General features: G+C 34.7%; 1 protein-coding gene across 1 annotated transcript; it reads right to left on the bottom strand.

Annotated features, from left to right (window-relative positions):
• Positions 1 to 30,085: 30,085 nt before the first annotated feature.
• On the bottom strand, positions 30,086 to 56,622 carry LOC131047469 (uncharacterized). The gene is made up of 2 exons (XM_057981372.2): positions 56,037 to 56,622; positions 30,086 to 31,552 (listed from the first exon to the last, which is right to left on the bottom strand). Exons 1-2 carry the CDS (start codon positions 56,472 to 56,474, stop codon positions 30,485 to 30,487), a joined length of 1,506 nt encoding a protein of 501 aa, XP_057837355.2. The 5' UTR covers positions 56,475 to 56,622; the 3' UTR covers positions 30,086 to 30,484.
• Between the last annotated feature and the right edge of the window lie 15,467 nt (positions 56,623 to 72,089).

Below are 72,089 nucleotides of genomic sequence, written 5' to 3'. Positions count from 1 at the left end.
ATTTAATGGTAGATGCTTTGTTTGCAATAAATTTGGTCACATGGCTAGGCAATATAGAAATAGAGCAAATCAAAATAATAATTCTACTCCCGGTTAATGTTCTAAATGCAATAAGAATGGTCACAAAACAAAAAATTGCAGAATGAATGTAAAATGTTATGCATGTGGAAAATTTGGACATATGGCTAATTAGTGCAGGATAAGCAATAATACTGGTTTTAGCAAAGCAATTCAAAAGAACAATGTTACATGTTATGCATGTAATGAGGTTGGACATATTGCTAAATTTTGTAGAAGTAGAAATCCATCGATTGGTAATGGAGGATCAAATGAGAAAGGGAAAGAAAAGGTTAATGAAATCCGACAAGATCATACCCAGAGATGGGTTAGGAAGACTGAAGAACAATCAACAGATGGGAATGCACCGGTTATTTATCTAGCAGAGGAGGTTGCTCCTGCACTGGTAGTAAGCTCATCCTATAACTGAGGCAGATGCCTTAGGGTTAGGAAAAAATTCATGAAGATGTTGCATATGCCCCTGGAAGAGGTTCTAGAAGATGTTCTAGACATTGGAGATGCTTATCCGGCATGGAGATGTTTTATCGAGATTCAGTATCTTCCACTGGAAGTCATTGACGTCAATGAAAGATTAGGATTTTTCTTGGAGGATAAAAGATTGAATTTACTTCATTTTTTATCACTTTGCATTCAGAAGTGATTAAGAGTGATTAAGAGCGATTAAAGGTGATTTAGTGTGATCAAATATCTTCTTGAGCGATTTCACCAGCGATTGAAAGAAGTCTTTAGGGTTTTTCACTGGTAGCGATTCACGGGTATTTATCTTCAATCATGGATATAGGATCATCATCTGTACCTATCTTTATTGCAAATTCGACTATTGTTGAGGTCAAGGACCATCCCAGGCCAACTTTCAAGCGATATTTGCATGTTGCTACCCTGGACGATTCAGTTGGCACTTTTTCCCATGTCCCGGAAGGAGTTGTGTATGTCGAAGATGTAAGATCTTACATCCACTATCACATTGAGGATTTGGGAATGACTGATATCAAGAGCATGTACATGAATGAGCTAATGGGAGATTTTGGAAAGATTAAGTCCGAGTACAAGCACATTGAGGATTTAGGGTTTACTGACATTCTGGACATTCCAAAAATTGAAGATGAAATTGTTAGGTATATTTGAGCAGAGTGCATGGAGAATTTATTTGGTTAGATAGACCATATAAGATTACAAAGGAGGCCATCAAGGCAATCATCGGTTTACCATAGGTTGGGCAACGTCCAGATAGGAAGGTTTCTAATGATCATGTCAACAAGATTACCAGTACAACTTTAGACAGGTGATCTATGAGAATAAGTACTATCACCAACACAGACATCGGATTCAATAGCATGATCATCAGTTACAAGGTAACTCAATCAAACCGACTGAATTCTATTTCTAGCTCCTGCATTTTCACAGCTTATAAGATGATGAGAGAAAATGAGAAATTGAATCTATGTGGTTGGATGTTGGATGAACTGTTGATAAACCTAGGAAAGATTAAAGGAGAAAAGAAAGGGACTTTATGGTATGGTAACCAATTGTCTGTTTAATGCTATTTTTCATCAATGAGACTCCCGGTTTTGGGAAGAGATAATGGGTATTTGATATCCTGGTAGGGAGGCAACTGAAATAGTCAATTGTTGCATTGGGTAGTCAGAGAGATGACAAAGTATGGGGTTATTTTAAGGCATTCCAGAAGGATATGGAATATAGAGAAAGGATTCCTAAGCACATTGTTGAGAAATACTCAACTGACATATTGGTGCAGGAGCACCTAACACAAAGGCAAAAAAGGAGTCTATGAGAGGATAAAAATCATTTCATAAGTATATTCAATTAAATTTTCATTTGCAATTACATTTTGAGTCAATATGTAAGGCTAAAAGAGCCCATTGTTATGAGTTGTCCAAGTTGTCCTAATAAGGTCTTCAATTAGTCACTTGGTAAAATTTGTATAAAATAACCTTTGAGGGGTAAAATGGTGACAAAAATACATTATTATTCCATCCTAATATGTTTTTAAGGTTCTTTTGAAGGTTTAAAGTTATTTGAGTCAAAAGTTGTTAAAGTTGTAAAACACAACTTTTCAAAAGTTGTAAAAAGACCAAAATGGGAAGTTGTATGGTCATAAGAGGAAGTTGGGTAGTTGTAACTTCCATGTGAAGATGAAAAGGATATAAAACCTCTATAATGTTTGTTCATAAGAGTGTGTAAAAATTGGAGAAGGAATTGGAAAGAATTGGAAACATTTTGGTACCATATTTTCATTGTTTTCAATCTCTTGTTTTGTGGTCTTGAAAGTTTTTCCTCTTGTTTCCAGCCCTGGTACGACCATGTACATCCTGGAAACAAGTGTATTTATATAATGATAGTGTAGTGTATTGAATCATATTTCCATTGCTTTTGTTTTGAGTTGATTTTATGCATTTTTTAGAAAGTTATGAGAGTTTTGGTGAAAACCGTTTGGAACTACCCAAAACCCTAATTCACGGTGACCAGTTTTGGAAAAATAATCATAACTTTGGATTTAACCATTGGATCTTTCTATAACCTAGAGAAAATTTCTATAACTATCATTTCTAGAATCTTACTGGAGAGATTGTCCTAGTGATTAATATTTTAAGAGTTTTTAATGACTGTTCATGACCAGAATAAAGTGAATTTCATAGTTTGGGAAAATTATTGGTTTTCATTTGCAAGAAATGAATAGATGAAGGGTTTAAATGATTCATATTTAATTCATAATATATGGATCTACAATCATGATGGATTGATATCTATGGAGAATATTTGATAATGGTTATTTGATTGATGATTTTGTTGGGAAATATATGACAATGCCTCTAACATGTTGGAAGATTTGTGTTGATAATTGGACTTCACAAATGATTAGAGGTTCTTGTTTGGATTTTCATGATTCTCTGCATCACATATTCTTAATGGTGAAGAAAGATGAAACACTCATGGAAGTGGTCAAACCCTGGAAGATCTAGATTGAGGAGATGGGCTACGAAGTTGATACACAGATTTTAGATGCTTATGCAAAGATGTTGATTGATGCACCTATTGGTGAAGCTGAGAAACCCTGTGGTACTGCTACATATAAGACAAAAGAGGTTGAAATTGAGTTCAATCGAAAGAAGAGAGAGAAAAAGGAAGGAAAGGTAAGTAAATTTGTTGAAAAGGTTTCACAAGACATCAAAGCATTGTTTGGTGTTGTCCCAAAGAAAGGCAGGAAGAGAAAAGAACTAGAAGCATTCATTAAGCCTATTGCAGCAAAATCTGCATTTGAAGATGACACACACCTGGCATTCAAAAGGGTAATAAGGAAGAAAACAAAAGAAACCAAGGTAGAGGCTAAAAAACAACTGGTTAGGAAAGTTACATTCAAGTTATCGGCACATAAACAAGCACCAAAAGAAACACCTTCTACTCCATCCGGTACTGGAAGAAGGAAGAAGGGTGACATTGGTCTGGCAATTGAATATGGTAATGTAACTATTATTCCACCAAATACTTGTGCAGAGTTAGTTGATGAAATTACTAAGGATTGTATGTTAAAGAATGTACAGTTTGATTATGAACATTTAGAGGATGATGAACAAAGAGAGGTAGAGGAAGCAGTATTGTTATATTTGAATATTTATAAGAAAGCCTTGATAGAAATTGAAAACCAAATACCGATAGAATTGTATGATGTGTTAGATGCTAGCAGACTATCAACAATGCAAGAGGACAAGCATATAAAGATACAAGAGTTATTATCTATTTGTGTTTCTATTGCTCCAGAGGAGATGGATAAGACACTTGAGGTTGCAGATAGGAAAATCTTTAACAACAAACATAGAATAATCAGTCTTATGTTAGGTAGAGTAAATGAGATAATCAAGGAGACCCACAAGGCATGGGTTAAGTTCTTTGAAGAGAACCATGGTTTTTATACTTCACCGGAATTTAAGATAGATACTGCAGACATCCCGGTTGAAGGAAAAGGAAAAGGTATTATGGGTACTTCACCCTCAATTTTGAAAAATATTAAGATAGTGGAAATTAAGCCCCTGGTAGATACAGATGTACAGACACATGTTGAGATATCAGCAAATACAGAGAGTGTAAAGAATGTACAGGATACTAATGTGGAGGACAATAGTCCTCCGAATACAGATGTACAGGATGAGGTTACAGTTCCTAGGGAGGAATCGACAGTTACTGAGACTGCACCAAGTGGCAAAGCCACCGGTGCAAGTGAGGAACTGATAAAGGTTAAAACATCAAAGGAGAAGAAAGGGGAATCTGGCAAGGAACCAGTAGTGAGTCCATCATTGTTTTCAATTGATACCTCGCAGGTTGAAAAGAAAAGAATAATCGAGATGAGCTCTACTGAACTCATGATGATGGCTGAACATAAAATTTTGAAGGAGGGATCTATGGATAAAGGGATTATTGATCAGTCTATCATTGTTTTGCATAGACTAGTCCTAGAGTGCAAGATTGACAGAGAAGCGAGCCCATCTGGCAAGATTAAGATAATCACTGAGCACATTTCAAATGATTTTCAATCCTTGCAGCAGATATCAATCTGACAAGCACTGGAGAGGTTCACACAGACAAAGAGAGCTACATTTGATCAAATGATTGAGTCTGAAAGGAAGGAAATCAATGACAAGTTGAAATTGATAGACAATTCTTTAAAGCAATGTACAAAAATTTACAGAGTATGTTGTAACACATATGTTCTTACATTTAATTTGGATAAGAAGATTAAGGAATCTCAAGAGAAAATTGCAAGTATAGCCATTTCTTTTGATGGATTGAATTCATTGACTACATCCATTGATGGTCAGATTTTGGTTTTGGAAGCCCAAGTTTCTGCTCTTGAAAAAGAAAAAGACAAAATCATAAGAAGAGCCAGAAGTCTTAGAGGTTTGGTGAGTCCCTGGTTGGATTCACTCAGTGTACATAAGGAGTGTATAGATATGGTTGGTAAGCCCGCGCCAACAGAGTTAAATGAGAAAGAGTCATTTGCACATATGCTAAATAAACTTGTATCTATTTCCGGCACTTTCAAATCTGGTTGGGATACTTACCTTTAGCTATTGGAGAAGGCATATCCAGATATTTTCAAATATATTAAGCTTCGGTAAGGTATTTTTGGGATATTCATTGTACAATATCTTTCATTCTTTGTCTCGGTTTTGGATTTTTGGTATTCTTTTTAGAATTTTTGATGGTGTTGATGTCAAAGGGGGAGAGATATTGATGTGAAAAATAAAAAAGAGGGAGTTGTATATATTAGGGGGAGTATATAGATGGAAAAATATGGAAGTATGGAGTATTTTGTATTGATGGATATTCAGCTAAGGGGGAGCAGGCTCAGGATGAAACCGACAGATGAAACCATGATCATTTTTCACATGAGTGTTGCCATCAATTCCAAGGGGGGAGATTATTGGAAATTGACACTAAACTAGTTGGTTTCACTATGTTGTGATTCATGGCATGGTAACTTGTTCCGGCTTCATATTTTGGTTCAGTTGTGTACCGACAAGCACTTCACAGACACTTCACCGGCACCAACACCGATAGGATGGAAGGATTTCTTTGGTTACCGGAAATGCAGGCCGACATGGTTTAGAATAAGGTTATTGGTATTGAAGGCAGACATCTTTTGGATCCGGCATCAGCAATTATTTGTCATATTCATGTATTTATGTTATCCAACCGACATGTATATTGATATTGTAATTATCTTTGTAAGCCGACATAAGGCATGATAAATTGTATAGGGTATATAGGTCAATTCGATTAGATCATTTTGATATATGATGATGATAAGGATGCGAATATGGATGGATAGCAGATGCGAAATATATGAGAGAGATTATGCACGAGAGGATATTTTTGTAAAGGGGTATTCCGGTAAAGGGCTTCAGGTTTCAGACCCGAACAGACATAGCTTAACCGAAACTGTATTCAAGCATAGAAGATGCTATCTTAGCACTTCGTTCATTTCTCCAGATTGTAGTCTAGATTTATATGTAGTCAGTGAGGCTCCTTTTGTGATTGAGCAATGTGCTCTAGGCTATAAGCCTTCCTACAAGTGCAGGCCCCTATATTTTGTAATATCTCTTCATATGGCCAGTGGATTGATATTGTGGGTCACAAATCCCACTGTGGTTTTTCCTCTTTAAGGATTTCCACGTATAATTTTGTGTGTTATGGTATTCATTTATGTGATTGTCTTATTGGTTTCTTTACTTCTTTCAATTCTATATGCATCGATATATCGATTGGTGTATGCATGCTTTAATAAGGTTAAAATTGATCATACTGGTAGAACACTGATTCACCCCCCCTCTCAGTGTTCTTGGATTTCAACATCAGTAAATAATAATCAACTAAACTTGATTCTTGGTGAAAAGAAAAGAAAATTATGAATTTGTCATTTTCCAAAGATCATATAGTATTCCTCATAAAAGTAGCAAGAAGATCAACATATATTTTCATTAGCATAAGCATGAAAAATAAGTTGTCTTGTTTAAAAGAAAAGTAGACATGCTACTACATATAGTGTAGTGCCCCTCCCTAATTATTATTAATTTTTCATTTATTTGTGTTATGATGAGGTATGATTTTTGAATAATTTTTAATGGGGAGTTTTGAGATTTCCATGGGGTTCTTTGGCTGAAGAATATTGGATTTCCAGATTTGATTTTGGGATGGAATTTTTCTGCGAATGCTTGAGAATTGGAGCTCCATCTTTTGGATTTGCATTGTTGTTGTGTTTGTGTTGGGGGGGGGGGGGGGAGGGGGACTTGTTGGAATTTGGATTTTTTTGGCTACCTAGATTGTTGTACACTTCTTCTTTGAATTTTCATTGTCCATTCTTCATTTACTAGGTCGATGGTTCTGAATCTTTCTTATGCATTTTGGTTTTTAAAGAAAAGATTGTTTGCATCTGTAATGTCGTAAATTGTACGCACTTGCTAAAGCAGTACAATTTCGCACCTAGTTTAGCACCCGCCTTGGCGCATTTTGCATTTTGCATTGCATTTCCCCTTTAGCACTTAATTAATCAAATTAATTAGGTCTAAGGTCCTATTTCATCATCTTCCAGTTGGGCCCTTTCATTAAAGTGTGCCCCTTTCATTTTATTCCTCTAATACATCATTTAATCAAAAACCCTAATTAGGTCCTATTTTGAACTTGGGGGCTTGATTTCGAGGGTCAAAACATCTCGAAATCACTTGTAACTTCGGGATTCCCTCTAAAATCATCATATCTGACGACTCTGAAAATTTGGTGAAAAGTTGTCGGGACCAGGGCGCCCAGAGTGCACACGGTCCCGGACATTTTTCCCAAAATTTTAGGAGTGCGATCCAATCATAAAATAAAGCTTAACCCCAAGAAATTGGCGGGAGATTCAATCTCTAGGTCGGCCAAAAGTTGAAATTAAGACCTAGGGTTTCATATATAAGAGCTCTCTTTCTTCATTTGAAAGGATCCGAATTTTGGTTTCAGGGACCTTCTATGCAGCGAAAGAGCAGATCTTTGAAGACTTCAACAACATTCGACATCCACCCATCAAGCATTCATCAATTTCATTCATCCATTTAGGGCTTTGAAGACATTGAAGAGCAATAGGGGATCACCGACTGAAGATTGGCTTGTACCCCTCCCTTGGGGTTGGGTAGATTTCATGTTGTTTTCATATCTTTGCATAAGCCTCATTATATCATTTGTATTCATGCTTTAGATCACTTTGCATCTTGATTTGGAGCATTTACATTATCATTTACAAGCAACTAGGGTTTACTTTCTAGGTTGCTCTAGTTTGCTTACTTGCATTTTAGGATCTTGCACACACACTACTTTTACAATACAACTTGGCTATTCGTGGAGGTGGAAATCACCAAAGCGGGGGTTTGACTAAGGCAAAACCCTATACAGCCGCCCACCATATCCTTTCAGATATAAGTGCAGGTTTCGGGATTCGGACGACGCCGCAAGTTGCAGATCTGACGGAAGCGGACTGAGACAGAACTTCACACCAAATTTCAGGGCAAAAGACCAGGACAAGGGCATGGGGTGCCCTGGTCCTGCCAGGACAGGGGCGCTAGGCGCCCTGGTCCCTGGGATAGGGGTGCTGGGCGCCCTAGTCCTTTTGTCAGACAGCAAGTTTCAGACAGCTTTTCAGGTTACCAAACAGCAGTTTCAGGAGCAGAATCAGGACAGTGGCGCCTGCGCCCCCGTCCCGAACATTTTCACTCAGATTTTAACTCCGGGTACGCATCTACACTCTTGTCTTGTCCTTGTGTTTACAACTTTCCATTGTTTAATCTCAATTCTGCAATCTTGTTATTAGTTCATACTTGCACTTTGGGGTTAGGAATTGAACTTGCATCATTTTATCTTTCAATTACAACAAAGGAATAGAAACCCTAATAGGTAGCCCGTGGCTCTCTCTTCCACAAAAAGAAGTAGCCAATTGTGTGATACCTCTAGGCTCTTTCGTATTCCACAATGTGTGTCAAAAGGTAGGATTAGGGCATGACAGCCTAGTCTCGCTTTTTCCCCTACACAGCACCGTGTCTGTGAAAAAAAAAAGTGTGGTTGTGTGTTTTCGAGACATCCTCTAGATAGTTTGTAATTCCAATTATGATTGTTGTACTTTTGGTTGTTGTGTGTGTTTTAGGTTTATTGAAATAAATGTGTAAGTTTTGGGCTTTCCTTGTGTCAAGTAGTAATTGTTGTTGGAGACTTGGACCTTGTTTTGGTTTGTAAAGCTTTTCTATGTATTGATTTTTTACACTTGATTTCATGGGAGATGTAGCTATGAGTTTCTCTCATTGCTGGAGGATATCTGTATTTTTGAACCAATTGATTTGGTTTCCAATTTATGGTTGCTACTCTTATTATTGATTGTATATCGCCCTTCTTCTATTGCATTCGAAGTTAGATTTCATATTCAAGTTGTGTATACACTATTATGGTTATCAAATGTGCTAGACTATTTTGCATATGCACCAATCTAGCTAATAGAGGCACTAGATTGATTTTCTTATGCATCGGTTTGTGCCATGGATGCACTAGTCTAGGGAGCACGTGCACCAAATTATTCTATATTTGCACTAATTTGAGGAATATATGCACCATGATATGTCATTTATGAGCTAAAGTATGTTTCAAATGTGTTGCACTGGGTTATATATGCACTAGAGTAATATGTGAAACACCAAAATATTTTGTAAATACGCCAATTAATTCTGTAAAGGCATTGTTCTATTGTTTATGATCTTTACTAGTTGATTTTTTGAGTCTGTATCGCACCAGAGTCTTGATTTCAGATTTTCTATGCTTCCTTGTGATGTTTTTAAGTTTTTTATTTATTTTATTTGAGGATATGATATACGTTGCATTATGGCTTAGAGAGAGACCACCAGGAGATCCCTTAAAGTGGATGTTGGAATCTTGAGAAGGATTGTTATATCCTTGCAGCGAGTTGTGAAATCATATTTTGATGTATCATTTTTTTAAGATTATTGATTCCATGTTTGGATTATTGTATGAGACTATTGTAATATGGTATTACAAAATCAGTTGTGATTATGAATCAGAATTGAATATGGATTCTTTGGATGGATATATTTTGTGATTATTTTGGAGGTCCTTTATATGAATGTTTATGTTTACACTCAAGATTTAGGAACATGATAGGGGGAGTGGCTTCCAAGTGGGTGTCGGGGTCCTGAGAGGGACTACCATGGAATCTCAATGGAAGTTTTTCAATAAGAAAGTGATAACTCTAATTAATTAATCTAGGAGGGTTGGGTAGTAGCTTTCACATTAAAAAAGATAATGGAATTATTTTTGGAGCCCCACTCATGGCCTATAGTGCTAGTTCAGGCTCAAGATGATATTGGAAAGGCCTTTGGTTGGCATGAACAAACTCCCTTGTTCTCTTAAAGGTTGAGATAGTTTCGCATGGGTATCATTGGGTATCAGGGTTTGGAGACTACCAGGAAAACCCTTGTTGTGATAGCATGTGATGATACTCTTCCGTATATGTGTCCTAGTACCTTATCCTTGTTTTGTTGATGGCCTATGACATCTTTGAGCTTATGGTTGAGCCTTTTATAATGTATTTGGTTATGTCCTTTGTGGCTAGTTTTCAATTGTGGTTGTAGTCTATGTTTATGTTCCTTGGATGTTAGGTGTTAGCCTAGTTTTAGAGTGTGTGTGGCACCTTATGTCATTCTCTACAACACCGGGGGGGGACCTTTTGGTTCCACATGGTTGGGTGGTTTGATGCCTTCTTCCATTGGGATCTTCTTCATTGGATGTTCATGTGAGTGGATAAGGATTCTTTATCTCTTTATCTTGTGCTTGAATTCGTGGAGCAATTATCATGTATTCTTTGTGATTGGAAGACTTCATTGTAATCATGTACCTTGGATAATTATATTTGTAGCTAGAGATTATAATTCATCATTGTAGTATATGTTGTATATGAAATTTGTTCCTCTTGTGTAATCCATGATATGTAACTTGGTTAATGACTCTTGTAAATAGTGTTTAGGGTTCCTTGTTGGAATAGATAATGTATTCTTGTATTGATCATCTATGTATTTATTGTGATATGAGAAGTGTATTTTGTAAAAGAATAGTGTGGGTTTTTTCTATTAAGTAACGGTTGATTGTGTTATAGAGTTGATGGAATGGCTAGTTGATGGATTTAATGGTTAGGAATATTTGGATTTGGTGCATTAAAAGAACCTATCATATTGGTAGTATTATCATCTCTTAATTCATGAGAAAATGATAATGTGGTCAATGTATATTATTAAATGGGTTATATTTCATGTATGCGTAATGGTGAAGTTAAATGATTACTTTCCTATGATCTTAAAATGAAATGAATATTAGGATTATTGTAGGAAATAATGTGATAGAGTTATATGATGTTATTCATGTCTTAATGTTATGCTAAGTAATGATGTCAAGATACCCTAGGGAATGTGAATCTATGTGATGAAAGTTAATTCTGCTTGCGTATTTATGTTCATATGATCATGTGTAATTAATGTATATTTTATAATGGATCTTTTTTTAAAAATTATCTCTATTTTTCTTGTTAGTTGGTTAGTTTCTCTAGGGTATTTTTGGTGGGCATTACATAAGCAATGATCCAAAAAAAATTTAAGCAATGGGTGAGCTATGTTGGAGACTATGGTGCACTATAGTGTTGTCATTGATGTCAACCCTTAGTGTTGGGGAGTTTGTAGGAGATTGGTGTCATTGATGCCTTATGTTTAGTGGTGTGTTTTCAATAATGTTTAGTATGAATGAGTGCCAAGGAGATAGTATAGATGATTGACGGTTGTTCTATTAGATGTGCGTTTTCATTGATGTTTATCGTTGGATGTACACCTTCATGGTGTTGATGTCTATACTCTATATGTTGTGGATTCATCGGTGCTTGTATTATTTATTACTCCTACATGATGTTGGTGATAAAGAACAATGATGGTGATGAGGTTCATGTTGGTCGTAGAGATGTTATCATTTTAAGATGAGGATTTTAAGCACGGTGATGTTGATGATTTATTATTCTATCACTCTTGTTATTCTTGAGTGATCAAATGGTGGTATAATGTTTCTTTGGTCTTTGCAGATTGATTAAGTGTGAAAATATAGGAAGGTGTATTGAAGAATATCTGGGAGAATGATCTAAATTCCTCTATGTTTGATGATATGGTCTTGTAGTTTTGGATTTAACTTTTATGTGCTTTGGTATTTTCACTCCTACCTTCTTAATTCCCTTGAGTTGCCATAGATGGTTTCTGGTAAATATAGTGTTGTAAAACAAGGTGAAGAAAGCTTGCAATATGAACTTTAAATGAATATTATTGCATGTATGAAACTAAGATTGACCCTTATCAAAGTGATTGTAGAATCAAAACAAGAACAAGAAAATTGTTACACATGGAACACTAGATTTACGTGGAGAAAACCTTCTAGGAAAAAAATCTACCATAAAAAAGAGGCAAGTATATTACTAACCAAATAAATATTATAAAATCAATAAACTTCTCTTGTAGGCCTCTATAAAATTTGGCAATACTTCGTTATCTTGGAAACAAAACAAGACTAAAATGAGTAACTCTAGCTTAAGGCCCCAACTTATAGAGATTTGTGATGATGAATATGTTGGCTTGATGATGATTGTAATATATTCATCATATGTTGTCATTGATGAAACACATGAACACACACATGTTTATATTGTCTACTGGTATAACTTCAAGTTGTTTATACTACAACCGGTATGCTAGAGGTTATACTAAGAGATTTATCTCTAACCAGTACATTGTGATAACCGATATATGTTTGGAAGACAACCAGTGGTTACACATTAGTCGGCATCAAGATGGAGATCAAGTGGAGATCATGTCAGGAGATTCAAGGATAACGGTTTATATATTTAACCCCAACCGGTATTGATTGTGTAGACACCTAAAATTGTCGTGTCTAATTAAATAAATATCTTTATTTATTTAATTATCTAAGCCTAATTCTTCTATTAATTAAATAAATCTTTATTTATTTAATTAATTCATTTATCCTCTTCTAACCTTATTTCTCATTTAAATAAATATTTTTATTTATTTAAATTATCCTTTTCCTAAATTAAATAAATATTTTATTTATTTAATTAATCTCACTTCTTCTATTAATTAAATAAATCTTTATTTATTTAATTAACTCATTAACCTTTTCTACCTATGACACATGTCATTCATCTCTTAATTCATACACTACCTACCCTCTCATTATTTTCTTATTTTCTCTACCTACCGTCTAATCATAGCTGACCTCTTTTACACCTCTCAATCTTATCCTTCCATTTCTTATAGTGTCTTCTATATAAGGAGATGCTTCCTTCATTATCAAACCCGAACTGACTAACTCACTATGCATTCAACCCCGACTACGCTTTTGAACTTGCACATGCAATTGAGCCTACTTGCAACCACATTTCTTTTCTTTGTTGAGCTCTTGTGCACATATAAAATCTGAGAGCAAATATATCAAGCAAGATCAATGGAGATAGGAATAATGGAGATTCAAACCCTATTGGACATGTGATGGTATAATCTTTGTGATTTCATTTGATTTGCATTGTCTTAGGTAATCTTCATATGTTATGGTGGATCTTTGTTGTTGTTAGGCTAGGGTTTTGTGGTTGAATTCATTTAGTCTTTCAACATTGTTGTTATCCATTTTCACCGTATACATTTTGGCACGCCCGGTGGGGGCATATCATTCCCATCTTGGGGCAACTTTGTATCAGTTCATCTCATCTTCTTTGAAACAACGCGACAAGTTGTATTGTCTCAAAGAGGAGCAAAATGTAGACACCTAAAATTGTCATGTCTAATTAAATAAATATCTTTATTTATTTAATTATCTAAGCCTGATTCTTCTATTAATTAAATAAATCTTTATTTATTTAATTAATTCATTTATCCTCTTCTAGCCTTATTTCTCATTTAAATAAATACTTTTATTTATTTAAATTGTCATTTTCCTAAATTAAATAAATATTTTATTTATTTAATTAATCCCACTTCTTCTATTAATTAAATAAATCTTTTTTTATTTAATTAATTCATTAACCTTTTCTACCTATGACACATGTCATTCATCTCTTAATTCATACACTACCTACCCTCTCATTATTTTCTTATTTTCTCTACCTACCCTCTAATCATAGCCGACCTCTTTTACACCTCTCAATCTTATCCCTCCATTTCTTATAGTGTCTTCTATATAAGGAGATGCTTCCTTCATTATCAAACCCGAACTGACTAACTCACTATGCATTCAGCCCCGACTATGCTTTTGAACTTGCACATGCAATCAAGCCTACTTGCAACCACATTTCCATTCTTTGTTGAGCTCTTGTGCACATATAAAATCTGAGAGCAAATATATCAAGCAAGATCAATGGAGATAGGAAGAATGGAGCTTCAAACCCTATTAGACATGTGATGGTATAATCTTTGTGATTTCATTTGATTTGCATTGTCTTAGGTAATCTTCATATGTTATGGTGGATCTTTGTTGTTGTTAGGCTAGGGTTTTGTGGTTGAATTCATTTAGTCTTTCAACATTGTTGTTATCCATTTTCACCGTATACAGATTGTTCCAACTGGTACTTGTTGATTGTGTGATGAGCTATCACAAATCGTGATGAGTTATTCCACTGACAATTTTTTACGGTATTTTTGTGATGAGTTATGATCACTTGACCAGATACACTGCACCTAGGAAATTGTGTTATGATTTCTTTGGGCCAACATGAATTCTAAATGTCTATATATTGACATTACGATGAATTATTTCATATGAGTGAAAGCGATATGTTGTATGCGAAAGTCAAAAGAGTTAAGTTGCAGAGTATGCAGAAGAGCAATGTTGAATATGTCTAGAAGGATCTGATCAAGCAAGTATTGTGCTACTCAAATAGATCACACCAATCCTGTTGTTTTCTAACAATCACAACATAATTAAAATCCCCTAACCGGGTAAGCTCTAACAAGCTTCTTTGTACAAATCCTCTAACAGGGTGATCCATTAGTTTGGATTCAGAAATCCTCCACCGAGGTTACTCCTAACAGGATACTACCTTTAACAGGGTATAAGCTTCTAATCAAGCTTTGGGATCTCTAACCAAATTCGCTCCTAGCAGAGCACTTTGTAGACCCTAACTGGTCAGTTATCTATTACTGCAGATAGTTAACTTGTGAGTTCCATCTCACCATGGTTTTTACCTATTTGGGTTTTCCACATATAAATATTTGTGTTATGGTGGATTTTTTACTTATTGTGGATTTTGTTATATCATTTTGGATTACATGCATTGTGTTTAAAAGATTTGTTAAGTTCATATACCAGTTACTGTTTGAAGTAGTTTTATTTTTGGTGTCATTGATTCACACCCCCCCCCCTTCTCGGTGCTTTTCAAGTCCATTAGAATAACACCATGGTATCACCAAGCAACAAGCTACAAAACCACCTATAAAAAATCATGTATCTTCTTGAAATGACCTAAAAACACCCAAAATAGCCTCTTACTGATGTTCTTATAGCTATCATAAGGCATCTCTCATGCATGGGCATTCACGTAAGGATTATGTCATTAATATTATCCTAGAATCAATGATTATCATAACCATCACATATTCTCTTACAAACCCTTCTAGGTGTCCAACTACCTCAAAATACAAGATTCAAAGAGGGGACACCTAGCTATTTTGTCCTTTTCTTAGAGGACAAATAATAGAAGTAGCTTTTCCTTTAAATGATCTCTCTCACCATTGTTGGTTAAACAATTTAACCTCTTATGGTAAATCACAAAATATATTAGGAAAATAATAAATAAAGGATTTACAAGGTTGATGGCACCTAAATCCTAACATTCTCCCACTTGACATCATATATTGTAAATTAACCCATAGAGATACAAACTATAAATCAAATGCAATGATCAAGGCTCTTTGCCTTCCTACACCAAGAGAACTTGTCTGTGGTTACTAACTTTGTAAGAGAATATACGACATTATCCAAAGTGTCAACTTTTTCAATCAGGACATGTCCATTATCAACCATCTCTCACACAAAGTGATACTAAAAATCAACATGTTTAGTAAAAACATGATACATAAGATTTTTGGCCAAACATATGTCACTTTGACTCTTACATCCAAATCTCATTGTCTTGCAATCAAAATAAATACCAAATTACCAAGTCTCTATAACCAAACGACCTCCTTGGAGGCATGTGTAGTAGCCTATAGGCTATCTTTTACTCATCCAACTCACTGCACCTCCAAACAAAGTAAACACAGCCAATAGTGGACCTTCGACTATCCAATTCACCTACCCAATCTGCATCAACAAGACCTTATATTTCTGATAACTTATCTACATCATCAGTACCATGATAAACCAAACATTAATCATAAGTAACTCACAAGTATCTTAATACCCTTTTAACAAAATTCTAATTCTCTTTACTTGGGTTAGACATAAACTTGCTTAGAAATCCCATTGCATATAGTAAACTACCAATGACACTAGCATAAATAAAATTAGACATCTCTTCAATATCGTCATTAGAATTAGGACATGCATGTATAAACTCAACTTAGTACCAACCAAAAATGGAATATTTAGTGGTTTATAGTATTCTATTTTAAATCTCTGCCAAATAGTGTCAACATACTTACTCTAACTTAACCAAATATTTTTGTGAACCCGATCCCTGGTGATTTCTATTCCAACAATATATCTAGCAACCCTCAAATCCTTCATATCAAATGTACCAGAAATCTGAATTTTGAGCTCTCTAATCATCACCTTTCTATTACCAATAAACATGTCATCAACATACAAGACAATAATTAATAACTAGTCATCAATAACCTTAATATAAACACATTGATGCTCTTTGGTTCTAACATACCCCAACTTTAATACAAAAGCATCAAACTTCTGGTACCACATCCTGGGTGACTGTTTCAAACCATACAATGACCATTTAACCTACAAACCAAGTTTTCTTTTATTTTCTCAACAAAATGGTCAGGTTGTCACATATAAATCTCTTCTTCAAGATCCCCATGAAAGAAAGTAGTTTTAACATCCATTTTCTCTATATCAAATCACAAGCAACAACAATAGATTATAGAAATTTAATAGAAGTTATCTTACAAACAGGACAAAATAGTTCACCAAAATCAACTCCCTCTCTCTAGGAGTAGTCCCTAACCATCATTTTAGGCTTTTACCTCTCTAACCGGCCATTTTCTCCAATTTTCCTCTTAATAACACACTTTCATCTAATGTGTTTTCTTCCTTTGGGAGAATTGACAAGATCCCAACTGTCACAACTATCCAAATCTATCATCTCCTCTTTCATGGCCTTAAATGTGAAAGCGAAGGCTTTTTATCCAACCACATCTCATAAGGTGTTTTATGAACAAGAGATTTACAAGGAGATCTATCAATTAAATAACAAATAGTACCTATAGCTTCTACCCAAAAACATTTATCAAGCCTAACATTACTTAACATGCTCCTAGCTCTTACCATTAATGTATAGTTCATTCTTTCTACTACCCCATTTTGTTGGGAAGTGTAAGGTTTAGTCTTTTTCTTAACAATTCCTTCATGTTTACCAAACTCATCAAATTCCTTAGAGTAATGTTCACCCCCATTGTCATATCTCAATACTTTTATCTTATATTTTGATTGTTTTTCAACCAATACCTTAAATTCCTTAAACTGAGTGAAAACTTCAGATTTTGAATGCATAAAATGAATCCAAGTATATCTTGAGACATCATGAATAAATGAAACAAAATATTGGGATCCATTTGAAGAGTCAACATCCATAGGACAACATATATCCAAATAAGGAATCTCTAAAAGTCTCTTTTCTTTATTAACTCCTTTAGGTAATGAAGACCTATTTTTAGTTTATAGATTTTGCCCCTTAACTCTGAATATGTTTTGTTCTCATCAAGGGGCAATCTGAACTACCAGTTAAGTCAGGTGTGATGATCTTTTGTGCACCTACTCTCTTCTTGTTTTTGAAGGTGCAACTACCTTCTTATGATTTAAGCTAGAAAAAAAAACATGTATGCTTTTAACCAAAAAGTAAGTAAGGACCAGAAAGCTTTTAAAGACAAAAAAAATTCCAAATATAAATATGATTAGATAAGGATACAAAGATTATCCATTGCATGTATATTATAAAGCATTTAAATACGAATGTTTCATCTCATTCAAAGCTAATATTTAAATAGTCTCATACAATTCAACACCCATAAACCATTCCAGAGACGTCTACATCGAACAACCGAAAGGACTCAAGTTATCAGATGATCTAGATGTTGTTTGTAGATTGAAGAAGGTATTGTATGGATTGAAACAAGCTCCTAGAGCTTGGTATGGAAAGTTAGATAAGTATGGACTAAATCAAGGTTTTCAAAAAGCGTCTGGTGATAGCAATCTTTACTTCAAAGTTGAATCAAGCAAAATCTTAATTATTGTTGTATATGTGGATGATATAATTTTTGGAGGCAATGATGATATGTGCAAAAGGTTTGCTAGTGAAATGCAAAAGGAATTTTAAATTTCTATGATTGGTAAACTAAATTTCTTTCTTGGATTGCAAGCGAATCAAAATAGTAAAGGCATTTTCATTTCTTATTCAAAATATGTTTGAGAGCTATTGAAGAAGTTTGGATTGGATAATTCCAAATTGGTATGTACTCCTATGACTATCGTATGTAAGTTTACTAATGATGATAAATCTCCTAAGACTGATGCAAGCAACTACATATCAATGCTTGGAGGATTGTTATATTTGACTGCTACAAGACCGGATATCATGTATGCGGTTTGTCTTGCAGACAAATTTCAGCAAAAACAAAAGAATTGTTTGTTATTGTAGTAAAGAGGATATTCATATATTTGAAAGGAACATAAGATTTTGGACTGTGGTATCCCAAAGGATCAAACTTTACTTTGAAAGCTTATACTGATGCACATTGGGCAGGAAATATTGATGATAGGAAATGTACAAGTGGTGGAGCATTTTTCCTTGGCTCCTAACTAGTTGCATGGTTAAGTAAGAAGTGGTATTTTGTATCTTTATCAATTGTGGAAGTTGAGTACATTGCAGTTGCTTCATGCTGCATTGAGGTGTTTTGGATAAAATATACATTGAACGATATTGGCGTGTTGTTTGATGAACCTATCTCAATCATGTGTGATAATACAAGTGCAATAAATATTGCTAAGAACCCGGTATTGCATTCCAGAACAAAGCATATTTCTATTCAGTATCATTTATTGAGAGAAAAAAAATTTGACACTGAAGTAAAACTTGAATATGTACCTACCGAAGAGCAAGTTGCAAATATCTTTATAAAGGCTTTATGCAAAGATACTTTTGAGTATCTCTAGCAAATGTTGGGGATCATACCCTTTCCTTGTTTGAACTAAGTGGATTTTCCAATGCATTAGTCCAGGATATTTCATGCATATTTCAGTTTGGGTTAATGTTTGGGGATTCTTCTTAGGGGGAGCAGTGTGATTTCTGAGTTGAATTATTATTCACCTTTGTCTCAGGCATTGGTAAATTGTCTTCCCCTGTTTAAAATCCTTTAAGTGGGTGTTAAAGGGAAGACATGCTAACCTTTTCTATCTCCTCCACCTTTGTATGCTACTAGAAAGACTCCAAAATATTTGCAACTATTTTCAACTACCCACTACATACGTCCTTTATTGATATCAACCCTATAATGGCTCCTTTATCCCATACACTTCCTCTTAAAAGTATTAATTTGACCACTAGCATCATGACATGGCATGTTTATAACCACTTTATAACATAAAAACTTGACTCCTTTGATGGAATTCAAATGTATTTTATATGAATATAGACTATCATTAATGTCAATGTTGTATCTTCTTAGTCTATGCAATTTTTTGCCACTCTTATAGTCTATTTGACACACTATAGGAATCTTAAAGTGTGAATTATACATTATGACAAACCTACTTTATCTAATGAAGACCCTGTCTTTTTTTTTCTCTTCAATAGCTCTACTCCTTGACAATCATTTATGGATAGTTTTTCATGCCTTTACTGTGTTTCTATACTACTACACTTGTCATTAAGGACAAACATGTTGAACTTTTTGCTTTAACTTATTATTCCATTGTCTTTTATTGGAAATACTATCCACACTAATACCATAGTTGTTGCTATTTTACTCACTATCTTGGCTTTGAGTTTGATCATGGTTAACTTCATCCATGAAACTCTGCCTACTTGATTCCTAAACCTACAACTTTTTAAGGTGACTGTAATCTTATGGTTTTAATCTCTTTGATGTTCATCATTGTGGTACTTAATTGTATTTGTTGTCTATCCTAGATATTGTCTCATGCAACATCTATATTGTCCATTGACACTAGATTATTGCCTTTGATTATTTTGTGACAATTAGTAACTATTCATGATCTCTTTCCATGGATTCTTCTTTGGTCCAGGATAGATGTTTCTTGGTGCCTTAACTATCATGATTTACCTTCTTGTGCATATTAATGAGGTTTTCTTGAATGTGAAATTTGAATGAAGAACACTTCATCTCCATATTATTATCATGCATTTCCACTCCATGACCACTAGATTCTCATGATAGTCCACCACATGTACCAATATCAAACACTATCACATAGGAATTATTTCTTGCTCACTATTGTTTATATTTTTGTCACTTTTAACTCGATAGGGTATCCTTTCATGCATAGGTGGGTGGAACAACATAAGGACTATCTTTTACCAAAACATTACCTTCCATACACTGAGATCTACCTTTAAGAACCTTTGTTATTCAACCCATGCTTTTTCAAGAGGTTTACCCATTATGTTCCATGACTGTCATGAAGATCAATATAGCAGCTATCTTTGCATTTTTCAATCTCACTCTCCTTCAAACCCTTGTGATTAGTCATTATGTCTCATCTTAAGGAACTTATTTATACATTATCGCAACTATGGATTGTCCTTGTCCTCTTTCAATTGTCACTTGCTCATTGTACTAATGACTACCCATTATTGTTCACATGCTTTGTCTACAAAGATCTTCAATAGGAAATGAAATACTCTGTTACTATCATATCCAAGGTTTTGACCTATCGTAGTGTATCAATCTATTTGTGGACTATATTTTGATCATTATTTCTTGTGAAAGTCATATCATGGTGTCATAAATGACTATCATGAACAATTGAAAGCACTATAATACTGCCTTCCCACTTTTGGCTATTCTTCATCACTGTGACATTGATAAGATTGTCATCGTCATTTATTCTTGCATTACTTATAAACCATTCTTGGTATACTTTGTGCCCTTTTCATAAAGTCTTCTTCTTGACTCAAGGAAATGCCTTCCAAAAAATGCCATAAGGTGTTTGACCTCAACTCACAATAGACTACTCTAAGACCTTGAAAGCCTCCTAATTATACCATTGTGATATTTCTTTGTAATTGTCAAGTGTCATTTGCATGATCTTGGTCACTATTCGCCATCCCCCCTTGCATGAGTATTCCTTTTGTTGTATGCCTTAGGTTGTCATTAATGCTCTACCCTTTTCATTACTGCAATACTGCATATTTATTTAACTTGGTTCATGCTATGTAACCCCATCGTATTGTGTTCTTTCATGGGACATTCTTCGTTAACGTTTGTCATTGATTTTTACCTTGAAAAAGGCATGCTACTCATAATGCAGGGTCTATCTTCTTCATGTGATTAATAGTGAAGACAAATATTATTTTATTACCACAACATGACCATGGGCCATTAATGAAAGTCAACAATCTAGAGAGGATAATAGAATTGATGGTATCATCATGTTTGTAGATTTTTTGACTTTTCTTCTACCCTCTAACTTGCAAGGTTTATTCCTAGAGGTATTAAAAAAAGTACACTCTTTTCTAAGCTCTTCCTGTCTTTTGATATAATTCCTTCCATATGGTGAAACCTTCAAGGTATACTACGATCTTTGAGTTCCCTAATTGGGTCTAGTGCTAAAGTACCAAATGTGTTTGGATGCTTGAAGGGCAATAATTACCATGATTGAGCTCTAGAATCTATACCTCTCTATAGATTTTGAATACAACAAATGGTCATGATTCTTTCTCATAATATGTGAGGTATTCTCCATTATGCATTCGAGATATGAATTCAAGACACTGATTATTTATACTGCTCTTTAACCAAGATGTTTTTCATTATCTCCTTTGTTAAGACTTTTCTTTCATCTTACCATGTCTTTGTGCATATTCTTTGACTAACCCTTTTTTGACTAAAAGGGGGGTAAAAGTTTATTCAAAACAAAGAGAGTTACAAAGCAAGAAGGACCAATTGCCTAGCAAAGAAAAGAGAACTACACAACCCTATCATTATCCACTAAATGATCCAACATGTGAGACAATTTCAAAGATAATTTTCCCATATCCTCAATATTCCAACCCTGCATATGATCAGGAGCCCATTTGGCCAGACAATCTGCTACTCCATTTCACTCCCTAGGAATGTGAATAAAAGTAACAGATTCCAAAAGTGACACAACCAAACAATCTATCTAATAACCCCATCTAAGTGCCAACTGACATATCTGTTATGTTTTAAAACCGACCAACCTTTTAACCATTGTAAACTCATTCAAGGTTGTCCTCCTATAAACTGTAGCTTTTCACTAAGCTTTATCCTCAAATTATACACTTTTTTGTTCATATTATGAATAAAAAATGGTTCATATTGTATCATAACTCTAATTTCTACCACAATAGTCACTACTTTTACATTTTCCTTTATCATGTTATTTTTTTTGCTTTTCTTCAACCTTGGTAATGGAGATGTTCTTAGATTTCCAAATACTTATGTAGTATTCACAACTTTGTACAACACAAGTGTCCTATTACACCTCATATTGGATAAATGTGTATGAAAATAATGTAAATATTATGCAAATTATTTTTCATACCTATTGAGACATTTGATGAGCCCCTTTTCTTAATGTATGTTCTTCTCTAGCTCTACAACATTGTATTCTCCCTCTCATCTTGTAAAAATGTGAAAGAGACCATACAAAATCTACAACATAGGAAATACATGCTACACATTTCCTCAAATCCCTCCATTATTTCAAGCAATGTGCCCATACTCTTCTCCAACTTGCAATGTGGATGTGAAGAGGGCAATAGACTATTATTATTCACACTAAAAAATGAAGAAATCTCCTTCAATGGTCACCATTAACAAACCTTAAACCCATTTAAAATGAGTGGAGGGAAAAAACCAAAAATACTCCCATTTTTCTTTTTTTTTCTTAGCCTGTCATCTTGGCAACAAAATTGTTTATATTTTTCTCCATTTGGCATAGAAATTTGGTATGCAATAAATCTTTTATGACTTTGTCAAATCATCTTGAAGATGAAGGCCTTTAAATACTATATCAATTCTTTAAATTCCATTCCTAAAATATATTTGACCAAAGTAAAACAAAAATATTAACATCATTAGCAATCTCTAAGGGTGTTTTGCCTGCTAAAACTTTAAAGATCATTAGGCTTAGGACATCCATTGGGCTATAAAGTTAGAAAGACATGAGATAACTCAAAACTAGACTTGATACTACTATTAGCACCTTAGAAAAGCTAACTAAACACCTAATATAGACAACAACTAATGTGCCTTAACACTTAATGAAAAAGGACAACAATTAAAACTTTGTGCATCAACACTTATTGAGCTAGAAAATTTGCCCTAACCTAAGCCAACCAGTAGTAATACATACTCAAACAAAACCATTGACTGGTTCTGTGAAATAGCTGCCCCTTTTTCTCAACTTGCAATGTTTGTCCTATTTTTTAGTACCTAGGAAGAAGTGAAAAAATGACAAATGTATAAATAGCTATTGAAATGCCTCTTGAATAAAGGAAACAAATTTACTTACCCACTCATATTTGTACAAGCTATTTTGGAGTGGATATGTAAGTTGTTTCTGCTCTTCTTTAGCTACAACCTCATGCTCAAGTGCAAGCATGAGCTATGGTTCTTTATTGGTTTCCATCCTTGCTAAACATATTGTAGGACATCCTCATGACAAAAAAAAAACTTCGAGCTATCCTTGTTGGTTTCAAGCTTATGAGTTGTTTTTTTGACATCATTTTGCTAATTGGAACGAGTTACTTCAAGCAGATCAAACTGAAGCATGGCTACTTTCACATTTTTTTCCCTTTGCTTATAATTATGTTTATCAAAAGGTGTTGGTTTAATAGATTGGTGATTCTTCAAGAGCTTCCTTAGTTTTTACAGATACACCAATTGGTTCCTTTCTCTATGTGATTGATTTATCTTTGCTTAATATTTTAGAGATTGCTTTGGTTTTCTCAATGAATTTAGGGATGAATATCCTAACAATGTTGCTTTTCCTAAAGGTTTACACACCTTTTATTTTTTGAGGCTTGTTAAAGAGATCAATTGCCTCTACCCTCTCTAAATATATCCCCGCCTCATCCTTTGAAATAACATGTCTCAACAACTTACCTTGTTCCATGTCAAATATACATTTATTGGGATCTAAAGAAATCACATATCCAAGACACCTTCTAAAATTGTTGTCAATGATCTTTCCTTTCCTTTAAGTATGTTTTTAGTCATCCTAGTGCACCGCCATCATTTCATCAATGATCCTATAAAGACAACATTTATGGTCTTTGAAAAATTGAATCCAGGTGAAATTCTAATGTAAACATATGTGTCCCAAGGAGTGTAAAAGAAATTTTTTATTTCTCTAACTCCTTGACCACTAGTTCATTAAAACTAGAGAATTCGTCTATTCTAGACATCAATTATTATCTAGTAACCTACTACAATAGATTGTATGTGTTTGAATGTAGGTAGTTATCATTGAGATATTTTGCATTTATGTTCTTGAAATCCACACAGTGTTACCTCTCAATTCTTCTTTTTGACTAGAACAAGCTTAGACACCCACTTAGAATGTTAGATAGGTTTGATAATACCTCCTTTTAATTTCATCAGCTCCTTTTGCATTTGAGGAACAACAGTATAGGATTTATTAGCATTTGTTTTTATTTAAAGGATTTTGTGTTAGGGTGGATATGAATTATGTGTTGAAACAACTATTTCATGTGAGCTTTGAGTTGATGTATGACCATGCAAAATATTTCTTAAATATTTTGAATAATACAATTAGCATTTTCTTTTCTATCAATTTAAATTCTTAACAATGTAAATCAAATTAGAGGTTATATAAGCGCCTATATTTTTTACACCTTCAATATTACCTTCATCAATAGGTTCACTTATGATCTTGAAATCTGTAGTTGTTGCTTCAATATTTTCTACTAGTCTTTTGGTAATATTGTTTCTTTTGAGTTGCATTGTTTCATTACCCAACAACATTTCCTTACCATCTTCTAACTCAATGATATGATGCCAATCAATCAACTAGCTATCAAATTCAGCAATACAATTTAGTAACTTATTTATGTATTATGCATTATCAAATACTTGCTAGTTGTGGATGTTATCTAGTATACTTGGCTTTGTAAGGACTACATTACTAGATTAATAATGAGAAGGAACCAACCTTGAGTCATATTTGGATGCTTCAATAGATAAATGATCAACAACAAGATTCTTTGATATATATACCCATTAAATGCCAATTGCATCAAAAAATTATATGGTCTCCCAAACAACATTCTTATACCTTTTTAACCTCTCATCCTTTATTGTGTAGATATTCTTTACTTGCAAGACACTCATCTTTGAGTCTCTAAGAAACATTAATTATTTAATTCCATTCTTGTGAATAATATTCAATCCAAGTATGAGAGGTTCATATTCTAGAATATTGTTAGTTCATTACAAGGTCAACTTGAATGAATACTTGAAAAATTTACCATTATGTGAAACTAGGATAACCCCTATACTTGAACCATTCTTTAAACATGATCCATAAAAATACATGGTTTATAAACCATTCACATTATTAACATGAGTAGATTTAAGGGGAAACTCAACACTTTCATGATCTTGTTCAACACATTATCTAGTAAGTGGTTAGAACCAACATCAGTATAATACTTCATTGTTGGCCTTGTAATGATTCTCAATAATATGCATCTTATTTTCTCTATGTAGTTTGATTTCTTCCATGTGCAATGGAATATTAGCATATGCTAGATCCATTTGTATGCTACCTCCCATTGGAGTTGCCCACTTTTTGGATAGCAACATATCCCCTTTGACAAGACAATCCATGATGATTGTATCCATTAAGAATAATTTATTTGAGTATGTAGCTAATTGGAATTCCATGTTATTCACAATTCCCACAATGGGAATCCATGAAAAAGAATTTACCATAAGACTTAAACACTTGTAGAACTAGATCATTCATGACCTGAAGAGGCTTAACATTACTTGAAGCTCTAGAGCTCAACATGTAGTTGATATCTGTAGTCACATAAATCTGTCCATTTTAATTAAATGATATTGGCTATTTATTTGATTAGAAACCCACTAGCCATCAGTCAATTAAATTAACATTTAATTAATTCATCTTCAAACATTCTCCTATTAATTAAATAAATTATTCAATTTATTTTAATTAATTCATTAAACTAAATTCACAATCAATTAAATGAATGAATTCTATTTATTTCATTTTACCCCCTTTCCTCTTTTAAATAAAACATTTATTTAAATCATTAAAATTCCCCCACTTGCATTCTCCTAAAAATGCAAGTTGCACCTATTTGTTGAAATAAATGAATTTTATTTTAATAAAAATCCTATTTTCCCTCACCCACCAAATCCACTTGCAATTCTAATCCCCTTCTAGATTCTTCTAACCCCTTCCTAATTAGCCTAATCCATCCCCTAAATATTGTCACATTCCTAAGCAACTTGGAGTCACTTCTCAAAGACTCCAAAGTCTTTGAAAAGCATTTAAGGCTTGAAGTCTTCAAATGGTTAACCTCTGAAGTCTTCCAAACCATTAATGGCTCTTACATGACCATTTATGGTTAAATCCACTTGCACCCATGGTTAGAGACTTTGACTCCTAACTCAACCTTCATCTTTACCCTTGGTTATTAATTAACCCTTGCACAAGAGTTTATCCCTTGGATAAAAGCATTATTCTTTGGATAATAGCTTTATTCTCTCAACCCAACCTTAACCTTACCTCCCAAGTTAACTCTCAGGTCATGTCAAGCATTTAATGCTTTTTCCCTCTCCTCTCAACCCATCTCATGTAGTGTCAACATGGGATTGGGTTGAAAGCCCTCTCATGGATTGAATATCATTCAATCCTGACCCTTGTTGAGATTACGCAATCTCAACCATCCATTGTTCCATTTTTCCTATAAATAGAGCCCATTTCTTCATAATCCAGATCTTGAAAACTTGTATGCATTTACATTATAGTGAATTTTAGAGATGAGCATTTAGCATAAATCACATACATTGTTATTTTGGTCTAAAATAAATCATTCTCATTTCATAGCATCTAATATTAGTTTTTGTTCACATTTGCATATCATTTTGAGAACAATCATTTGCCAATCTTGAACCTCCATAGGGCATCCATAGTGCAAAAAGTTGTTGAGAGCTACACTAATTTGGAACTTGGAGAGGAGAGGAACAAGGAAGGAGAAGCTACCAGCATGGTAGAGAGCATATGGAAATGTTTAGTTACTTTTTGTAGATTCCTTAAGCTTTCTATTTGTTTAGTAGTGTCTTTCTTGATATGCTTGCTTAGGATAGTATTCAATCTTTGATTTGCTAACACTAATGACTAACTCTTGTCCCTTGTGTGTGTTTAGCTATCAAAACAGGTTTTTACTAATCCTTCCATTTTGCATAGCATCGATATCTAACCATTTATTCATCATCAACATGGTGTAGAAAGTGTCTATAATAATTTGGCTATTAACTAGGGAATTCCCTAGGTAAGTATCAATAATATCTTCAACATTATTTTCATTTGTCATATCATTGGAACATGAGTAGACTATTCTAACTCATTTACAATAGTGATGTAGGCCAAAACTCTTTCTCTATGCTTAGGAATTGTGAGGAGTTGTTCTATTGGCAGTAAGATTCTAATCTAGCTTATGACCTAGTCTAAATCAATAGGTTTATGGTTGCAAGGGATGCATCACATGGGATAGTAATTTCATTTCAATTAAGAATGGAAGGTATGACTTAGACCACAAAAATTAAAATCCCTACATATTAGTTATCGCTTATTTTAGTATCTCTGCCTTGTCCTTTTAGTGGTTGGGACTAAACTTCTTATGCTTTATCATTTAGGTTTGTCTCTTCTAGAATATTTGTAGTACTTGATAGTGTGATATGTTCACAAGTCTTGTGCATATGTTTCTTCTTCATTACTTATTAATCAAAGATTATATCTATGTGATAGACATACTTAATGATCCATAACCAAAACTACAATGACCTACATAGAATAAAGGAGCAATTATTACAAAGCCTTTGTAACACATTAGACATTTTCACTCACCATCAAACCCTCATTACATTGACGCTAGCAAATGTAACAAGAGAAAACATATAACTGTGATTACATATATTCCTAAATCATTGCAAACAATCATGGAGGCATACCATTGCCTAGGAATATGCATTACAACTCTTTCTCATCTTTACTAGGCATATCCTTTCATTTGCAGATCAAACGCTCAATGTTTGAAGCCTTCGAACAACCTAGAAATTATACTTGACCAAAAAATTGGCAAATGCAAAAAACTTAAATTTTTAACAAACTTTCAAACTTTGAGTTTCAAAAATGTCAAAGGAATGCTATTGAGGAATGGGAAACTTTAAAACTCCAACAAACCAACACTTAGAACGAAATTTCAACAAGGAATTAAGCAAGTTGCCAAAATCTATAGAGAAAATATATAAAGTGTGGATACCCCCAAAAGTCTAAAAGATGAACAAACACACATAATGCTAGAAACAACCCAAACTTAAATTTTTTTATGGATTTTTACATCTTTCAACACAAAAAGATAAATTAGTTATAAACAATAGATCAAGTATTACTAAGACACAAAATGAAAAGAATTCAAACAAAAATGACACTACAAATTTAAGTATCAACACGCTTATTCCATTCAAATCACAAATCGAATTAAAAATATATATTTTGAAAATAATCTCTTAACATCTTTTACTTGAAATTTTTTAATTTATTTTTTATGCAAAGCCAAAAAAGTTTATATTTAAAGAAAAAAGTTCTAAAATTACAAAAAGTTTATCAGTTTGCCTGCCCTTCTAGACCCGCCTTAGCAGGAGTAACCCAAAATGACAATTTCCTGATTAGAACTATTATCAACCCACAAAAAACAGAAGAGCTCGTCAGAAACATCCTACTACACCCATAGTCTGGAAATATCAGCATTGCATCTCGATGCATAATTTAAAAAGCTTATCAAAAATCGAAGTCTGAAAACAAATTCATATATTTTTCTTGTATCAAATACTACTCCTAGGCTGAAAACCCAGGGTGGGTGCTGGACTGTGCTAAACCACAACTTCTACGACCACGACCGCGCACACTATTTAATTGAATAATACTAATTTCTAAATTAGTTTGATTATTAGATATCCAGCTATTTGCTTTAAATAAATTGTAGTGGAAGCTTATATTTTTATTACAACCTAGAAATATATTCTAATCAGTTAGAAAGTGAGGCATTTTATTATGACGAAACCCAACACTAGTCCCATTAATTGGTAGGTGTGCTGCAGCTTAATCAAGATGTCCACATTAAACATGCTCTAGTGTTTTGTGATCATTCTTTGCTTCATTTTTAAATGTCAGTTAGTATGGAAGGTCGGGACCATGTTTTACTACTTGCTTTCAGTTTTTAGTTGCTGAAGATATCCTCTGTTTTGTATGAAGCCACGTTTCCTTTATCCACTCTGATTCCAAAACTACGAATACATATAATTCTACACTGATTTGTCGTATGCTTAGATGATTACCATTTTTTTCACGCAGAGAATTCGAATTTGGACCTCTTAAATTTATCGGTAATTACCGATCTCTTAACTCCATATATGAATCGGTATATACCCAAGGAGTGGAGAGTAAAGAAATATACCTTATTAACTACTTTCGGCTGATTCAAGATGAACTCCTAATACTACTAATAGTTACAGCATTCCTATCAGCTGTCTATTACTAATCATTTTACATAAATGAAAACATGCATTCAATTAATCAATGAAAGACACTTGCAAGCACAGCATAATCTCACTTCAAACTAACCATAATACCATTGGGAATACATTGGGAAGCATGGAATTGGAGAGAGATTTTTAAATTTCATTTCGCAGTGCATTCCAACATAAATAAAAAGATTCCATCTGACAACGAAGAGAATTTCTGCCATGGCGTAAAGTCGAAATAACTCCAATTGTCACTTCACTGTTTACCCAATTGTATAATCTTTTTAGTTAGTTCAACTTCATTTATCTTAACTGATGAGATTTATTCATGTTCAGATATGGTGCATATGCCTCCAATAACGTCAATCAAATTTTTATCCTATTTTGCATCCTTATTCAAGGGATGAAAAAGAAATTTGCTATCTCTATTCAAACCCACTGCAGCCATTATTGGCATGATGGCAATGAACATAAAGTGAGATAGTCAATAAGAATTGAGCCAGCTCAATCACAGATACGGTACATCTTTAATTGAGGTCTACATATATTGAGATTTTTCCTCCACTCCCATCCCCTTCATGTTCTTTATAAAAATCATCACTTGTCCAATACCCAGTGAATTGACAATTATTTTCCCCATTAATCCGCGATTGTTGAAGCACCTGTGGAGCCTGAGCAACCATTGCAGCTACTCCTCCATCTTCATTCCCTTCACATTCTTCATCACAACAATCACTGATACAACATCCAATGAATTGGCAATCCTTTTCCCGATTACTCCGTGATTGTTGATGCACCTGTTGAGCCTGAGCGACCACTGCAGCTGCTTCTCCACCCTCGTCCCCTTCACAATCTTCATCCGAGCAATCACTTGTCCAATACCCAATGAATTGGCAATCCTTTTCCCCATTAGTCCGTGATTGTTGAAGCACCTCTTGGGCTTGAGCAACCACTGCGGCTTTTGCTGCAGAAACCGCCTCTGTTTGAGGCAATCTAACGACCCCTGTTTTTGACTGTACCTTGGTAGTTTCAGCCGAAGCCAGTCTCACAGCATTTCTGGAATGCAACAAGTCAATATACTTATCATGAAGGGCAGGGTTCTTTACTTGTTTCAGCACTTCAGGACTCACAAGTGTTTTCTGTATTTGCCAATGAGAATCTTCTGAAAATCTAGAGAGTGACTTCTGCCACTTAGCTGACTGTGTCTGCCAAAATGTTGACTCCTTGCTGGGTTTATGAACATTATCAGGTGTAACAGGTAGATTACTAATTGGAATCAATAAAGACTGCGACGATGGATCAAATGTTTCAACAGCAGAAAATAGATCTGTTTCATACTCTTTATCAGCATTCTTACTTCTTCTCAGCATCTTCCTTACAGTCTTATGTGCAAGCAGAATTTTTTGTTTACTGCTCCCTGACCTTCTGCTAGTTGATCCTGCCGACCTCAACAATGCATTGACATCATCAGCAAAGGGCCTGATAGGAGACTCACAAGTGCTCCCTTTAATCCTTGAGCGTGGTTGAGAGACAGGTGGAGTAGGAAATGCTGAATAAAATCTGTCAAAGCATTCCTTGGATGACTTGCCTGGAACCTGCAAAGAAAATAAAGTTACAGAAGAAATGACAATGATATTATTTAGATACACATAAGCATAGTGCATTGTACAACTAATATTTCCTTTTTTCTTGAAAGCATATTCTTATATTGATACAAAGGAGATAATAAAGCGAAAGGTCCAGAGATAGAAGGTAAAATTCCAGTTTAGTGGCAAAGAGAAGTCTCTCAGTCATTGACACATCCTTATTTTTAAAGAGGCTCATGTTGGTGATTACCGGTTTGAGGCACCAAGGATAGTTTTCAGTTCCTGTGGCATTATGATTAAGTGCATAGATAATAGATATCAAGTAAGATACTTCCCATACAAAACATATCAATGATAGTTAAACTATAGACAACACTAATCATATGGATCGTTTATCTATAGGAGGTTTGTTAATGATAAGAAGTCCTTCGCTGATTGTTTGTACTTTGCAGACAAATGCATGATGTAGCTCAATCATGACATAAATTTAGTGCTGGAGTGTGGCTACATCATGTGAAGCGCTGATAATACATGTCACTTTCAGGTGCCTATTACAGGGTCAGCGTGGTTTGCATACACTAAAATGCTTTTGAACAAATTAAATTCCATTTCAACATAGATATAGAAAGGTTCCCATATATCTAACCACCATAACAAACACTGAAGCATGAAAAATGCAATGACAAATACTTAAAAGAAAACCGGAACCAAAACAAAGTTTGTTTTAGGGCTTTGCAAGTAAATATATTTAGTTCAGCAACAAATCTTTGAGATTAAAACAGTATTACAAAATAATATTGTTTTAAAATGTCACATTGCAAAAATATCTTTACTAAAAACAAGGTAGATTGTTACTCGAAAGTGGGAACAATAAGGAATGCTGTATAAGATGTTCTAGAAAGCACATCAGGTAGATGATTGCATAGTAACTTGCAAAAAGAGTACACTACACAATCAATAAGACTAAAATATATGTACTTCTGGAAGGGAACTCCACCTGAAAGCAGCCCATTATTTAAGTTACCATGTGTATCATCAAGAACACAATGCTGTCGTAACATAGACAACAAAAGTAAGTAATTCAAGGATCTTAGTGCAAGTAAAAATATCTGGCAAAGCCCCCGTTCATGAGGTAATAGCAAGGAAAGATAATAAGAGTAATGCTTGTTGGAACTTATCCCCCCACGGCCCCTGTTAGGGTTCCGCAGGTTAAACTTTGGTGCGCCCTCCAATGAAATTCCAGGCTGGGCTGGAACTGGAATGGTGCTACAAGATGAAACCAAGAACTTTATTAAGGGTTGTTCTTTTTCCTATGAACTAGGACCAATAATGAGGCAGAATGTGAAGCTATGGTCACTGCTCTCTTGTTGGCTAAATCAATGGGTTGCAGGAATTCATTATTTGAAGGGGATTTGGCTAATGTTATCCAAGGTTTGAAAAATTTGACCATCCAAATTAAAAGTTAAGAGTGTCTTACCAAGCAATGTCTATTTGCAAAGACTTTGAGGACATTGTCTTTGTTCATTGTTTTTGTCAAGTAATGCCCTGGCAGATCACATGATTGACCAAATTCCCTTTTGCGCATTGGTCAGTAATCAAGCCAATACTTGGATGGCCTTGAACCCCCCTCATTAAAATAAAAATCAGTGTGATAGGTTTGGATCATAGTTTTAAAACCCATGGACTCACCACGAACTTGCGAGTCCATTGGCGGGCCAAGTCGACTCGCCAAGGACTCGTGAGCCGAGTCCTTAAAAAAGACTCGCAAGTTTTTTCGATGGACTCACACAAGCTTTTTGGTCCGACTTGCGAATCTTTCACTCGGACTCACGCGACCTAGTTAACACGCCCATCCAAGCATCCATCAAACCATTTCAAGAACATCAAGATGTCCCTACAGATTGTTAACCGCGAAAAACCAGCAAACAGTTTTAATAATAAAAGAAGAAAGTCTAGTAAAACCTAAACTTTGGACTCACACGAGCTTTTTGGTCCAACTTGAGAATCTTTCACTCGGACTCACGCGACCTAGTTAACACGCCCAACCAAGGTTTTAAATAGTTTTTTTTTTACTTTTTTCACTCATTTGGCATTGTTGCTTGCTGAAAACAGGTTTGTAGGGTTTAAAGGAGGAGAGGAAACAAGATTAAAACAGCAAAAGAGATTTAGGTAAGGATTTTTCCTCTTTTTTTTTCATTTCCATGTTTTGAAAATTAAAAAAAACTTGAAAAACAAGGGGATATGCAGCCAAAAAAAATTATATTTCCCTTCCTAACTTATTCCCTTATATTTTTTTCTTGTTTTTGAATGCTATTTTTTCCAAATGATTCATTATCATTTTTTTTTGTTGATTTTCCACAAAACCCTGCTGATTTCTTTATTTTTTCATGTTAAAACAGCAATGGCAAGTTCAACTCCAAGGGCAACCCCAAGGTCAGTAAGACAAAAAGATCAAGCATGGAAGTATGGGATTCCAGGAAACAAAAAGGGGGAGGTCACTTGTACCAAATGTACGAAATGGATGACTGGTGGAATCAATAGATTAAAATACCACCTTGCACAAATACCTAGATATGGTGTGGAGATATGCCCTAAATCAACTCCAGAGATTATTAGAGAGATGAAGGCCCTTCTTGTTGAGCATGATATGCAAAAGGAAGAAAGGCAAAAACAAAAGAAGCCATGGCAGCTGCAATGAATCCCACATTGTCCACTTCAGGTCCTATTGGTCACACTTGTGGTCGTGGAAGCCCAAATTTACGTCAGCCACTTTCATCTTTTGGTGACAATGAGGGTGAGGCTAGTGGCACTACTGTTAGATCAGACCCTAATTTTTTTGTTCCATGGAATGTTTTGGGTGCACAACCTTCACTTGAAGGTACCAAATAGAATAGAGAGAAGCATGAACAAGCAAGGATAGCAACATCAAACTTTTGGTTTTACAATAATATACCTTTCGATGCGGCAAACAATGTGTATGGGAAGGTTTGGTTAATGCATTAACAGTTGCGGGTAAGGGGTTTAAGGCCCCAACAGGTCATGACATCAATGGGCCATTGCTAGGGCAAGCTGTAAGAAATACACAAATTGTGGTTGATGATTAGAAAAAAATTTGGAGGAGAAAAGGATGCAGCATTTTATCAAATGGATGGACAGATGGATGGAATAGGACTCTTCTCAACTTCTTGGTGGCTTCAAATGGTTCAATGGTATTCCTAAAGTCTTTAGATGCCTCAAATGAAATTAAAATTGCAGACACTTTGTGTAATCTATTGGATGGGGTGATTCAAGAAGTTGGAGTTGAGAATGTTGTCCAAATTATCATGGACGACGTAGCTGCATATGTATCTGCAGGTAGAATGCTTATGGAGAGGCATCCTACGATTACAAGGAGTCCTTTTGCTGCACATTGCTTGAACTTGTTGCTAGAGGACATTGGGAAGATTGGATGGGTGAAAAAGGTGGTTGAAGATGCAAGAAGTGTCACCAAATTCATCTACAACCATACTTGGGTCCTTGCTTTGATGAGAAAACACACAAATGGCAAGGACCTCGTGCGACCTGGCGTGACATGATTTGCTAGCCACTTCATCACTTTGCAGAGCATTCTTGGTGCCATTCCTCATCTTAAGCAGATGTTTGTCTTTGATGCTTGGTTGGAGTCTGCATACTCCAAAAGACTTGAAGCAAATAAGATTGTAAGCATTGTTTTTGATGAAAGGTTCACCAAAAGTGGAGAGGAGTTAATTTTGATAAGTAACGAACACAAACATAAACTTTATACATGATAATCTATTTGCTAATTTTAGTTTTTAGGGGTTAATTTTGTACTAATTTAAATTTTGTTTTCATTTTTTTACATGACAGAACCTTTGGTAAGGGTTCTTCATATGGTGGATGAAGAGGGCATGCCAATGGGTTTCATTTATGAGGCCATGGATAGGGCCAAGAGGCCATTTCACATTACTATCGTGGAAATACAAGAAAATGTGAAATCGTTTAGCGCATCATCCATCGTAGGTGGACAAACCAACTCCACCAACCGATACATGCCTTCACCTACTTCTTGAACCCGAAATTCTACTTCTTTGATTCATTTAGGGTCGATGAGATGGTCATGGCAAGTGTTATTGCATGCATTGATAAGATGGCACCTGATCCTGAGTTGAGAGACAAAGTTCTTGATGAGTTGGAGGTGAGATTTGACATTTGCTATATCTTTATTTATGAATTTGGAAATGTTCATTATTGAGTTTAACACTTTGACTATCTATTTATGAATTTGGAAATGTTCATTGATCAAGATCTACAAGAGTGCAGAGGGGAGACTCTTCTCTTCACAACTAGCAATTGATAGGAGAGGAAAACAACAAACAGGTAAAAAATTTAGTTCAATACTGCAAGAAAAAAACTACAAACTTGATTGTTACATTTTTTTTCTCAATTCTAATATTTCTAAATGTTTTTTGTAGATTTATGGTGGGAGAGTTATGGTGTTGGCACACCTAATCTTTAAAAGATAGTTGTTCATGTTTTCTCTCAACCATGCAGTGCTTCTGGGTGTGAACGAAATTGGAGTGTATTTGAGAGCATTCACACAAAGAAGAGAAATAGATTGACACAAAAGCACCTCAATGATCTTGTCTTCGTTCAGTACAACTTTCGCCTTCAAGTTAGAAAGGTGGAGGGTGTTTCACATGAGGCCATTGGCTTGGATGAAATTGATCCATATGGTGATTGGACCGTCAATGAACAAAATGATGGTGACGATGTCCTTCTTACCGAAGAACTTGCAGAAATAGAGAGAGGAACAGCACAAGAAACAGAAGGAGCAAGATTGGATGAAATGGAGGAGGATGAAGATGAGGACAAAGATGAGGACTTTGATTTAGAAGAAGAATCATCTCACCATTTAGATATCTCAACACCTACTGCTACTACTAGTAGCTCAAGGCCTAAAAAATTGAGCTGTATTAGGAGAAGTACAAAGAGGAAGATGTAGTCTTCTCTTTAGTTTGTTCGTTGTTGTTTTTCACATTTGAACATATCATTATATGTAATTTTGTAAACATTTATAAACTTATGCTGCTATTAAACATTTTAAAGTTTGAAACTATGAGTATGATGAAATTTCAAATATTGAGTGTTTGGAGATCATATGACATGTGTAATGTTTCAATTATGGCTCTTATGTTCTCTAAATGCATTAATTTATTTTTGTTTTTTTGTAAAACTATGGGTTTTTTTTTGCCGAGTCCTTTGGCGAGTCTTTCACGAGTCCGAGTCTGAGTCCAATTTTTTGGTTTGCCGAGTCCGAGTATTAAAACTTGGGTTTGGATAGATTTGATGGGCCCAATCAAGTTATCTTTTCACAATGTGGAGTCCATGTTAAAAATGATATGATGATATATAGTCATTGATTCCCCTAGCAATGTCCACAAAGGATGTGTCATTTGAAATTTGAAAGATGGCAAGTGATGCATGTGAGTTGGTCTTATTTATAATGAATTCATTTGCCTCCTTAGTGGTCTTTTGTATGTTGATGTGCAGTGGTTTGTATACAGGGCTGTTCTGTGTGGTGTGTGGTAATGGTCATTGCACATTTCTCTGGTGTATGGCCTTTTCTTCATCAATGGCATGGATCACAAGAGTTCAATTGAGTATAGCAGAGATCCTCAGTGTCATGATAAGGTTTCAGGCAATCAGCTTTGAAAGATCTTCCATTGTAAGGATTATGTGTTGTTGAATCTTGTTAAGAGTGCTCTAGGTAAAGAAGGCAATGAAGATGATGGGTCTATCAAGTCTAGGGCAATAATTGTGGTGGATTTCTACGCCACACTAGAAATGTTTTAAAAAGATTACGAAGTGGGTTGAACTTTTGTGACTTCCAAAGGAGACAAAAGTGGAAGAAGAAGATGGGCCTAATGCAAAAGATGTAGGGGATGGCATTGGTGCATCAACTCCATGTATTATCATGGCTCTTGAGTCAAAAAATGGTGGATTGAAAGAATGGCTTCCAACAATTAATGGTGATATCAAGAAGGTTACCACCTCTTGCCAAAATCGATCATCATTAAGGGACTTAAGATGTAAGTAGTGCTTATGCTGAATTGGGCTGTGAAAAGGTCTGAACTTATATTCATGGTGTTAAATTTTCAGCTTTCTATAATCCTAGTCAGACCAAGGACGTAATATTGAAACAAGAAGTGATTGTTGATGATGGTTGGTGTGCCAAAATGAAAAGTCAACATGTGGGCTTCAAAGCTATTGTTGGCATTAGCGGATGTGGTGTCTCTTGACCTTCTTGACGGATTTTTGGGCTCTAGGTCTGCTTGTTTACACCATGTACTTACAATTGGTGTTTGACTTGTCAATGGTGGTCTTTCTCCTTTTTTCCCTAGTTGTTTGCTGCCACCCCTATGTGGGCTTGGATTAGGCTTTTCTTTCTTATGTTTTTTATGTTCATAATGTGCTTCATTTTCTTGGACAGGAGCTCCTATAGAATCCCCCTACTCTTATCTTAAAAAATATTTGGCTAAGCACACTACAAAATATTTCAATTGAACATTCTTCAAATTGAGGTGTTATTTTAGTTTAGTCTGAGAAGCAAAGTTTACAATTTCACTCATTCTACAAGTTAATTTCTAGAGGTCCATATGAAGTCATCCCCGGCCCCAAACACGGCATCTGTAAAATCTTGAAGACAGTGGGATGAGAAAATGTCCACCACTATCTCTAGGGTTCAAGCCCTAAAAGGGAAAAATTCAAGGACACGCTATTGTCTAAAGGATAGCTCAGGACACATCCAAGCATCCATCAACCATTTCAAGAACATCAAGATGTCCCTACAGATTGTTAGCCGCGAAAAACCAGCAAACAGTTTTAATAATAAAAGAAGAAAGTCTAGTAAAACCTAAACTCTGTATTCTTCCCATCTTACACTGTCATTGAAAAAGAAGAAGATGAAGAGGAGCAACACCAATGCCAACTCCTTGACATATGTTTTCAATTCCCATTAATCATTCATCTACCTATTTTCTACTTGAAACTTCATCATTCACAAAGATTTATTTTTCAATTCTGCAAATATGAAATAATACTAAATTTAACGTTAAAATATTAGTTGTGCTGATTTTTTAGATCTGTTGTATTATAATATTTTGAAATTGAAATGGTATTGCAACTTCTGTGTATCCCCTACTTCGGCACTTTGTGCAAGCTGACATAAGAACCAGAAAGCAAATTCTTGTGTTTGTAACAACTGGTTATTATTTTTTATTTTCAACTTGCAATGGACTAATCAAATCATGTCTTAGGAATCGTAGAAAACTCAAAGAATGAACTTAGGTGTATCCTTTTCTTCCATGCTTCCTACAACCTGAAAAAAATATAAGGAAAACCATTGTCTAGAATTTGAGTCTTGAGTCCTTGACAAATTTTATTAGTAGTAAATATTTAAGCCTTATTGTATTTTTGCAATGCCAAGATGAGTTCCTTTGGCCTATGACAATAAGGAAGTGTTGATGTGTTTTTATGCACATGCAAACACAGAATAAAATACCATAAGTATCTTATCCTCTCTTGAACAAAATCTCTTGGATGCTGAAGATTAGCTTGACGATCATTCGAGTAGACTCCAAGGTTCATGAAAGTAGGGTCACTAGGTGTGGATAAGCTTAGTTGGTTTGATGTGATTATGCGGGAATCACAAGGGGACTTACATTCGAATGCCTAAATGATTGATTTGTTGGAACTTAGGTCCTATCTACTCAATTGGAAGATTAAAAAAAAGAGCAAAGAGATGGGGTTTGAAAGAGTCTATTTTAGGCCTTAGAATATAAGAAGATAGATGAATGACTAGGTGGAATCCTACTAAGGGAGGTCTCACCATCAAGCTGAACAATTTGACACAAGCTCAGTACAATCTTCTAAGGATATTTCAAAGATATTTGAATCAATACCATCAAACATCGATTACCATTCAAGTTAATGCATAAACAATGAATGTAGAACGATTCGAAGTTAAGCTCATATCATTCCAATTGACCACGCAAGGCTCACTTACAATGAGTAAGAGGCTAGTGGTATGGACAAAATTGCCAAGGACAAGGTTTTGCTCAAGGACCTAGGCAAAATAGTAGACCACTTAGGAATTTCGCTCTGGACCCTTTGGAAGGGTCAGGAGCGAAATTTGCATTCTTGGCTCAAATTCTTCTCACTTTGTGACCATACTTGCTCATATACATGTCCAAGGATGCCCTCAATCTCGACCAACACCAAGCTTGATGCAAAATTGGAGCAAAATGGAGTTTTTAAGGATTTCGTTCTAGACCCTTTGGAAGGGTCAAGAGCGAAATTTGCATTTTAGGACAAATTCCATCATGTCTCTACTCCAAAATGCCTTCCAAGCCAAGCGTACGCTATCCTTCTTTTCACCAAAGCCTAGGAATCCACAACTTGACCTTCATCATGAGCAAATTAGGTGAAATTGGGAATTTCGCTTTGGACCCTTTGGAAGGGTCAGGAGCGAAATTCTTGATTTTGACTTGATCCTTCATTTTCTTCATTTCAATTTGCTTTACAAGGCAAGAATACCTCACTCCACCTTCAACCATGCCATAAGGATCAAAGTTTTGGCTTCACTCAAGGAGAAAATAGGTGCTTTAAGGAATTTCGCTCTGGACCCGAAATTCTTCTTTTAGGTTGATTTCTCTTACTTGGCTCCACTCTTCTCACTTTGTTCTACCTTGACTCTCCATTTGGATCCTTCTCTCATGCTTGCAATACTTTGTTTGACCTCAAAATGGCTAGAAAGGAGAATTTCGCTAAAAATCATGGCCAGGGATAGGACCTATCTAGGATTTCACTCTAGACCCTTTGGAAGGGTCAGGAGTGAAATTCAAGTCCTAGCCTAAAATCTTCATCATTGATGGCCACAATCCATTCCTAGGCATGCCTAGGGGTCATTCCAAGCTCATTTCACCTTGATCCACACTTGGTTAGACACAAAAAATGGAAGGAAAAGAGGGATTTTAGGAATTTCGCTCTGGACCCTTTGGAAGGGTTCAGAGCGAAATTCTAGTTTTGAGCACATTTCCTCAGTTTTTCAACCCCAATCCACCTTAAAAGGCAAGGACACATCAATCTATTCCTATCCAGGCCATAAAAACCAAGAACTTGACTTGTTTTGAAGGGGAAATAGGTCTTCTTAAGAATTTCGCTCTAGACCATTTGGAAGGGTCAGGAGCAAAATTCTCCTTCTAGGCCAAAATCCTTCACATTTGGTGATCAATAGCAACTCAAAGCCATGCTGAGGACAAATCCAATCCTATCTCACCCTGACCCACACTTGACTTGGCACAAAACTGGGAGAAAAGAGTGGTTTTGTGGAATTTCGCTCTGGACCCTTTGGAAGGGTCAGGAGCGAAATTCACACTCTAGGCTTGATATTTCATCTTTTCAACTCCAATCTTCTTTGGAAGGCAAAAATACATCACTCTCCACCCAAGGAACAAGGTTTGTAGCCTAAGCAAGGGAGCAAATGAAGTTTATAAAGAATTTCGCTTTGGACCCTTTGGAAGGGTCAAGAGCGAAATTCATCCTTTAGGCAAATTCTTCATCTTTTAATGCCTTCAATCACCTCCCAAGGCAAGAACATGCTTCAAGGAACAAGGATGTTAGCCCAAACAAGGGAGAAAATAGTGTCTAGGGAGAATTTCGCTCTAGACCCTTTGGAAGGGTCAGGAGCGAAATTCTAGTTTTGGGTTGATTTCACACTTCTTTTCTCCTTCTCATACCTTGGACATACTTTGTTAGGCTTCCTTCCATCATGATCATGTGAATTTTCTCTTCAAGTTGACATCTTGCTCAAGATTTTGTGAAAAATAGGGTCTTACAAGAATTTCACCCTGGACCCTTTGGAAGGGTTAGGAGCGAAATTCACATTTAGGCTCAAATCTTGACTTCATTTTTCACATTTCTTCATCCAAACAAGTGTTTTTCCCTCAATAATGCTTGGGAATGAGTTAGTTCTAAGTTTGGGTCAAAGTAGAATGTCTTATGGAGAATTTCGCTCTGGACCCTTTGGAAGGGTTAGGAGCGAAATTGAAATTCGCTTTGGACCCTTTGGAAGGGTCAGGAGCGAAATTTGACATTTTGGTCTCTCCGTCAAGATTCATATATGGAATATAACATTTAAGTATAAGTGAGAAGATCACTTATACTTTAAGTTATATTCCATATATACTGTCAGGATGTTTGAGAGTAGTTTCGCACCTCCAGGAGTTATAATGCAAACTCTAGTTTTTGGAGGATTCTTCAATTTTCCAGACTTAGTCAAATTTCAGGATCAGGATGACATTCCAGACAACCAAATTTCAGGATCAGGATGATATTTGAAGATCAGGATGACATTTCGGACTTCATCACTCACCAACTTGACTTAACTCAGATCTTCAAAAATGATATCCACTCACCAAGCTTCATTGACCTCCTGAAACTCAAACAAGACACTATTAGCAACAAGAGCAAAACTATCCCTAAGGGAGACTTTCAAAGAAACCCTAACCTGGAGCACCTGCTGACTCACCTTGGCTCAAGCAGAGCCTGCCATCTGAGTGATCCCCCTGGCAACACTCAGCATGCAAAGGCTAACAGAAAAACCCTAAAAGACCTAGAAACAAACCCCAGAAAGCAAAAAAAGTAGGGGTCCTCATTTGCAATGGGGCGATGTGTGAATACATCACAACAGTTACATATTTGGAGAGGAGGGCAATCATTGTCTCCCACCTTCTCACTTCATCACCCTTGCCTATATAAGCAAGGTCACTATGTAAATTACATACACTCATTATGTATGATAATTATTGCTATTTGTGCTAATTTGGTTTCACTTGTAGAAGCTTATATTGTGCAATCTGATTCTGGCTAGTCCAAATATGGTATCAAAGCCATATGTTTGCACAAAGGTTGCTTGACTCTCTTGACTTCTAGCATACCAGTTCTCCCTCCAAGCTCGCAAGTCTCCTCACATCAAAGTGTCTCCACACATAGCTCTATCATTGGAGTATCATGGAGTCAAACTGTCATGACCATTGAACCCGAGAAGCTCAAGAAACAAAGAACACTCTCCATTTGGAAAAAATGGTAACTTCAATAAAATTGGGCAAAAAAAAAAAAAATTAGCAAAGGACCAAATGACCCACTACCCATTTGCCTATTTCTAGTAAAAAGCTTGTAGGTTTTGTAGTTGCATGTTTTTTGCAAGTCAAGAGTTTTCTAGACAATTAATCTCTATTGATGCCAATAGAAGTCGTCAGAGTGGCCTAATTACAAAGCATTGATCTTTTGATCAGCAGGTATTTGCAGGTGGTGTGTGATCGTCATCCAAAGCATTTGTTCACAAGTTAATTTAAAGGCGGCTATTTTAGAAGGTTGGTGTTATGCAAAATAAGGACCCTTCAACTTTGCGCCTTTCAATAGCATGTACCAACTTCCAATTGGTCTGTAGACCTAATCTCTTGAACTTGTTTTTGGTGTGTAATGTTTGCACAAATGCCAAAGATTGCTTATGCTCTTTCCAACTACCAAAAATTGCAATTTTTGAAGATCTACGATTGATTCTTGTGAAAGATCATTTGGCATTGGACTCTAGCTTAGCTCACCTACCTTAATGCCTTCATCATCTCCAACTCTCCAAATGGCATGAATTTATTCTTAGCCCATTGACCTGTTTGAAACAACTTCTATTCAAAATGTGTGAGGCCCTCTAACTGCTACAACATGGCATGGAATGGTCCTTTTTTCCTTTGACAGAAGTTTTTTAGGCTGAAGAGTTGTATTTGGCCAACCTTGGCTAAATAAGAAGCCAAATCAGCAGGAGTGCAGCCACAAGCGGCCTTCTTGGCTGCCATCCACAGAGCCTCACACCCATCCACAACATAGCACTCTCAACAACTTCCAAAAAGACCAAGTCAATGACAACACTCCCCCTCACACGCATGCCTTGGTGTCTTTATCATTGTCAATGTAACCTATTATGTATGGTTAGTTCATCATTGACAATTTTCAGATTGTAAATTTTATGTTGAACTCTTGTTATCAACAAGTATGCACCCTAGCTAAGCTATCAACTTAGCTACTTGTTGAAACATGAATGACCTCTCAAAGTGTGGGCCTAATAGTTAGAGGTCAACCTCCAGAGAAGGTTGGTTCCTATTGGAACTTCACCTAAAACCTACTCTCAACTATTGATTTTCAATGGAAAAGGGGAAGAAGTGCTGGAAAATGAAAAGTGCAACTCTACTAAGGTGATGCACCGGATTGTTACTAAGACCTATATCACTATTTTGCCACACAATTTTCAAATATTCAGATGATTCTTGCACAACTAGAGCATTGCATACATTCATACATCAATATTTTGCAAGAAGGTTTTGCTTTCTGTACAGTCCTTAAAAGGAAACAAGAGTTTTCACAGCTAAAAAACTGATTTTTCACACTACACAACAAAACAACCTGCATGGACATAAGTATTGTGCTGTTCTAAGGTGCTACAAATGAAACATTAATTTAAGGATTTCATAAAATCACAGAAAGGGGAAACTAACTTTTGAAGGCAAAAGAACTACACTTCATTGATAAAAAGGTGTTCTTACAATGGTATGTTCTGAAAATACTAGATATCTTGCTTAAAAATGAATGTTTACATCTGCTGGTTCAGTCACAAGGTGACTAGTTTTTGAGTTACAAGATTGGGTTTCTTCTAGAAAGAGCTCTAAAGCTACAATACTTTAGCAAAAAGAAAGCAAGAACTAACTTTAATCTGAGCCTAGACTCTCTATATCTCTACTTTACATCTAACTTCTAAGAGAATATAGAACATCATTTATGAGATGAAATGAATGCTAAGAGACCAGGTCCACCTGCTTGGGCTCCTAAGAGGAGTGCTTCTTGACTTGTCTTCAATGCTTTGACCTTGTTGGAAACTTTCTACTTGATAACTGTGGCTGTCTTGGCTTGGAATTGCCCCTAGATGCTTGGAACAGACTCCAAACTGGGTCAAAAATCTTCAAACTAACTCCCTATATCTTATCCTTTGGTCTTCTCTTTGCTGCTCCATTTTACAATTGACCAATCAACTAACCCAAATAATAGGACATGTGCTTTTCCCTTGCTTTAGAAGTTGGGAGAGGCTGGGGTCGGATGAAACCAATGTTCCACAAAGTTTATTGACAAGGGGACAAGGTAACACGAGGAGGGGTTTTGGTGATTGGGGGACCAAGGGCCTAAATTTTGGGGACGGTGAGGGTACGGCAAGGGGATAACTTTGAAGCATTGGGAGGTGGCGGTGCTGATATAATAGAGGTGAATTGAAATCTTCAAGGCAAAATCTACAATATAGCATCTCTATGAATGCCCCATGAAAAGCCAACAAGTTTTCACAAAGTTAAAGGTTATGCCATATAGCAAGCAACACAGTGGCATCCCCAACAGAGGCGGCGAAAGTGGTGGTGCTGTAGGGGGGCGTTTCCCCAAGTCCCCAAGTCTCGGAAACGTCTCCCTACAAGGGACGCGGTTTTTTTGGGGGGGAACGCGTACCCATGGAACACCGGATGAAACAGAAAAAGGACACTTATAACCCCTCCAACAGCTCCAAAATGTATCATCATAGCTTCAAACTGACACTGGGCATCTTCACACATGTCAAAATGACACTTATGAGACCCAAATCTGCTCCTTTCCACTGCATTTTGTGCCCCTCATAATGCCATTGTAAACTAACATCTTTATTTTGCTTTTGTTGTTCATCTATTTCTCCATTCTTTCAACAGTCCACCCATACTTGCATCTTAAACTGCCTCTCACTTGGTATCACCAGTCCTTTCAGCTCATTTCTTGCATAGTCATTATCTCTGTCAATCTTCTGTAGATTTTCCTGCTCTTTGGACTGTCAAAACTGAGGAGACTCTCTTCCTTGTCAACTGTCATACCATTTCTTTATGTATTTTAAAAGCACTTATAACTTTGTCCTTTTATTGGTCTTATCACTGTCTTTGCTGATAACAATCATTAACTTTGCTTCATATCCTCTCTAAAGACTGTCACTCTTTAAGTATTGCCCATTTGAGGTCTAACTATGATGACACCCGTTGTTTCTCTCATGGACTGTCCTCATACAATGCTGTCTTTGCACTTATCCACTGTCATGCTCATGATGACTGTACTATGACAGTCCTTGTTGGTGTTGACTATCATGGCACATGTTTGCATGACTGTCCTCCTTGCTTTAATCTGCTTTCATATGCATTCTTTATCTATGTTATACCACTGTTCTTGTCTGCACTTTCATGACTTTTTTAAGCCTTCCTTATTATCAAAATCTATCTATTGGACTGTCATTTCTATTATATTGATTGTCACCTCTGGACATTCATGGCTCAATGCCACATTATGCACTTGCTTCTAGGACTGTACATGCTCTCTTTTGGTCACTGATTTCCATGACAGTCTTCTTACATTTTCTTCACCATACTACTTGAATTGTCACTTCGATTACCAACAAATGAGTCTCAACTTAACAGAGGACTCTCATACATAATTGAAGATATCTTACCTTTTAGTCGCGGACTTGTGACCTTACCTATGATGACATTCACTCATAAGCTGTACTCTCCTAAATGACTGTCATTTCTTGATGTTTGCTCAATGTCTTTCATTGTGTCAAGAGACCTGCAACTGTCTTCATCAAAACACTTAAACCTCTATAAACTAGAGTAAAAGGTCACATGTCATGCAAACTTTTCCCTTTTTTTTAGTCAACAAGAAGGTTTATTTCTAACATAGTACTCCTCTCTTCCTCTATCTTCTTCTCCTGTTCTTGCTCTTTCTCTACACCCTTATGCACCTCTTCTTGCGTATTCTCCGGAATTTCTGCAACTGTTTCAACATTCTTATCAGTCTCCATGTGATCACCCAAACCGGTTTCCAGATCTCCATCACTACCTAACTGTTCATCTGTTCTCTTCTCCAAATCAACTGTACTGCTATCAACACCAAGTGTACTCCCTTCCTGACCAGCTTTTGTGTTTATTTTCTCCATAGGCGAAGACAAAGTATTCTTTATCTCTTCTGCAGCCTTAGCTGTTGCATCCTCAGTCTGTAAACTATCCTCCAATAGTCATCCTGATCTCTTCCCATTATGATATTCACTCTTTCTTTTGTTCTAAATCTTGTATTAAGAGCTTGCACAATCTTGGCTCTATCTTCCTTGGATAAAGGACTACACACCATATCTAAAGCTCATGTCCTCACATTGGATTCTTTCATCAGTGCATCTTTCCTTCTTTTAGTCAAGGCTTCTAGCAACTCTACAAGTAACTTATCTACAATATCATTCACATTCTTCTCAAAAGTGATCAGATACCAGATAATTGATTTTTCTATCTTCTTTGTCTATCAGAGGGGTATCCTTATATAATTCTGCAGAGACCTCCAAGGACTCATGCTGACAAATAGCATTCACTACACTGTCAAAATCAAGCGGTTGATAATCAGCATCAACCGGAGGGGAACCTGTTTTATTATTCTTTCCTTTTTTCTTGTACTGTAACAATCATGAGGGGACTGTGACTGTCACAATGTGATCTTCACTGAGCACTACCTTCCTGATGCTTCTTATGAAATGTGAACAAACCTTTTGTCTATTTCAATCAAGTGTTGACTGAAACTACAGACTCACAAGTTTCTTTCATCCTAAGTCAGCCATCACGAGGAAAAGACACTGTGAACTGATTTGATACAAATAGAAAGTTCCCTTTTAACTTAAACTTTCATTAACAAAGCTTGTGCCATTGCGATTTCTTCATACCCCTTAAGATCCTATACATGGATGAAACCTCTGCCTTTCTTCATTTTTTCACTGAGTTTCATGCCCTTGACCTCTTTCATCTCTGTCCTTCACATCACTATCATGATTTCTTGTTACCATATTCCTGTCCAAACCATCCAGCTGGTTGTCACTTCAAACGTACTCATACAATGTGCTTTTATTAACCTTCATGAAACATCCAAACAGCTAGCTCATAACCTTGAAAATCCATGGATCTGTTCTTATTATGACAGGGTTTCTTGTGATCAGTGGAGAAAGGTATGATGACATCTATCGAGTTGCATGAGGGTGTAAAGAGTATCATTATTTGTGACCAATGTCATCTTTCGATCTTGTTGCTTTTTTAATAAATCATAACCTCCAATAACCATGACAGTGGTTACACAACATTTGCAGTTCTCATCTCCTATACTACACATTGTTCAAACTAAAGGACTCAAAAACCATGAACATCTTAGCAAACTGCCATAAAGATTTCTCAGTTGTAGTTTATGAATGGAGCTCAAAGAATGACAGTCCTGTCTGTAGCTGAGAGACATAGTCTCACATGCAAGCTCTGACATGTGAAAAGATGATGACATCCAAGGATCTCTCAACCTTTTTACTTTTTTCCTCTCATCATGATTTTATGCAAAGATTAGCATGAAATCTCCAACAAACAAGAGCATGTGAATAAAATGCATAACTATCATAACCTATGGTGCAAATAAGGCATCCTTCATATAATCAAGAGGTTTTACCAAAACAATATCAGACCTAGATGCTATTGTTCTCCCACATGTATGGTGACACAAAGAGTCTTAAATATGGCTCTTAAGACTCCTTTAACTCTTATTATGAAACTGTAACTGCTGGACTGCTTCATTAAGCCTCTATCTGCCATTGTAGCTCCATTCTGGTGCTGGTAAAGATGAACCAGAAAATAGGGATTCTTTTTTGCCTACGTATAGGGTTTGGTGAGAAAACTAACTCATGACTAGTTAGTTTTTGAAACCAAAGGCAACTCACATATTAAGCTAGGTTACAAGAACAAGCTGTTTGAATCAAGACTTCCCTTCAAAGGCACTAATAAACTTAACGTGGCCTTCTTTATTGCTTTGATTAAGTCACCTAAGACCTTTTCCTAAACCCCAGACCTCACAAGAAATGGTCGCAACGTGGGTTTTGCTTGATGTTAAGTAAGATAGACATGAATACTTTAGCAAACACCATTAAACAAAAGAAAAACATATGACCATGTAACTCAACAGGTGTAATTTAGACAAAATATGCATTTTGGACAATAGAACTGAAAAAATGCTACCAACTCTCAAACATTGTTCTGCTAAGTTTTATCATCCATTGTTCCAAAAACCTTCATCTCTACAATTTCTCTTGTTCTCCATCTTCTTAACCTATTTTGCATGACATCCTTGGCATAATAGAGATATCCATCTCCTTGTTTTTCTCCATAACACTTGTAGACACCATCATAGACTAGAAATCCTCCTAGGGTTTCTTCATAAGTGCAATCACTATATACACCACAAGAAACACCACCACATAACTCTCACACGATGCTTAATTTACATGCTATTGGTGAGGTTAGAATATGCCACCAAGGGGACTAACTGAGGCAATCTCCCAATACACCCAACTTTTTTAATTCCCCCAAACAACTTTAGTCAATTGTATCTTCTCACATATAGGTCAAGTCAAGGTTCTACAAGCAAGGTAAAACTTGGAAGAAATAGGCAAGCAACCTCAGAAAGTTATACAGTGATTAAAGCCAAAGACAAGAGCACCTAGACCAACATCCAACAGAGTCACTAGTACTTGGGGCCGTACATAGGCACCCAAAGGTCAAACATGAGAGCCTAGGGGTTAGACACTACCATCTAAGATTTTACCAAAATTCTTCCTCTTATAGTTTCAATGCATCTTTAACCTTCTACAACCTCAATCAACAAAACATGAAATTTCGCAACCTTCTTTGTCCATATCCTAGTTATATTCTCCGTTGCCAACTCTAGTGTTTGAATGAAATTTAGATCTAAATGCTACAATTTTTTTTACTTTATTTGAATGAAATTAGATTAGCTAGGTGCTTTTAAACACAACGAAAGAATGAAGTACTACACTCTATTCAACGATGAGAGGTTAAACTCATTATCTCTAAGTTGTTACTAATGATTACTTGTTGTGTGTTCTTCTTCATCAATCAACTATGCAAGTCTCTTCTCCTCTCTATTTTTGTTAGTTCTTCGGTCCCTAAATCATTACGTAGGTCGTTTATACATTAACTATTCCAAATTGTGGATGTTTTGGAGGTGCAATTGTTGATCCCCATATTACCTATTGACATATTTCTCCCACTTTATTGAGGAAAAAAGGAGAGCTTAAAGTTGAGTTGGCTTTCAAAACAATTCTTAAACTATGGATTGTATTTAGTGATGTTCCTATTTATTCTCAAACTTATATTACCAATTCTAGCAATACATTTTTAGCTGATAATTGCTGTTTGGCCCATGTTGGTATAATTATGTAATATGGAAACAAGAGTTTAGGCCCATCGCTTTTGGAAATCGATGTCTTACCAATAAGAATTTGGTTGAGAAAACTTAGAAGAAAATGTTGACCATATTCCATGCATGCACTTAAGAAATGGCATAAATATCTACTAACAAACGTTTAAAGATTTCAACAAATCATAATAACGTTAAATGACATTGTTTATGTCCAATCAAGGCAAAACCTTTTCTACAGCTCCTTAGTGTTTTTTAGTTTATTACAAAGTTCCTAATAAATGGTGAAATAACCCTCCTACATAAAAGAAATTGAATTGTCAACCACACATGATATACAAGATAAGATTTCTTGACGAAAAAAAAATTGCATCTACTGCAAGGACAAGTTATACTTGAGTTATAATTCTCACTTTAACCTCCTTAAGATGAAAGCATTGCCCACTACAAATCATTCATAATCTTCTAAACCCTTCAAGAGAATAACAAAAAAATAAAAGAAGATTGTTGACTAAGCAAAATTTGTGAGCAATGATAAGAAGCCTTAGACCATCTCATTAGAAATACCTATATTATAACCATAAAAGATGCAATTTAAACCTGCTTTATTTCAGTGTAAAGCAAATAATTTTTGAAAATTTGTAAGAACTTAAAAACAATGTACACATACTATATCAATATGATTTCAAAACATGTAAGGACCTTTTAAGCCTCTACAAATTTAAAGTTGAATAACAATACATTTAAACACCACTAGTTTCAAATTTTACTACATACAAAGTCAATTTAATTCAAAACCATCGATTTGTCCATGAGTACCAATAGCTCAAACATGAATCAAACCAACTCCTCAAGGGATCAATTCTTTGATAACCCCTTACAAATAGATTTAATCTCAAACATTAACACAAATCAGAGTTTTACGATGACTAAATTTATATGAACTTTCTTCCTACATAATAACAATTAAAGAAACATCATATGCTCAAATCAACATTCATTTCCGAACATGGGAAATCAGAAAACAGCCACTTAATATATAACAACAAACAAAAAAACATCATATGCTCAAATCAACATTCATTTCGAAATATAAGAAAGCATAAAACAACCATCGCCCACCCATATGTGTTTGAAGAGAAAAATGGGTGCATCCTTGTAATGTCCCCAATTCTTAGTGACTATTAATTGAATTGATTTTTATTAAGTTGACAAAAAAATAAAAGAAATATTTAAAAAGGCGACTCAATAATAATTAATTTAATTAAATAATTATAAAATAATAAAATATTATTATTTGTCCAAAATATGATATATATTTAAGTTGGCAAGTCGGCCTAATATCCTAGATGCTTCTTGGAGTCCTTTATAAAGAGGCTGAATGGAAGAAGGAATGCATGATTGAGTTATTTCTTCTTGTGGAAAATTTTCCTATTGGCTGTAACTTGGTTTCAGCTTCATTCGAAGGATGAAAACCCTTGTGAATTTGGCGAGTTGGACAAAAACCTAGCTCATCCATTGGAGGTTCCATCACAGGGATCTACTTGTGCTTCCTTGTTAATTGATTGGAGAAAAGAGCAGAAATTCTACATCAGATTTGAAGATCATATATTCGGGCTTCTTCATTTGGTGAATTGGGCTATTATTTGACAAGGATTTCACCCTAGATTTGGAGCGCCATATTGTAGAAGGGGGGCGACTTGCCCTAGAGGACAAATTGGGTGATTTTGTGGAGCTTGGTAATTTAATTTCATTTTTAGATTTGGGGCAGACATGCTCATCATCCTTTAAGAAGCGATTTTGATGCTTGTTATCATCATTTAATTAGGGCTTTGCCTTAAGATTGGAACGTGCTTATCTGAAGGAGATTTGTGAGTTGTTGGAAGACATTTTAAGCATATGGAGCAGCAAACCCTAGCCCATTTATAGCAGACCTGAGCACCTCAATTTGGAGCTGCATTTTAGGGCCTGTAATTAATTGCACTAGGGTTTGAGACCCTCATTTTGGGTGTTCTTAACTTAGCCATCATTTCAAGGACAACTTTGCATATATTTATAAACCCTATAATTTATTTCTGTTTATGGACAGCAGACTTCTGGGCAAGTTGGGTATTAAAATCTGCATATCTATCTCTCTTCTATCTCAGAAAAAGTTAAGGGAAATTGTTGTTTTTCAGTACTGAACATTTCTGGGCAGATATTAAAGTAGTTGTTAATCTGAAACCTATTTCTTTAGTTGGTAAATTCAGATCTGATTCTGACATAATATCTGGGACTGCAATTGAGGTTTATTACATGCAAATAAATTTTCAGAATGTTGTGCCCTAGTTTGTAGAATTTGTTGTCTTTTCCTAGTATCCCTATTTGGGGATATTACAATCCTCTAATTCTAAATTGCTTTTACGTTGTTGTTTTACAATTCTTCTCCTTTTTTAAAAGCACTCATGCATTAGAAGTTTTCAACACTACATTGCAAAAAGAAGCTTTGTAATAATAAATAAAATTATATAACGAGATGTAACTTAATACAAAGAGCAAATGTTTGCATATTGCAAACAAGCCACTCAAAATCTACAACAAAAATAAAACAAAAATAAAGTAAGAAAAAAATTACATGCAGTGAAATAGAAATTTGAATTTTCAACAATATGCCTAGGAACTATAGCTCCAACACAAAATATCTCCCAATCAAAATCAACCAGCTCTGTAACAAGTTGTCCCGAGAGATATTTAAAACTAACATCTCCAAATCGAAGTCTCTCCTTAGGTCATAATAATGACAACAGTCAAGTACATACATTTCCCATGATCTTTTCATTCCAAGTAGGGTTGAGCTCCCCCATCTCAACTTCTATCAGCCAACCAAAGGTTTTCTATATTCCCAAATTGTACAATGTAATTTTAGCAAACGAAACCTCTATTCCCAAACTGTACAATGTAATTCTAGCAAATCAAACCTAATGGTAATATCGAACTCGATCCAAGACTTGAGCAATCCAATATTTTGGTCAAAGTGCCTTAGGTTTAGGTTAAGGTCCCATGAAGGGGACTTCCTAAACAATTTCAGTGGGTGCTGCTGAGAGTTTTTAGGAATATTTTAAAGCTGGTGGTCCCATGATTTAGTAGTGGAGATCAGCTTAAAAGTTTAAGCTCCAAAATTTAGAAAAGCTGGTGATCTCATCAAGAATGCGGCAAATAAAAAAATTAATAAATGAACACCATTTTCCTTCTATTTCTTGTGGCAGGAATTTAAAATAGTAGCTAATTGACAAGTGGCAGAAAAAATCCCTAAGCTGGTGGGGCAATTTCTAACCCCACCCCAATTGCATCCACTGAAATATGTAGTCCTAAAATTTTGGGGCTTTTATTTTTCAAAAAAAGATTCAAAATTATCCTGTAGCATTATTTTTTTGATTCATGGGGGACCTCCAGCTCAATTAAAATAGATCCCAAAGCCCCCCTCATGAGACCTTACCCTTAGTCTAACCTAAATAGGGGGAATGAGTTTCGTCACTCCTAAGGACAACTCCCCTCTCCTCCAAAACCAATCAAACCCATGTTGCTACGGTTGATTTTATACCAGTGCAACCATCTGTGGATCAAAGAAGCTCCACTTTATACCATCAATTACAATATTCATGGGCTAGGTCATAAAATTGATGAAAAGGATGCAAGTGTTGCTTCATTTTAACAATAGCATTGTTAGGATTAAGGTGTCATCTACCTTGTAAATCCTATGTTAAATTGCAAGGTTCTAACGTCCTTAGAAAGTGTCCTAAGGCACTTAGGGTTTATTGGAAAAATATTTTGTAATATTTATTCTATTTCTCACTATTGTTAGTAATACATTCATAAGGGATGAACATGTTCCATTGACAGCAATAAAGATGGATTTTGAACACAATTATTTAATATTGGAAACTTAAAATGGGATAATTATGGGAAGTGGACAAATGAATGACCTTTGGGCTTCTCCAAGTGGACGCTTGAAAGAGGCAACAGTGGTCTCTTGGTATTCTGTCATTTATTGCATTTAATGTAATTTTCGTCATCAATGTTTGTGCACCAATGTTGGAGGGAAAGTATTGGAGCCAAAACTGGTGTCCTTTTGACTTTCGTTGAGGTAATCTAAACATTGAAAATGTTTCAAATGAAGAGTCTTCTTTGGACACCTTGTTTGGTGGCTTTGGATTTCTTGTCATTTTATATAAACAACTCTGTGGATGTATAATGAAAAAGGAACGATTGAATTTAGAATTACTTTGCAAAAACAAAGATAGGTTGTAGGCATAAGGAGGTTGGTCACGGGTCCACAAGTGTTGCCATGTTGGAGGCAAAGAGGAGAATGGAAGTGAATGTATTGTAATCGCATTTATTGTTAATAATACATACTTCATCTCTCCTCTCGGTAGAGTTTTTTTTCCTACAAGGGTTCCTCCACATAAATCGTGTGTTATGTGATGTTCTTGTGTTGCTGATGTGTGCCTCTTTGCTGCTATCTTATGGTGATGTTACTCATTGTTTCTTGTTGTTATAAGTTCACATAAGGAAGTGCTAATAAGCATGATATAAAGGCTGTATTTTAGAATCATAAAGAAGAAGGATCTAAGCATGATTTCCCACATCAAGGCAACGTAATTTTTAGATTTGCATATAAATTTCAAATTTTCATATTGTAATTGCCCAAGCCTTGTTTCCCATCCTTTGATTGATTTATTGGATAGAGATTGAACTTCACAACCTTTGGTGTTTGAAACCTAGATATTTCTCAACAAGCATTTCCTTGTTTGTATCTTACATTTAGCAATAGGAAAAGAGATGAGATGTTTTATAAGAATATCTCAAAAACCAAGTAGAGTGTATAATATATCTCAAGCAAACTTCTCGAATCTTTCAAGTAGGATATATTTTATTTATAGATATTTCTTGTGCTCTTCCTCATTGTTTCAAACAGTATATCATCAAAGAATAAGATAACGAACTTTCCTATATATTTGAATGTTTGCATCATACTCGTGACAAAGAAACATAACTAAATTAATTACTAAACATTAATTTACATCATCAAGGCAACAAAACAAAGATTAAGAAAAGAACATGTTTAATGTCTCAACAATACTCATATGTTGTTTATATAATGAGGATAACATGGTTAGATATTTGTGGATCCAAGACAATTTTGAACAGTTTTTATAGTGCTTCAACTTTACAAACTCAAGATGTCCATATTAGACTTTTGCAAATTGGCTCTTCTAATAAACACGTTCTTTATGGCATTTCTTTTCTTTATTTCTAGAAGTGGGGATAACACCCATTGATCAGTCATGTCAAAATGATTAGTTGACTAGCTCCACACAAAATTCATCCTTTCCAATAGGAAGAGTCCAAGGCTTCTGAAACCAAGGTGGTTTATGTTTATAACCCACAGATCCGACATTAATAGTAAAAACCATTTCCTCACATCACGAAAGTAAACCACATTGAATAAAATCTCATTTCCATAAAAGAATTCCCTATGGCTGACATCAAACATCTCAGCAAGGTTCCAGATAAAAGGATGGATCTAGTCAAACCAAAATAGATTTCGTCTAGATTGGATCCCCTAAAGATTGACTGTATAAAACATAACTTGCGTGGAGCAGCTAAGGGGAAACCTAGCTCCAGAGGGGCAGGTAGAATACTCCGAGATAGCAATGGAATGTCATTCCTTACTTAATATTAGGCCTTATCAAACCTTGAAAACGCTCGAGCCCTCTTGAAATTACTAAGAATAGCAAATACAGAACGGATGGAAGACCCTGATAATTGAAGCCGATTCACAAAGCATCATTCGGGTAGCCATCAATATGTTTGCTATCATTCACACTAGCAATATTAAGTTCATCAAGTATATCACAAGAGAGGTAAACAAAGGTGGTTGATCACCTTCCTATTAGATCATGTAGCTGTTGATTGACAGTTTTTCTTCTTCAGCAAGAAGCACTCTCCAAATTAAGAGTAAACATTTCGTGGGTGTGTAATTGATTATAAATAAAAATCAATGAAACCCAACCAGGCAACTTGAATAGGAAACATAAATAATGTATACATAAATACATACCAACTTGGCAATCTGCTTCCAGAAGTTGGGAAGAGGCTTGATTTTGTAATAAGCATTGTGAAGGGCAATATCCTGCTCCTTACTCCATCCCTCGCAGCTCGATCCTCCCAAAAGTGGTGTGCATTCCTTCTTCTTCTTCTTCACATATGCCCTTTTTTTTTCCAAACAATCGCCATTATTTTCCTTGCCGGAGTTGGATTCGGAGACTGCGTTTTTGCTGAGGCCTGTCTTCTTCCTCTTCTTGGCCATCTTTGTCGTCTCATCATATTCGGGTGTAAGGGGGTTTGGCACAAATTCTGTTCGAAACCCGGAAACATTGTAGTGGGCAGTCGCATTGTCGATGGGTTTATCACAATTGTGGCGGTGGGAAAGCCTAACGGATTTTTTCTGTTGTTTAGCGGCTGTGATCTGTTTTCGCTGTTCAGCGTTGCGTGCCATGATAGAATCAGATGAGCGTTTGGGCTTTCGCCCACTTCAGCGCGCCTCAAACATTTGAAATTCATTTTGAGCGGGCCTCAACTAGTTTTGTAGTATTTTGATTAACTCCTTACAGGAATTCGTTTCCCAATGTTTTGGTTTAACACTTATCTTATTGTGGTGTTATATAGCTTTTTATTCGCCCCCGCCCTCTCATTTATATATATATATATATATATTCTTGTGTATCTTTTTAATATTAATATTATTAACTCTATTAATGCATTTATAAAAGTATCAATCAATAAAATCATGAATTAAAATAAGTTAACCAAATTTAGTAATGTTCATATTTTTTAATTTATTTCAAAATATACAAATTGATTTATATATTATTCTATTGGATTATAGAGAATGTACATAATTATAACATAATTATAAAATTACAATAATATCTATAATTAATTCAAACCTTAATAATAACCTTTATTTTAACCTTAACATAATTTGTACCCTAGCCCAAATTTTTAACCTAATTCTAACTCTAAATTTAACATTAAATACAACCCTAGTCCTATTTTTTTAATTTTTATCCCTAGTTCTGAATTTAACTCTACCCTAAATTTAATCTTAAGTGAGAAATAATTTGAACCTTATTTTTAACCCTAATCATTATTATAATTATTTTAGAATTATAATAATAAACAAGTGCCACATAGTGGCGAGTACTTGCCTTATAATATTGATATAGTAGAATAATTGTGAATATAAATTTTATATATTAATATAAAAATATAAGAAAATTAGCATTAATCATAACTAAATAAATCTAGTTAATTATTATAGAATTGATTTAATATTATGATATAACATTGATTTAATACAATAATTATTAATATTAATATTTAAAAATTAAAAAATAATAATTTAGCATTATAATAAAATAAATAAATAAATCTAATTAATTATTCACTAATTTAATATTTAATAATTAAGAATATATCTCAATAATAAATAATAAATATAATTATATAATAAATTTATTGACATATAATATATATTATATAAATAACAAATATGTCAATTTCAATTAGTTATTAACAAATTAATATATAGATGAAATTATCAATTACAATTACATAATATTAATAAGAAATATTTTTTAATATAAATATGATTTTTAGTTGAACAATTATTACAATATTTCCATGTTAGTATTTATAGAGAATAATGAAAAAGAGTTGAAAATTTATAATTTATAATTATTTTTATTTATATAATTTCAATTGTCATAAATATATAGATAAAAAAAATATTATATTATTTTAAGAAATTTGTATTACATGTTTATTATTTTCCTCTTGAGTTTTTTATTTTCCTCTTGAGTTTTGCAATCTATCCATAATCTAACGTATCAACAATGAGTAGAACGGTTACACATATTCTATGAATTTTTATGTATTTTATTTATAATAATTTAAAATATATATTTTAAAGTAAGCACTAATAATAATCAACTTCTAAAATTTAATAATCAATTTATACTCTATATTCAAATAAAGTACATCTAATTATAACATTAAAATTTTCAAATTATTATTTATATATTAAAAAATCAAATAAAATTTATAATTTAAAAACTTAAACAATAATAAACCTTAATAAAATATTATTTGAAAAATTGAAAAAACAAGGAAATAAAAAAGCCCGAGATTATGCGTTGTTCCGAGAAACCCACCTATAAGAGGCAAAACGATATTAGCCAATAGTTTGCAACAAAAATAATTTTTGTAAATTATAATGTTAACAAATGTGCATCTATACTATAAAATAAATTAAAAAAATTTAAAGAAAGAAAAATAATTGCTTTTCATTTGTGTAAATAATTTTTTTTAATAAACATATAAGCACAACAAATGAATTTTCATTACAATAGTATTGCTAACGGCAAGTACTAATAAGAATTAAGATTAAAGTTATAATATAATTAAAAATTAAAAATTGAGTTATAATCATTTATTTAAGCAATAATTGTAAAATTGATAATAATAATCTTAATTTCAATTAATAATTATTTAATAAAAAAATTAATATAATTATTAATAATAGATTTATTATTATATTATGGGTAGTGTTATTATTAATAAATTATTTATAATTAATATATTAATCTTTATACAATATTTTTATTATATTATTGCATTATATAGATTTAATATTATATGATAAGAATATATAATATTATATTTATTTATGTTATAAATATAATTTAGATTATAATTAAATATGGTAATAATATTGGTCAATAATATGCATAATATTAAATTATTTATTCACACCTTAATCACAAATTTTCTTATATTTTAATAATTTAATATATTTAACCTTACTAATATATTATTATATAATTTTATTATTCATTGATTTATATAATTAACATGTTTAATTTTGATATTCTTTTAATATCAAAAATGTATTTAATCCTAATATAATAATTTTATTTATATTATTATATATATAATTAAATACATTAATAATATTTATAATATTAAAATTATTTACATCTTTTATCTAATATTTGATTTAATTATATACTATATAGAAAATATATTAATATATTTATAAAGGTATATATTTATATATAAAGCTTTAAAAGATTCAAAGATTTAGATTAAAAAAATTAAATAATTTGAAAAAAAAATTAAAACATATTAAACATTATTTTCATGACCTAAAAATTTGCCTAGAAAGTGGATCGATCCAATAATAAGATGCAAATCATTTGAGCCAATTACATTCAAGAAAAACAATTTCTATAATTTGAAAGCTTTAAAATCTTACATCTTAACTATTTGAAACTTTTTAAAAAGAATCAAATTAAAAAATTCATAAATATGATTGGTAGAAAAGCAATTGAATAATCACAAGTTAATGAAAATTGGGTGCAACCAATTGCAATAGTACTAGCCTAACGACAAATACTAATAATTGTAAAATATCATTTTTCTTTCTTTCTATTAGTGAAAATAGACACTACAAAATTCATTTTTTTCAAAAAAATATACACAACCTTGTGCATTTAATTTATTGAATCAAATGTTAAGAATATTTAAATTTTTATTTTAAATAATTGTAAAATATCTTTTTTCTTTCTTTCTATTGATTCATATTGAAAATAGACACTACAAAATTCATTTTTTTCAAAAAAAATACACAACCTTATGCATTTAAAATTCATTGAATCAAATGTCAAGAATATTAAATTCTTGAATATATTTATAAAAAATATGGTGCCTCTGCTGAAATTTGCAAGCTTGCAAAAAGAACCTAGCGAAAATCAAAATAAAGAAGTGAATCCCTATGTCAATGTGGCAGACTTAGTTGAGAGAGATATAACTGCCTCAAATCAAACACCGATTATTTGTCGGGTTTTGGGAAAAGTAAGAACAAGGCATGAAATCAAGAAGTGGCTCAAAGACAACTGGGAGAATGGATCAATGGAAGTTTACTTCATGCGACATTTATTTGTGGTTGATTTCAATAATGTAGATGACAGAAACAAAATTTTGCACAAAGGACCATGGAAAATGGAGAACTGGAGTATATTTTTGCCCAACAATGGAGATCAAACTTTGACCCAAGGAGCACAGTGCCCATCAAAGAACCAGTATGGGTAAGATTGTACAACTTACCTTTCGAATACTGGTCAAAGGAAGTTTTAAGGCTGATTAGTGGCACGTTAGCGAAATCTCTATAAGTTGGCATGGGCAACAGATATTCTATTATTTATGCACAAATCAAGTTGATTGCAATTAATCAAATTCCAAACAGGATATCTCTGGGCACATCCACGGGAGCATGGGAGTGGGATTTGGAAATAGAAAAAATTAAGTTTTACTATCTCAAATGCAGAAGATGTAAACATAATTCAAAAAAATGGCCTAAACCACGATCCCAAAAATGGACACCCAAGAAAGGGCAAACAATGACGTAAGAAATGAATTCAAAATGGGATCTCAAAGAAAATAGAAACAAAGAAGAAACCAAACCGATCCAAGAAGAAGCTAAATTGGAAAACAAAGCCTTAATTATTTACACAAATGAAAAGGAACTGAACGAACAAGTTAAAAGTGATGAAGTTGATAAGGAGGACATAGAGGAAGAAAGGTTACAAGAATTCTTTGGCGATGAGATTGGCATATTGGACCCAAGAACGATCTCTCGGTCTACTACCAAACATCTCAATTTGGCACTAGTCAGGAAGAGAACAGGACGGAAAACCAACCTGTAGCGTCCTAAAATTGCGACACTTGCAATTTCGACTGCATTTTGGTCTTCACGATGGCGACGCAACACGCAACCTGAATGGAGACCCCAAAACTTGCTCACGACACTGAAAACTGCATTTTTCATGCACCCTGGCCTGAACCTCCTTTGCACCCCGCTGTCCCGGAGGTGGGACCAGAGCGCCCAGCGCCCTGGTCCCTCAGGACCAAGGCGCCCAGCGCCCTGGTCCTCCAGGACCATGGCGCCCAACGCCCTGGTCCCTGGGTCCTATTTTGGGCCCGGTTTCCTAAGTGATATCGGGTCTTTTTGATTGCAATTTGGAAATATACTTCCCTGGTCGGCCTAAGGTCAGGAAAATCAGTCTATCAGCCCTAATTGACAAGTATATAAACTACATTTTCCTCTCTCATTCGATATGATGGAAAAGGCGTGGAAACTATACTCAAGCATTCAAGCATTCAAACAATTGATCATTTCAAGTCTCCATTCAAGGCTAAGTGTTGCATTCAAGTCAAGGATTCAACCATTGAAGAGGAGATCACTTATTACATGCTACATACTACAACATAGAACATCTAAACCTTCGCACATAAGGATACAAACATCCTTAGAACAAGGTTGCAGGTACGCGGCTGAGATTGAAGATCTGGAATCCTTGTGCAGAGACGAACCGATCCCCCTTCGTTTCGCGGATTTTTCGGAGGACCGTGGCGCCGGGCGCCATCGTCCCGACAACTTTTGCTCAAATTTGCAGGACATCGCCGTATCAACATTTTACTGCTAATTCCAGGTCCGCAGCTTCATCCTATAACCTAAACTCAGTTTATAAGCGAATCTTTATGACTTTCTATGCATTCTTAGCTTAATTTCCTTAATCAACATTCTTTACAAAAGAGGGTAGCTTTGCTTTCCAAACCCTTGAAATTCATCTAGCATCCAATCTTACCTTGTGTGGGATTGGATCTTATGAGTTTCAACCCCTCTTTTGAATGTAAAGTCTTCCCCCTAAGTGAAAACCCATCGAATCCTAGCGAACCTCCCTTCTCTCTCCTCGGAGTTGGAAGAGGGGAGACCAACTGGGGTTCGACAGCGATTTTCCGCTTTACACAACCAACAAAAGCGAGCGGAAGAAGCACAAAATAAAGAACAAACATCAATCAAAACTTGTCTCACTCGTTCCAAGGGAGTTGCAACCTCCCTAGAACGAAGATGAAGGTCCTAACATGGAACGTTAAGGGCTTAAATGCCCCTAATAGGCAGCGCATGATCAAGCGCCAATCAGAACAACAATTGATTGATATAGTGCTACTATAAGAAACAAAACTCAATTATTAAACATTGCAAGGGATGGTTAGGCACCTTCAATGTAGTGCCCCTCCCTGATTTGTCCTTTATGAAATGATGTGAAAAATACTTATAGATTTGTTCATGTTCTTGATGCCTCTTGTTTCATTCTTTATATCGATACTCTATCTTTGGCATTAGTGGATTCATTATGGTTACTATGACGATGTTGACTTTATGCTCTGGTTTAATTATTGAAGATAGGCTTATGATTAGCTTTGTGATTTTTTCACTATTTAGGACATGTGGTTCATGTTTATTTCTCACGATGATTTATCTTGTGCTAGACATTTCATATTAACAGTTGATACAATGTGGTTTTATGTGGATGATGATATACTCAGGACTATTATGATAATTGGATATGTTTGGATATTTATGAGCACCCATTATATGCACAAGGTGGTTTATATTTGCTTATGTACTAGCCTTGCTTCATGCCCATATTGGATATGTTGAGGTTATTGATGATGTTGTGGTTGCCATGATTGTATTACTACTATGGGTGTTAAAAGGGCAATGTTATACCACTCATTTATGAGCAAGGCGTGATGTCGTAACTCTCTTTCACATGTTTGATTATTTATGGTATATGCAAATTTATATAATGTTGTATAGACATGTGGTGTTTCACAGGATGCAGGTACTAGACATCAACTCCATCTAATTTCATATGTCTAAGTGTGTCTCTAATCCCAATGGCAAGTTGATCGAACATGACATAAGGTCTTATCACACTATAGGCTTAGTTGGCATCTTGTCAAGTTTAAGAGTCTCTTGTGGTCTTAGTTTGATTGTCGATCTATGATTGAGCTGATGGTCTATATTGTTATGCATAGCTTTGTGTGTGAGTAAATAATTATTCACGTGGGAAGACTACAAGTCTTATATTTTTATGGTATTAGTATTATTTTGTGGAATATAATATTCGACATTTATAATTACGCATGAAAGATTATTTGTTTATTATATTTTATATGTATGTGGGAGATATTAATGGTATATAGTTTAAATTGTATTATTGGAGCATTTATGATTATATATGAATTGGATTATTTGTTTTATTGGTTATTTGGAGTTGTGGAGATTAATTAATTAATTGGGAGTAATTATTAAATGATGGTAGGTATGAATAAATATAAATATATATTTATTTATTAGGAGCTTATAATAAATTAATGATTATTTGGTGGAATTATATTGGTGGAGTATTTATGTTTATTTGTGCATTTATTTATTTATGGTTTATTAATTAATTTATTAGTTGTTTGATTTGTTTTTTTATTTTTTTGGATAAAAAGGCCTTAGCCGTATTTTACTGATGAAAAAATGTTACAATCTCCGCTCAGTGCGGGCACCGGTAGGAAAGAGCAGAGAGGAGAAAACCTTTTGCCTCGCCCGGTACCATTGGTCCAGTTAACCTAATAAACTATAAATTACAAATGAGCTTTTATAGATTTTACAATCAGGCTTGTAAAGAAAGCCCTTCACATATAGAAAATGTGCTTGGTATGGAATGTTGTCTTTCTGTCCACTACTCTCAGTTCCCTTTTATCGTCCCAGTCCCCTCTGTTTAGCCTGCAAAACAAAAGAAACCTACTCCTGCAAAATAGATTTCAATACTTTCCTCTGCATATCCACTATTAACTGTTAGATTCAAATGCATATATGCAATATTATTTCAGTACCCTATTCCTTGCTAATATTCTAGACTAGGTATCTTTCAAACTAGGTCAACATCAGAGATTGTTGTTCCTACTTTGAAAGATTACCCAGTCTACAACACTTATCAGAAATGAAAACACTAGACAACAAAGAATTGATGCTACCACAACCTTTCTAGTCTGAACTTTTAGTAACTTATCATAATAATCATGATATTGTCTATCTAATTATAGATAAAAATAACATCTAATATTGTCATGCAGTAACTGCCTTACCCTTCGCTATGCTTATACTAGAATAAACAGTATACTATGTGTTATAGTATAACTATCACTTCTAACGGTCTATGCTGAGGATTCATTATAATAATAACATCAAAAACCATATTACGTGACTGAGACTTAATCCTCTTCCTTGTCATTCAAAATTTCCATACCAAAGGCATGTGCTTCAGTGGGATTCTCTGCCTGGAACGGTGTCCATCCTTCTTTGACCATGTAACTCACCCACCATTCTCCTTTCGGTTCTTTGACCACTGCTTAAGAAATTCAATGCTTCTAACTTCTCTGTTTGTCTCTGGTTGCAGAGACTCTTATCCTTATTACTAAGGATGGTTCTTTTGAATTCTACACTGGGCACCTCCCCTTTATCAATGGCTTCCGCCACTTTGGAGTAATCCTCCGGATATGGTGTTTGCAGATTCTCATCCATGCATTTTATCGCCAATTCCAGGTTGTCAAAATAATCCTCTTTGAAATCAACTTGCATAGTGTAACTGTTGTTGCTTTTCTTTCACCCATTGTAAGTAATATCGCTGCAAACCCTGCTAGAATGCTACTATTGACTCTTTGTCTATGCTCTGCAAGGATTATCTCATCCCCCAGGATCCTCTTGGTTGCATGTATAAGCAAATCATCCTCCGTTTTCAAGATGACTAACCATCTCTTATTTGAAATTTTTCCTTTAAAGGACATTTCCCTTTTCTCAGGGCAGAGACAAATCCCAGAATCCATTTTTGGTCAAGTTTAATGTCGAGAACTAATGTATTAGTTGTTTGATTTATTGTTTATTTATTAATTTATGTATATATTGTTTAGTTATTGGTTTATTTATTTATTGTTTATTTGTTTGTTTGTAATTATTTATTTACTTACCCCTTGTTATGATTGGCCCTTTTGGGAGTTGTGTTTGTAAGATAATTTTATTTAATGGTTAATCTATTAGTTTATTTATTTGTTTTACTTATTCCATTTTGCTATTGGTCCTTGGGAGTTGTATTTGAAAATTAATATTATTTAAATAATAATTTACCTCCATTTTTTAGATGGTTGGTAAAGTTTATTATGTTTCTCATTATTTTAATTTTGGTGGTGATGAGGTATGGTTTTGGATTAATTTTTAAATATGGAGATTTGAGATTTTCGGGAGGTTCTTTTGGGGCATTGGAATTATTTTTTTGCATTTATGAGATTTTGGCTTGGATTGGGTTTTTGGGATTGCATTAGGATTGGAGCTTAGCTTTGGATTTGCTTGTGGTTATGAATGCGTTGGCGGGTTGTGGATTTGACTTGGTTGTGTCTCTTCAACAACTTTTTTTCTTTCCATAACTTCAAATTCTAGGTTGGTGATTTTGAATCCCACTATACGCAATTTGGTTTAAAGAAAAGATTGTATGCTTTGTGTAATAACCCACCTAGCTTAACCCAACAAAATTTAACCACTTTTTTTTTTGTTGCTTACTTTAATCATTTGCGTTTGATTCAATCGCATACTCTGGGCATCCATCCATTAGGATTAGGCTTTCATCCATCTGGGATGAGCATCTAACCATACGGGTTAGGCATCTGTCCATACGGAGCAGGAGGTTTCATCTATCCAATACGGGATAGGCATCTACCCATACAGGGTAGGCATCTATCCAATTGGGATAGGAGGTGCTCTGGCCAGAGCCTTAGACTCATCGGGACCATCCAGGTCCTGAGTCACTCACTAAGTACTACACTCTTCTAATATGAGTGCATCGAGGTCGCCGTCCTTAGGAGAAATTAAAATAACATAATACAAGCTTGAATTCCGCCTCGAAATTTGGCTTAAAGCCTCGAGAAGTCAAGCGAATCCATACGGGATTCCTTCTGAGTATGCATTGAATTACTTTTTCCTTTTTATTATACTTATCTTTCAAATTAGGATTCTACTCAATCCTTCTTCTTACCAAACCTAGACCCCATCCACAAACGCCTGAGTACTAGGGACAAATCCGTCTCTAGACTGCCTACATACCCATTTCGGCACGAGATCAAGACGTAGAGTATGTAGTTCTATTTTCTACTCTATGGTTTGATGTAAACTGATTAGTGGGTACGCAAACCTTTCTAGGGTCAATATCCCAGACAGTTTCTCTGCGGTTGCTACCCACGGTGGTAGCACTTAAGCAAAGGGCTCAAGATGGCCTATTGCTTGTGGCCTAAAACAACTAGATTATAATACCTATCATAAGCGTCAACCTTGACCCAATTGTCAATTGACAACAACTCTTCAAGATTAAATCAATTTCATTAAAGCATTTCACTCAATCAACCCTAAAGGGGTTTTACTATGCTTTAACTTAGCGGATGCAAAGAAATCATTTAAGGATTATCTTATTAGATTATTGATACAAGGGGGATTACCCGCCTCTTGGATTTTAACTTCCAAGTGTCCCTTATTACTCCTCGACGATTTATAGGGACGATGCCACAAACGTCGTTGATGCAACTTTATTAGGCGTTAAGTGCAGTAGTTCAACACGACGGCATTACCCTTATGCGTGACCCAAAGGCACTATATATACCGAATGCTGCTAGGTTTTGGTTTTCCGACTTCCTTTATTTAGTTTTCTAACTAAGAAGCTATGAAAAACATCATGCTTAAAAACAATTATGAAATGAATGTACGTAATTTAGACATTGCAAAGTTTAATTAATTGAAATAACTACCTCAATGGTATTCGTGTGCCACTTGATAAAAAAATACCATCTTTCTACAATTAATATTTCAAACTTGAAATCTAACTTACACAATAATGACAATTACGAAACTCGCATATTGATAATTAAAAAAACGTGTCACTTGCATGGAGATGAAAACATCAATAAATGCAATTAATGTATAAGTAATTTGCACAATACAAGAATAGTGTAACTTACGGTCAAGATTAAGCAATGTTTTATTCCTACCACGAGAGTAATTAATTATAGTCATAGGTTCCAAAAATAGCAATTAGTTTAGACATTTGACAATTTTGGTTCAATCATGAATTAATTAATTTTGATGAATCCAAAATGCCAACTAAGTGGCCCAACGAATCTTAAATAGATTGAAAGATCTAATTATAAAATTTGATATAATTTAATTTACAATTATAAAATTTACTAAAGGTAAATTAATTGTAAATTTACTAAAGATAATTTAATTATAAATTTACCTAGGTTTGATTTTATTTAAACCAAGTAAATATATAAATATATAAATATATATATATATATATATATATATATATATATAATTTAACAAATTCATTTGCCAATAATAAAATTTATGTCGTGGCTTTTAATAGGCAAGTGGGAGAGGGGGCCCACGGGTCCCATCACCACTGCAGACCTGCGGGTACAGGCTCGCAGTGATGAGGGGACCAACGTGGTCCCCTCCACTACCCTGTGGCCACTGTCGTAATAGTGACTGCAGGTTAGTGGAGGCTACCACTCCCCTGCGGCAGTAATAACTCCGCCCTCCCCCCCGCCCCTTCCCTGCGTCGGCCCACTATTCCATGCGAAGTTTAATCTACGGATTTCTTCATACGATTTTGCATATTATATATAGTTTTTTTCATTCCAATTTACTTAATAGCATAAGAGAGAAATACATAAACAGATATATGTACAAGAGAAATGTTAATGTAAAACGAATGAGAATCACAGGGATGAAATAAGACAGAGAATTAAATTGTTTCAACAATGTACAGAACTAATATTCACAGAGAGAGATTTATACTCTATTTCCACAGAAAATAATGAATACAGTGAGGTTTATATTTTATTACCAGACGTTTTCTGTTCACAGAGAAGTAAGACTGCTCTTAAGGAATTAAGATTTATGATCAAATCTACATTCAGAGAGAGAAATGGGTTTTTACTCATAGGAAAAATATTTAAATAACTTCATATACAGAAGATCAAACTTGCATTCAGATAGAGGTGAGATTTTTCACAGGGAAGTAAGATTTAATGTAAGAAATAAGATTTTACATTCAAATTCTCATTCCAGTAATGAATTTAAGAGAAGGATAATAAGGAACAAGATTCATACACAAGTGATTATCATTTAATCATACAGAGAAGAGTTTAATCTCAGAAAAAAAAATTTAAATAAGGGGAAATATGATTTTTGCACATATCAAAAAAATCTTTTGAAAAAGCAAGATTTGATATATATGTTTTTTTTCTAAAGAAAATTAAATAAATAATAAAGCTATCTTTTACATGCATTATATGAAAAGTACTTTTATCAATATTTATCCCTAAATAATAAGAAAAGATTTACAATCTAATAAAAAAAATTTATATAAAAGAAGATCTAGAAACTATAATTTTTTTTGATAATACAAATTTCTCATATGTAAATGAGAGATGACAAAAGAAGAGAACCTGGCTTATCGAAGCTCGATGTTGAATCCTCTCCAATCCTCTAGCTATCCTTTTTAGATCCTTCCTTGCAACTTGAGAGAAGTCTTCAAGAACAACTTAACAATCCTATAACGAAAAATGAGACTACCAAAGAAGATCCTACTACTAAAAACTTGAGAAATTTTTCCAAAACATAATCAACTCCCTCTTTTGAAAACTTGTATACAATATATAGGAAAAATCCCTTAATTCCATTATCTAGAGAAATTAATTGAGAATGAGATTCTTTTCCAATATTGGACTCATGCAAAATTGATTAAAATCCTAGTGGGGGAGTTACATGCAAGGAATTGAAGATTCCTCTAGAAGCTTCTAATTCCTCCTACAACATGTGCCATAATTGGGAGTGGGAAAATAAAAATAAAAATAAACAATGCCTTTTGAATTATATTCTCCAAGTGTGTGTGGGTCCATTATTTATTCTTTTATAATATTTATTCAATCATTTTCAATAGCTCAACCCAAAATATAATAGAATTGTATCAAATCAAAAATTGATAAAGGAGGGTTGTGACACTTTGTGTATGTGGAAGGAAATGATGATTGTTGTGTGCTAAGTAAATGATTTCGTGTTTTGTGCAATCCCATAGTTTATTTTTGTGCGAATAGAGTGTCGGTAATGGATTTTGGGTCTTTGTTACTGTGTATTGTTCTGAGTTATTGGTCTGTTGGTTTTATATTTCTTCTTGGAGAGTTTGGTTTTCAATGCTTTAGAGGACTTGTTTGTCCTGTAATTCTATGTATTCATTTCTATGCAATGAATTTCATTTTCTTGTATATGGTTGTCGGGAATGAATGACTATATTATGTCGGGAGATTATTTATCATTAGTCAAAGTCATTCATCTTTCATTTTATGTATACTCTCTTGATTTGAGTCGATTATCACCCTTGTGATCTTTTGTTGGTGTCGTAACTTGGTTTCATTTTGTTCTAGACTTTACCATTTAATTTTATTTTGTGTTTCAGTTGATTTGGACTCTCTATCAAGGTTGCGAGAATTTATGTGCTAGGGTAGTAGTCGTATGTGCTATACTAGTTGTTATATGTGCTACTTTGTCCTGTATATGCACCAGTTTGGGTGATAAAAATGTTGTTTTGTTTTCTGAATGTGCCAAGTTGTATTTATCACATACGTCATTATGTTGTTTATATGCATTATTTTAGTTGTTATGTGTTGTTCTAAGTAATGAAAGTACTGTAGAAGGTTGTATAGACACTAATTATTTCTGTGTATGAGCCATTCCACCGAGTCTGAGTTTTACCAGTCATTTTTGCTAAATGAGACTTATTTTGCAAGACCAAAGTCTTGTTTAGATGTTTGTGCTTTTCCTATGTTGTTCCATAATGTTTAATGTGGTTTTGAGTTGGCTATATGTTGCAAATGGCTATTTGGAGAGACCGTTATGTCTCGTGGAGAATTATTGGACTTCATGTTTGGAATTATACCATGCTTGAGGGTAATGACTCTTGGTTGAATATTATTATATGGGATTTTGTATTATGGCATTATGAATTAGATGTTTTATGATTCCAATTGGATATGGATCCTTCAAATGGATATTACGTGATTATCTGGAAGAGCCTTATTTGCATGAGTATGTTATGTTATACCCTAAGGTTTAGGAGCATGATAGGGAGAGTGGCTTTCAAGTGAGTGTCGGGGTCATGAGAGATAGGTTGTCAGAAGATTCCTTAAGATAGGTGTCGAGGTCTAGACTACCAGGAGTTCTCATTGAAATTTTTATGTTGTAAGCAAGTGATAATCTTGAATAATAAATTAATCTAGATGGGAAGGGTAGTAGGTTTTCATATCAATAAGATAATGAAATGATTTACGATTCCCCACTCATGGCCTATAGTGCTAGTACAGGCTTAGGATGATATTTGGGAAGGCCTTAGAGAGGCAACCGAACTCTATTGATTCTCTCAAAGGTTGAGATAGTTCCCCATGGGTATCACAAGTGTTGGGGTAAGAGACCCCAAGATAATTAAACCATTTTGTTGTGATAGCATGCGATGACACTCTTCCCTATATATGTCCTAGTTCCTTAAGTTTTGTTTGATTGACACCCTCTAGCGTCTTGTTGTCTTGAGTTTTTGGTTGAGCCTTGTGTTGTGGATTTGGTTATGTCTTTGTGGCTAGTCTTCAGTTATGTTTATTTCCTTTGGTTGTTAGGTGTCATCTTAGGTTTAGAGTGTGTGTGGGATCTCATGTCATTCTCCAAAGCATGGGGGGTAGTCCTTATTGGTTCCACATGGTCGAGTGTTTTGATGCCTTCTTCCATTGGGATTTTTCTTCATTGGATGTTTGCGTGCATAATGAGGATTCTTTAAATATCTTCAGCTTGAGCTTGGATTCTTGGAGCAGATATCATGTATTTTTATGATTGGAGGATAGTATTGCACACATTGTGGATTCGAATGTGATGCCTATGAAGAGTTGTGCCAAAACTTTAGGTTATACACAACCTCCTACTCAAGTCAATCATTCTATTCCTTTGACAACTTCTATTGCTAGTATACCTACTTTTACATCAAACATAATGACTACTTCAATACAAAACATTCCGCCTATGATCACCAATCATGGGGGAAATCCTTCTTCTTCAATCAACCCTCTTCCTTCATTCAATCCAACTTCCTCGTTCATTCCTTCAATGAATGTCCCTATTACATCTCCACAAATGAACATGACGCAAGGGGGCAATTCGTTTAATCATTCCATTCCTCCTTGTAGTGTTCCTTCTTTCCAATCATCTCCTATTACTAACTATCATAGTGTCCCGCCACCTTACTCTCAATCAATACCTTCTTTCAATAACATAATACCTCCATCACAATCTAAGACGTCTAATATGAACTCTTCGACTGAAGCGACAATTAACAATCTTGCACAAACTGTCTCTTCTTTACAGCAACAAATTGCCTCTATGAATCAATCTAAGTTTAGTGTGCCCACATTTGATGTTGCGAGCCCACTTTCTCTTGACATTGTTCGAGCTATCCCCCCTAAGCATGTTGAAATCCTGCAGTTGGAGCTTTATAATGGTAAAGGTGATCCTCTAACACATGTTAAGACCTTTCAAACAATATGTACTGATTTTGCTCATGACCAAAGGTTGCTTGCAAAACTGTTTACTAGAACATTAAGAGATAAGGCTCTACAATGGTATTGCTCGTTGCCTTCCTATTCTATTACTTCTTTCCAACAACTTGCAAATGCTTTTATTCAACAATTTCAAAACAATATAAGTCCTAAAGTTACTTTGATTGACTTAATGCATTGTAAACAAGGTGTTAAAGAAAAAGTGATTGATTTCATTGGTAGATATAAGCATTTGTATGCTCAAATTTCTTTTCCAGTACCTGACAATGATATTCAAAGAATCTTTATTTCTAATTTACAAAAAGATATTAGAGAAAAACTTCTGTTTTCTGAGTTTACTTCTTTCCAACAGTTGTGCGCAACTCTTCACAATTATCAACTGACTGTGAGTCAAATGGAACAAGCAAATCCTATGGCTCCGAGTGATAAGGGTGATAGTAGTCAACAACCATTTGGGAAGTTTAAACCGAATAGAGAGTTCATTAAATTCAATGAAAACATCATCAACAAC

Source organism: Cryptomeria japonica, chromosome 7 (genome assembly GCF_030272615.1).
Source record: "Cryptomeria japonica chromosome 7, Sugi_1.0, whole genome shotgun sequence".
NCBI lineage: Eukaryota > Viridiplantae > Streptophyta > Pinopsida > Cupressales > Cupressaceae > Cryptomeria > Cryptomeria japonica.
The sequence above is the reverse complement of the archived record's forward strand: the minus strand, read 5'-3'. Positions and strand labels throughout refer to the sequence as shown.

What these genes read in the sequence shown, in the direction of transcription:
- LOC131047469 (XM_057981372.2), bottom strand. Translation starts at nt 56,474, where the DNA reads ATGGCACGCAACGCTGAACAGCGAAAACAGATCACAGCCGCTAAACAA. An exon ending in GGAAGCAGATTGCCAAGTTG is followed by an intron (nt 31,553 to 56,036) that starts GTATGTATTTAT and finishes TTTTCTTTGCAG; the next exon opens with GTTCCAGGCAAGTCATCCAA.